This window comes from Beta vulgaris, chromosome 1, assembly GCF_026745355.1.
Source record: "Beta vulgaris subsp. vulgaris cultivar EL10 chromosome 1, EL10.2, whole genome shotgun sequence".
In the NCBI taxonomy this organism is placed as follows: Eukaryota; Viridiplantae; Streptophyta; class Magnoliopsida; order Caryophyllales; family Amaranthaceae; genus Beta; species Beta vulgaris.
In genome coordinates this window covers 38,289,802-38,361,890 of record NC_079202.1, presented here as the reverse complement: position 1 = coordinate 38,361,890, position 72,089 = coordinate 38,289,802, and the positions used below count along the sequence as shown (strand labels likewise).

The 72,089-nt window shown below is 34.9% G+C and overlaps 1 protein-coding gene across 3 annotated transcripts; it reads right to left on the bottom strand.

The window, feature by feature from the left end:
• Positions 1-18,633: 18,633 nt before the first annotated feature.
• On the bottom strand, positions 18,634-55,000 carry LOC104895619 (serine/threonine-protein kinase STY46). Of its 3 annotated transcripts, none has more exons than XM_010682188.4 (17): positions 54,712-55,000; positions 54,295-54,526; positions 53,790-53,904; positions 49,512-49,603; positions 49,287-49,373; positions 47,034-47,106; positions 44,674-44,784; positions 42,713-42,763; positions 25,696-25,835; positions 25,513-25,620; positions 24,610-24,683; positions 23,131-23,306; positions 21,573-21,668; positions 20,169-20,249; positions 20,013-20,063; positions 19,075-19,215; positions 18,634-19,004 (listed from the first exon to the last, which is right to left on the bottom strand). In XM_010682188.4, the coding sequence occupies exons 2-17, from the start codon at positions 54,486-54,488 to the stop codon at positions 18,972-18,974; spliced, it is 1,623 nt and encodes a 540-aa protein (XP_010680490.1). In that variant the 5' UTR covers positions 54,489-54,526; positions 54,712-55,000; the 3' UTR covers positions 18,634-18,971. The 3 variants fall into 3 exon arrangements, with proteins under 3 accessions (XP_010680490.1, XP_010680484.1, XP_019104856.1); XM_010682182.4 differs by having other exon boundaries at positions 18,634-18,993; positions 54,712-54,999; XM_019249311.3 differs by lacking the exon at positions 25,513-25,620 and having other exon boundaries at positions 18,634-18,993.
• Between the last annotated feature and the right edge of the window lie 17,089 nt (positions 55,001-72,089).

Genomic DNA, 72,089 nt, shown 5'->3' with positions numbered 1-72,089 from the left:
CTCGTCCATAGCTAGAGGAACAAGAGCATTATTAAAGGCGAATTCAAACAAGAATTCCATGCCTTGTTCCTTTAGAATGGAGGTTAATTCTAGAAATTCAATTTTATTTGCCCATTCTAAATCGACGCAAAAGCCCAAGACATACCTAGATTCACTTCGTTCGACCCTTTTCTTGGAAGACGAAGAAACAGTTCCTTTGGAAGGAACAGGTGCAGTTTCTTCTTCTTCCCCCTGAGATTGTTCCGGGGTTTCTTCTTCATCGTCTTCCCCAATCAATTTTCTTCTTCTCATGCTCCTTCTAGGAGATTCTAATTGCTGTTCCTCTATGGGGTTTTCTTGAATTATGTCGGTTTCAAGGGTTTTAGTTGGAGATGAAGAAATTTCCATTTTTGAAGTGTCGGTTGTTTTTGGTGTTGGAAAAGGTGAGTTTCTTGAAGTTTTTGCCATGATTTATGAAGGTTTGGAGGTTTTTATGGAGTATCAAAGGGTGTGATGAGGTTTCGGATTTGGTGAAGATGAAGCGTTTGAGAGGAACACGGTTTCTTAGATGAATTGAAGAAGGAAGTTTTGCATGTAATAGTAATTATGACACGCGGGAAAGAAATAAGGCAAAAGAAATAAAAATAAAGATAAAAGAAAGAAAACGAAAAGATAAAAAGAACCAAGATTTAATTAAACTGGTTCCCCTTAATTTTTGGGATTTTATCGGATTTTTCGGATTTTTATGAATTTTAATTTTTGAAAGAAAATAAATGCTAAGGAACTTGTGCTATAGGAACAACTAATGCTACAATCAATATCCTTCATACTATGCATGTTTCTTGACCTTAGGAACAGTAAGGGGAGTATTATGTGACATTTGTGAGTTGTTTAGTTTCTTTGACTTCATGGTTATGTTTTGCAACATTCCAATTTGCAATGGTCTTAGGCAATTAAACACAATTATTTTTAGCACACAAAGTCACTCAAATTGATTCAAACATGGGGGAATTGACATAGGAACAATCACTTAATTTTTATTAAGCCTAACTCAAGCCTTAATTTCTCATATCTATCTCTTTGCAAAGGCTTAGTTAGGATATCAGCAATCTGATAATCAGTTTGACAAAACTCAAGTTTGATCAAACCTTTTTCGACATTTTCTCTTAAAAAGTGATGTCTAATATGTATATGCTTTACTCTAGAATGATGCACTGGATCTTTAGATATACTTATAGCACTTGTATTGTCACAATAAATAGGAACACATTCAAAGTTTATTCCATAGTCACTAAGTTGTTGTTTTATCCAAAGCATTTGAGAGCAACATGCAGCAGCAGCTACATATTCTGCTTCAGCAGTGGATAAAGCAACTGTGTTTTGTTTCTTGGTACTCCAAGAAACTAAACTATGACCAAGGAATTGTGCCATACCTGAGGTGCTTTTCCTATTAACAAGATCTCCAGCATAATCTGCATCTGCATATCCTTTTAGTTCGAATGTATCACTTCTTGGATAGTAGAGTCCAAGATCATCTGTTCCTTTAAGGTATCTAAGAATTCTCTTCACAGCAGTGAGGTGAGACTCCTTTGGATTTGCTTGAAATCTAGCACACAAACCAACACTGAAAGCTATGTCTGGACGACTAGCAGTTAGATACAAAAGTGAACCAATCATTCCTCTAAATTTTGTTTGATCAACACTTGTTCCTATGGAGTCTTCATCTAATCTAGTTGAAGTTCCCATAGGAGTGTGATTTATCTTTGAATTTTCGAGGCCATATTTCTTTAATAGTTCCTTTATGTATTTTTGTTGGTGAACAATTATACCTTTTTCAGTTTGTTTGATTTGTAGTCCAAGAAAGAAATTTAACTCTCCCATCATACTCATTTCAAATTCATTGCTCATGAGATTTGAGAATTCTTTGCACAATGTTTCATTAGTAGCTCCGAATATGATGTCATCAACATATATTTGAACAAGCAAAATATCAGTTCCTTTAGATTTTAGGAACAAGGTTTTATCAACCTTTCCTCTTTTAAAGTTATTTTCTAAAAGGAACTTAGATAATCTCTCATACCATGATCTAGGTGCTTGTTTTAACCCATAAAGAGCTTTATCAAGCTTGTAGACATGATTTGGGAGATTGTTATTTTCGAAACCAGGGGGTTGTTCAACATATACATCTTCGTTTATAGATAGCCATTTAAAAATGCACACTTAACATCCATTTGATATAATTTGAATCCCATGTAAGCAGCAAATGCAATTAAGATTCTAATGGCTTCTAATCTAGCTACAGGAGCAAAGGTTTCTTCATAATCAATTCCTTCTTGTTGGTTATAACCTTTTACTACAAGTCTAGCTTTGTTTCTTACAATGGTTCCATATTCATCTAGTTTGTTTCTAAACACCCATTTTAAGCCAATTACTTTTTGTTGTTTAGATGAAGGAACTAGATGCCATACCTTGTTTCTTTCAAACTCATTTAATTCAGCTTGCATTGCAATAATCCAATCAGAGTCAGTTAAGGCTTCTTCATGATTTCTTGGTTCCATCATTGATAGGAACGCATGAAATGCACAAAAGTTCCTTAACTGAGATCTAGTTTGCGTACCTTTGGATATGTCGCTGATTATGAGTTCCACAGGATGTGACTTTTGTAATCTCCAAGGTTTTGGTTGAAACTCTCTTATAGGAACATGTTGTTCCTCATGAGTTCCTTGAGTGGATGAGGAACTCTGCTCAGTTGTTCCTCTGTTAGCCTCGGTGGACTCAGTTCCTTCATTTAGAGGAACAGGAGCATCTTCTCCTCCTTGAGGAACAGGAATATCATTGATCTCATTATTTTCGAATTCCTCGTTCCTTTCCTCTTTCACTTCTTCTTCTTCTTGTGAATCTGTGTTCCTTGACTAGGTTGCGCTAACCCTATCTCATAGTCATCAACCTGTATGCTTGGATTATGTTTGTCAGATTCATCAAAGATTACATGAATGCTTTCTTCAACACACATAGTTCTCTTGTTATATACTCTATAAGCTTTACTATGTGAGGAGTATCCTAAAAATGTTGCTTCATCACTCCTTGCATCAAATTTTCCAAGATTATCTTTTCCATTATTATGCACATAACATTTGCATCCAAATGTTCTAAAATAGGTGATGTTTGGTTTCTTTCCAAAGTAAAGTTCATAAGGAGTTTTATTAATGATAGGTCTCATCATGGCACGATTAATTATGTGACAAGCAGATTAACAGCTTCAGCCCAAAAGTTCCTTGGAAGTTCACTAGCAATTAACATGGTTCTAGACATTTCCTCCAAAGTTCTATTTTTCCTTTCTACAACACCATTTTGTTGTGGTGTTCTAGGGGCAGAAAAATTATGATCTAGGCCATTATCTCTGCTTAGGTCATCAAATTTATAATTTTCGAATTCCTTGCCATGATCTGATCTAATGTGCATTATTTTATGTCCACTTAGGTTTTGAACTCTTTTAGCAAAGACAAGGAACTCATCATAAGTTTCATCTTTACTAGAGAGAAAAATAACCCAAGTGTACCTAGAGTAGTCATCTACAATCACAAGTACATACCTCTTTCCACTTCTGCTTTGAATTCTCATGGGTCCACATAAGTCCATATGAATTAACTCTAATGGTTTAGTGGTACTTACAATCGTTTTAGATTTGAAAGAGGATCTTACTTGTTTACCTCGTGCACATGCATCACAAACTTGATCAATATGAAATTTTATAGATGGTAATCCTAAAACAAGGTCTTTTGATCTAAGTTTCTCAAGAATGAAAAGCTAGCATGTCCTAGACGCTTGTGCCATAGAAGTGAATCATCTTCAATAACACTAAGACAAGTTAAATTGATTTGAGGAACAAGGTCTAGATCCACAATGTATGTGTTCCCTTTCCTTGTTCCTTCCAACATAACCTTCTTAGTTTTAATGTTGATGATTAAGCATTTTTCCTTATCAAATTTTACAGTATTTCCTTTGTCACAGAATTGAGAAATGCTTAATAGATTATGTTTTAGACCTTCAACTAAAAATACATTTTCAATGGAGTGTAATGGTGACTTACCGACCTTACCCATAGCAACAATGTTACCTTTCTTATTATCACCAAATGTTACACTCCACCTTCATAGGTTGTGAGTGAGAGAAACTTCGTTTTGTCTCCTGTCATGTGCTTGGAACAACCACTATCGAGATACCAAGTGTTGTTCCCCCTCACTCCAACCTGCAAAAATCAACTAGTTGTTAGTTGAAGGAACCCCATCTTTCGTGGGTTCCTGTTCTTGACTAGGATTTGTTTTGACAACCCATTTTTTCTTACTTATTGTCACATTTTTCCCAATCATCTCAGATTTTAGTTGACATTGATTTATGTAATGACCTACCTTGCCACAATACATACAGAACTTATCACTAGGTAGATCAACATATTTCTTTGTCTTGTTCCTTTTCTTGTAGTTTTCAAAACCAAGACCTTCCTTCCTTTTGGTCTGTGGTTTCTCAATCCACTTAGGAACTTTCATGATTTTGCCTCTGTTCCTTGCGACAACCAGTTCCTTTTTAAGATTACAGATCTGTTCCTTTAAAATATTTTTCTCTTTATTTATTTTTTCAATCTCAGATCTGTATCCTTTCAAAGGGGTTGATCTTATATCAAAGGAACTCAGAACAGGGACAAATTCCTTCAAGTGTGAAATCTCTAAATTAATTAGATAATTTTCATTTTTCAAACTCTCATAACATTCTTTGATTTTTAAGTTTTTATAAAAAAAATCAAAAAATCTAGTTTCGACATCAGTTCTCATTTTCTTAAGCCATTCTATGTGTTCCTTGCAAACCTTTAAGGCTTGTTCCGTTTGTTCACGTTTTTCACGTTCATCTCTACATTCAAGAATTGCATCATAAAGAAGATCATATATTTCAGTCCTAGTTTTACCATCTAGTTCTGACTCAAGTCCATGTTGACTTACCTCAATATTTTTCTTCATCTTCTTTTTCGTCATGTTTGCCATGAGGCAAAGGTTTGCTGTTTCTTCAGTTGGTTGTTCCTCTTCTTCTTCCGTCTCTGAATCTCCCCAAGCAGCTATCATAGCTTTGCGCACATTTGCCTTAGAGAAAGGTGCTTTTGATTCTTTGTTCCTTTCAGCAAAGCGTTCCTTGTTCCTTTCTTTGGTTTTGTCGTTTTCCCAAAGAGGACATTCTTTGATGAAGTGATCTGTACTTCCACATTTATGACAAGCAGCTTTGTTAGAAAATTTCTTAGTTTTACCTTTGAAGTTTCCATTCTTCATGTTCCTGTACATCTTTCGAAATTTTCGAACCATGAGGGCTGCTTCTTCTTCTTCAGAGTCCGAATCATCTTCATCATCTGCTTTGAGAGCAATTGATTTTGATTTGGAGCTTTCACCATATTCAGTATCAAGGTGAAGCTCATGAGTCATAAGTGACCCTGCCAGCTGTTCTAAGTTGAACTTAGTGAAGTCTTTTGTTTCTTGAAGAGCGTGACTTTAGCCATCCATCTGTCCTTAGGAAGACTCCTAAGAACCTTTCGAACCTGTTCCTCAGATGAAATAAACTTTCCAAGAGAAGCCAACTCATTTATAATGTTAGTAAAACGAGTAAACATGTCTCGGATGCTTTCTTTGGATTTCATGCAGAACAGTTCATATTGATTCATAAGTAAATCAATTTTCGATCTTTTAACTTCATTAGTTCCTTCGTGGGTTACTTCTAGTAAATCCCATATTTGCTTTGCGGATTTGCATCCCATGATCCTATTATGTTCATGGGGTCCAAGTCCACAATGCAATAGATTTAATAGCCATGGCATTTACTTCCTTTTTTCAAAATCAGATTTGCATAATCAGAGAGGGGTTTAAGAGTTACCTCATTTTTGTCATTTGTAGTTGTGACTTCGAAATCACCAACTTCAATGACTCTCCATACCTGATAGTTTTCAGCCTTGATGAATATCTCCATGCGGTTCTTCCAATAGTTGTAGTACTTCCCATTGAACATAGGAGGCCTTTGAGTGGAATAACCTTCTTCAAGTTTCTCTTGGTATTCATTGTTCCTTGGATCTTTTCCTCAATAGGGTTTCCTATCTTACGTGAGTTCTAGCTCTGATACCAATTGTTATTTCCCTAGGAACACTACAAGAGGGGGGTGAATTGTAGGTGTAGAAATAAACGTAACTTTTTGCGGAAATTAAAACTTAAACGAATAAACAAGCTAAAGGAACACAAGGGATTTTTACGAGGAAAAACTTCTTGGGCCCAACAAGAAGAAACAACCTCGACCACTAGGGATTTTAAACTCAACACTTTCACTAATTAGGCCAAACAACTCTGTTACAACCTAATTCTAACTCGAGCCCTACCTTGAGTTCCTAAACTCAAGTTCCTGAACCACTGTTCCCTTAACAGCAGTTCCTCTCAACTTCACTCGAAGTTTTCTCACACATACAAGCTTCACTCAAAGCCTTTCTCTTACAGAACTTCACTCAAAGTTCCCTTACCCCAAAAACCAAAATACAATTGATCGAAATAAGCTTAGTGGAATTAGAGTAAGAAGGCAAAGAACAAATGGCTATTATGAGAGAATGAAGGCACTGACACTTAATAAGTTAAACTCACTTAATTACTTAGTCAGACACAATTTGGAACTTATCTAGACTTCTATATTTATAGTGTTAATCATGAAGAACGTGGGATTAATGTTAGAGTACACGTTTTAATCCATTTACCCATGATGTTCCTTCCCCTAAGGAACACGTTTTACATCATGTCCCATGATCCCATGAACTATAAATGAACGTGGATAAAATGCAGCCATTACTCCTAAATAATAGGAGTTCCTTCAACATTATCCGAAAATCAGTTTTTATAAACTCTTTTTATCTTTAAATCTGAATTTCAATCTTTAAGAAAATAATATCTTTGAAATAAAATCTTTCTAACAACCGGATTTTTATTTTCTTATTTTCCGAAAAATAAAATCTTTTCCAAAACAGATTTTCTTTTTAAAACTGATTTTATCATTTGAAATTAGAAATAACTAATTTCCTATAATCTAGGCATGACTTACTCCATTATCTTTTAATCGTTATACTAAGTACACGCCTAAGTCTAGTTCCTTATATTAGTTCAGTTCCTTTAACATATTTACTAAGTGCCACTGAGTTTGTTCCTTACAGAGGAACAAACGCTTCATTCTCAATATTCTGCCACAGTTCCTTACCATTCTTTCTTTGTTCCTTTACATTGGAACTAGAAAATAAAACGCCTAGCTTCTATTATTCTTGATCCAATGCTTGCTCCAGTATCAACATAGAAACTTCTTTACTTAGCCTTTGAAATCCTCTCTTGACTTCTTCATTGACTTTGTATTCTCCCAGTTCCTTGCATTGATACCTTAGACACCATACACTTAAATAATTCATTAGTTCACTACTTAGTTTGTTCCTTTGTTTCTTTGTCATTATCAAAACTTGAAACTTATTTGGCCTTATCGGACAAAAAAAATGACAATTAATAACATAAATATTACCCCTAACGTAAATAATATCGAGCAAAATTTATTATGAAGTAATAATTATTAAAATTCGTCCTTTAAAAAAATAATAATTATTCATTATCTCTTATGATAATTAATTTAACAAAAACAATTTACTATTTATATATTTTCTAATACATAACTTTCACCAATAACATATCTAATAGTCTTGTTTTTATTTTATAAAGCACTAGTAGAAAATCAAAAGTTCATTAACATTTATTGCTAACAAGTTAAAATTGGCACATATGAAAAATTCTCACTCCACTTTCATATACTTGAAGGTAGTAGAATGCATTAACTCCTTATCTCTAACTCTACTTTCATCTCTCACTTGTTACTTGTACCCAATTACACTAGAATTTTTTGCACGTGCTTGAATTTTTTTTTCGAAACAGAAACTCGATTTTCTTCGGCATAAAAGTCAAAATTTGAACATTAGAAATACGAAGTATAATTATTGTTTTTAGTTGCAAAATTTGATTGGTTTAGTTTCTGTCACTTAAGTCTCTCACCATTCTTTCTGTTTTTGTTTTTGTTTTTTTTTTTTTTTTTACTTTTCAAAGTTAAATTCTATGAACAAAATAGAAATTTTATTGAATTTATTTATGATTTCTAATATTATAATTTTTTAGTTGATTTTTGAATTAAGTACAGTACTTCATAAATTGTAAAGAAAGTGGACACTTTGATTTCAAGTCAATTTTTTCATTGGTAGTAGTTTGTGAGTGATTGTTATAATTATATTTTTGGTATTTTTGTTTCAAGCCCCATTTGATTTATAAGTGCATTTGTAATTTAGAATGAGAAGGGGGTAACATAGTCTCTTCATTTAGGGACACCATAGCTCCCCCCTTCTCTTATATAATAGAGATATGTTGTACTTTGATTCTTGAATGATATTTTACATAAATCTTTTTACCTTGATAATTAATCACAATTATATAATAGAAAAAGATAGGTCCAAATATATGTAAAATTTTTATTATATATAAGAAACACTATAAAAAAAGTAAATAATTTTTTTCCTTGTCTAACTTCTAAATTTTGATTTCACTACAAATACACCACTATTTTTTATCATGGCCCACCATTAATTGTGAATGGTTCTTGAGAATAGTGATTTGTATGTAAATTTTTGTAAATATTTTTGTATGTATTGACGTTCTAGATTATTAGTTTTAGTTTGTATGTTAATTTTAAGTTTTAATAAAGTTTTCTGATTATTTGAGTGATTCGTAAAGTTTTTTCTTTTAAGTGATCTGTGAGTTAGTGTTGTAAATTAATTTTTGGTAGTTTTCTTTGAGTGCCGATTTTGATTTTGACAATCCTTTTGTAATTTAGAAAGGGAAGAGGGCAAAATAGGCATTTCCAAAGAGGACATCATTGCTCCCCCCCTTCCCTTATATAATAGAGATATTATGCATTATTATAAAGGAGGGAGAAAATAAAAAGAAAAAAAAAGAAAGAGAAAAAAATCTCGTATATCACCGTAGCCAAAACAAAGCCTGCCTTCATTCATTTCTTCTCCTTTCTTCCTTCTGTTATTTTTTTTTTTAGCTTTTTTCCAACACTCCATTAGAGTCACAAACAAGAAGTCACCAATCATAATCACCCATCAATTTTCGCTCATCCACCTTCAACACCTCTTGGATTTTTTTTCGTGGATTTTTCAAAGAGGAAAATAGTGTTCTTTGGGGTTGCGGTTTCGGGTCGAGAACGATTCAAGGAGCGGTTTTTCTGGGGGCCCTATATTGAGTAATATTACTCTATTACATTCCATAAGCATGTAAGTTATAATCCTAAGGTTTAATTTCGTATTTAATAATAATATAATTAGCCAATAGTAATATGAATAATCAAATAATAGACACTAATACAAGTATAATACTATACATTGTTGTACTTTAATGAAATATCTAATAATAACATAATCAGCTAATTGTAATATAAATAATAAAATAATAGACAATAATACAAATATTTAATAAAATAATAGACACTAATACAAGTATAATATTATATAATCATTTTGGTACTTTAATTAAAATTCTAATAATAACAAAATCAGCTAATAGTGATATGAAATTATGAATAATAAAACAATGTACAATAATACAAATGTTTATTGAACATTGACTATTTGGGCCTTATTGGACCTTATTAGACCTGATTGGAACTTATTGGACCTTATTAGACCTGATTGAAACTTATTGCACCTGATTGAAACTTATTGCACATTATTAGACCTAATTGGAACTTATTGCTCTGCTTGGACCTTATTGCAACTTATATGAACTTATTGGACCTAAAACTTAATTTTTAAAGTTGAGGAGAACGCACCCTTAATTAAACAAAACCTCAACTCAATCGTTTTCTCCCCCCCCCCCCCCCGTGGTACTTTCCAAACCCAAAACCCCAAAGAAAACTGAAACCTTGTGAAAACCCATCCCCTGTCCTTCTCTCTTCGCTGCGACCTCGCCGCACCTCTCTTTCAATTCGCCGACGATTTGTCGGGCTTTTCGTTCGTCGCTGCTACTGTTGTTCGTGGGTGTCGTCCTGCGTTGTTGCTCTTCGTGTGTCGCGTTACACCACGCGGGCTTGCCGGAGATACAACACCATTCCCTCCTCCTTTATTTCGTCGCTGCTACTGTTGTTCGTGGGTGTCGTCCTGTGTTGCTGCTCTTCGTGCGTCGCGTCGCACCATGCTGGCTTCGCCGGAACTTCTCTCCTCAGCTCGCTTCACTACTGCGTCGGTGTTGCTGTTGTGTTGAATTAGTGATATCGCGCCCTTACCGGCACACAACTCTTGTTGGTTGTGCGACCGTGAAGGTGGCTCTGCTTTTGTTTCTCTCTCCTTTCATTGTTGTCGCTGCCACCAGTGTGTTCTCTCTCTCCCTTGTTGTCTTGTCGGTGCTGCTGCCACTTTTTGTGGTGGTCGTGTGTTGGTGGTTGAAAAACACCAAGGTATTTTCTTCTTTTCTCATGTGCTGTTATGGTTCCGAATGGTCGTTCGTGGTTATGTTGTTGTTGTGGTGGTTGTGTTGTTGTGGTGGTTGTGTTGTTGCTCTTGTTGTGTCGTTGTTGCTCTTGTGTTGGTGTCCTGTTCTATTTTTCGTCCCTTGTGTTGTGGTGGTGTTGTTGTTGCTATTAGGATTGTTGGTGTGGTTGATGTTGTTGCTGTTGTGGTTGTGATGGTTGTTGGTGTGGTTGTGTTGGTTGTTGGTGTAGTTGTGCGCTGTTGTTAGTACACTGTTATTGTTGTTGTAATGTTAATGGTGATTTATTAGTTCTAAGTAATGGGTAAATTTGTAGGTAAATCTGAAAGTTAAGATAATGTCTTTTAGAAGTAGTTTCATGTGGCTTCTAATTCAAGGATATAATATGGTATTCATATGGTTATTATTATTGTAGTTGGAGTTGTTATATTTAAAGTTAAGTTTTGTTGGTTTAGTTTGATGATTTAGAGTTGTAGTTATGAATTGAGAATTTAGGAAATTAGAATGCTAAATTGGAGGTAATTCCTAGATTGAGAATTGGTTATAGATTCACATTATTGTTTAGATTAGTTTAACGATAGTTATTAATTATCGTTATTATTGTGAGGTAAAATGTTGGAGAACGATTATGGAGTTTGAGTCTCGTTTGGAGATGAAGATTAATGAAGGAGGTTATATTGTTTAAAATCTGGAATGCCTATGAGGTAACTTTTATGTTCTGTAGAATTATTTACTCATGCCCTTCTGTGTGTGAATCTCTTTGTTTTGTTTTTGATAATTGAGTTCGAATTATGGCCATAGTTATGAATGTGTTGATTTTAGAGATGTTATTCGATGAATATGCATATGCAAATGTTTGCTGGCTTAGTTTATGAACTGAAAATAGTAAGTGGGCAAGGTATGGGTGGAGGATATTTACTCTTTTGACCTGATACGGTCGGCTATGCTTTATGACGAACTTTAGGGGTAGTATTGTTGGGCTCCATAACGAACCTTATTGGAGGCAGCGTTTGTCCAAAGCCTGTACTTGCAACTGATTTGTTTAAGAGAATGAGCTATGCCAGCGTTGTAACAAGATGAAGTTGATTTGAGAAATAAAATGTTTATAATGGGCTGAAGCAAAGGTTACGAGTTTTCCACTCATTTTGGAATTTTGTTTGTTCTGTATTTCTTCCCTGAATTTGCAGGTTTGATATTCAGAGCTCGGAATTGGATGTGAAGCGAGATTATGATGTCGTCGTAGATTATGGATTAAGTTTGTATTTAGATAGCTGATTCAGGAATAGTTATTTATATTCTGTTGTAAACAATATTTGGGAATATTAGTTGAGTTATTGGTGTAATTAAGGTTGTTTTCCCACTGCGAAATGATGTATTTAAGAGTAAATTGTTGATTATGGTTGTCGAGTGTGTTTTCGCTAGCAGCTCGAAAGAGCGGGTTGTTACAAATACGCTAGATTGTTTTCGGTGAATCCAAATAGCATTCATGACTAGTCTCAAATTGCTTTCAAATATCACTATTTGAAAAATAAGATATCACCTCGAATTATATTTTGAATTAAAATTTTGTGGCTGTCCTTAAATATATTAATTTTCAGAAACATTTTTATATTACCTCTAATTATTTCTCGAGGCAAAATCATATGTTTGCCCCTAAATATATGTGGTTTTTAGAAGCAACTTGTTATATTGCCTTTAATTATATTGCGAGACAAAATTATACAGTTGCCCCTAAATATATGTAGTTTTTAGAAGCAATATTTTATATTGCGTCTAATTATACTTTGATGCAAGAATATATATTGTTGCCTCTAATTATATTTTGAGGCAAGAATATATATGGTTGTCTCTAATTATATTTTGAGACAAGAATATATGGCTGCCTCTAAATTTCGAGTCTTTTAGAGGCAACCAGTTATATTACCTCAAAAAGGGACTTTTAGAGGCAACCATTAATTAGCGACGGAATTATTAAAGGCAACCACTAATTTGCTTCAAAAGGCAATTAGAGGCTACATCTTTGGTTTCAGAGGCAAATCTACCTTGTCTCTATATGCGATTTTTCTTGTAGTGGCAGAACTGGGGAGAAAGAGGATATAGACAAGGGAGGGGGAGATCCTCGCTCCCATCTTGAATGGATAGACTCTTGTGTTGGAATGTAACGGGTATTAATAACACTAGAAAGCAGTTGGAGGTGAAGAAATATATTCACTCAGATTAAGTGCAGTTGGTGTTGTTAGCCTCTTAGAGACCAAGGTTAAAGCTCAAAACCCTGGAAATTTATATCAGAGAATGTGTCAGGGATGGTGTTTTACATCCAATTCATCCATGATTGACGTAGGAAGGATCCTGATAGCTTGGAAACCTACATTGAACAACCGGGAGCAATTTACTTACGATACTTAGTTGACATTCATAAAAAGTATCTAATGAATTATGAGTTCAATACATCTTGTTTAGCAGAAAGACGAGTATTCCTTGCTCATTATCAGACAATCACTTATTAAAATTCATACACTAATACATAATTTATAGGTGATACAAATTTCATCTCTAACAAGTAAACACAAATTAAATTAAAAAAAAGTCTCCAGACTCCAAGTAAACACAAATAAAAAAAGTCTCCAACAAGTAAAGACAAATAAAAAAAGTCTCCAAGGAGGGAGAAGGATGAGGCTATGGGAGGAGTTGAGAATGCTCATGACATCTGATCGATGGACACCCTGTCCTTAGTGGAGGGAAAAAGCCATTCAAATACTTTACCATGTGCAGGTTTTCTCCTAGATTTCTGGAGATAATTACAAGGAATTGGAGGGTAGAGGTCCAAGGAACGAGGATGTTTCAAGTTTTGAAGAAGTTGAAAAATTATTAAGGTGGACTTGAGAAGATTGAACAAAGAAGGCTATTCAAATATTCAGGCTGCAGATGTGAAGGCATATAATACCATGATGGAGGCTCAACAGAGACTACATGGAAATTCGAGTAATTTGGAGTACATAGCAAAAGAGCTGGAGGCTTCTCATAATTATAAAATCACACATCAAGCTTATGTGGAATTTCTTTCACAAAAAGCTAAGGCTAGGTGGATCAAGGATGGGGATGAAAATACATCCTTGTTCCATCAGAGTATTAGATCCAGGAAGCTACATAATATGATTAGAGAACGTATTGTGTCGGACTCGTCCGACCATAATCTTTGGTCGGACGACTTTCAGGTGGTTCCAATTTTTTTTCAGTTAGTCTTAATTTTTTTCAGGTAGTCTTCATTTTTTTCAGGTAGTCTTCATTTTGTTTTCAGTTAGTCTTCTTTTTTTTTCAGTTGGTTTTTGTACTTCAGTTAGACTTATTTTGGGTTTCAGTTGGTCTTTATTCTTTTTCAGGTAGTCTTCATTTTTTTTAGGTAGTCTTCATTCTTTTTCAGGTAGTCTTCATTTTTTTTCAGTTGGTTTTTGTACTTCAGTTAGACTTACTTTAATTTGGGTTTCAGTTGGTCTTTATTCTTATTCAGGTAGTCTTCATTTTTTTCCAGGTAGTCTTCATTCTTTTTCAGGTAGTCTTCATTTTTTTTTTTCAGGTAGTCCAATAACTGAAAAAAACAAAGTCCAACTGAAACAAAACAAAGTCCAACTGAAAGAAACACAAAGTCCAACTGAAAGAAAACAAAGTCCAACTGAAAGAAAAGAAAGTCCAACTGAAAGAAAACAAAGTCCAACTGAAAGAAAACAAAGTCCAACTGAAAGTAAACAAAGTCCAACAGAAAAGAAAACAAAACACTAACCTTGTGAACACTGGAAAATATGTGCTTGTTAGACCCTTTAGTATTTTGTTTCCTGCAGATTGTCTCCACTAAAAGAGAACCACCATTTTCAAAAACTGAAACCAGTGCTGTTACTTCCGGTTGAATCATTGATAACCTGCATCTCCGTTTGCTCAAGTCTCCCACATTATGGTCGTATTCGACCATTAAAAGCTCCAAATCTTGAACTTTTATGGTCAAATTCGGCCATCAAAGCTCCAAAAAATGGTTCAAATTTCGTTGTTTTTGGTGATTTTCTCTCCTCCCTCCTCTCTCACCATGGCCAAAGAAATTGAAGTTTTTAGTAGCGCCAGTTTTAAATGGATTGCTTGGAGTCATCGCCGTGGTATTGTACATGGTGACATTCCACTTTTTGCGAAAATTGCAAAAAAGGCCTCCTAGACCTTTTTTGTGTTTACCACTGATTGGCCATTTTTGGCTGCTAACATTCCCATTAGCCGAGTGCTTAGCCAAACTAGCAGAACGATACGGCCCTGTTGTTTATCTAGAGTTCGGGTGGATGCCCAGTCTGTCTGTCTGCTCCGCCTCCGGTTGGAGTTATGACCTGGTTAGTGGGGGCGAGAGAGATTGCGTCGGTGAAGTGTTTAATAGTGTCGGTATAATTGTCGGATGAAAACGCGGCGTTTCCTTTGGCTTTTGCTTCGTCTGCCATTGAAGAGAGATAGAGATGGGGATATGGGAAGACGAGAGAGTTTGCTTTATAGTACTGGGCTCAGCCCGTCTGACGAGAATATTGGGTCAGACGGTGTGACCCAATACTTTCACATGATTTATAGTATATATGAGGAAAATGGAAGCTGGTGTGACAATCCAGGATCAGTCTCTCATGCTTTCTTGTCATACTACCAGAAGTTGCTTGGTGGCACTATTGCAAGGAGAACACCAGTGATTCAGCAATTGGTGCAGGAGGGGCTAGTTATTAAAGAGGAGCACAGGGCAATCTTAAATGCTCCATACATACTGAGGATGAGATTAAGAAGGCTCTATTCTCCATTCCAGGGTCCAAGGCACCAGGTACAGATGGATATGGGACATACTTTTATAGGGATGCTTGGTCTATCATAGGTGATGATATTGCTACTGCTGTGCTTGATTCTCTTCAAAGTGGAAGAATCTTGAAGGAGGTAAATACAACATCACTTTGATTCCCAAGACAAAATGTCCTAAGAATGTTACAGAATTTCGACCTATTTCATACTGCAATACATATATAATGTATATATATGTATGTATACATATATATATATATATATATATATATATATATATATATATATATATATATATATATATATATATATATATATATATATATATATATACATAGAGGCAAGATCACATGAGAATGCTCCTTACATGAGAAATGAGAATGAATCTCAACCACACGATTGGTTTAGAGTTACAACACTTATTCATTAGAGTTATATCCCTCAAAAAAAATTTGAATTCAAAAAAAAAAATTGTTTTTTTTTTGACTTTTTTTTTCCAGATATTTTGTTTTTGGAGTTGCATCACTTTTTCATTAGCGTTACATCACTTATTCATAAGAGTTATAGCATGTAAATTCATTCTCATTTCTCATATAAGTATGCATTCTCATATGAACTTATATATATATATATATATATATATATATAGAAGTGAGTTCATATGAGAATGCATACTTACGTGAGAAATGAGAATGAATTTTATGTGATATAACTCTTATGAGTAAGTGATGTAACTCTAATGAAAAAGTGATGTAACTCCAAAAAAAAGAAAATTAGAAAAAAAAAAATTTATTTTGGGCTCAAAATTTTTTAGGGTGTTATAACTCTAATCAACAAGTGTTGTAACTCTAATCCAATCATGTGGTTGAGATTCATTCTCATTTCTCATGTAAGGAACATTCTCATGTATCCTGCCTATATATATATATATATATATATATAATAATATATACATACATGTATATATACATACATGTATATATATACATACATGTATATATATACATACATGTATATATATACATACATGTATATATATACATACATGTATATATATACATACATGTATATATACATATATATATACATACATGTATATATATATATATATATATATATATATATATATATATATATATATATATATATATATATATATATACATACATGTATATATATGTATATATACATGTACATATGTATATGTATATGTACATATGTATATGTATATGTACATATGTATATGTATATGTACATATGTACATATGTACATATGTATATATATGTACATATGTATATGTATGTACATATGTATATGTATATGTATATACATATACATATATGTATATATATATATATATGTATATATATATATATATATATATATATATATATATATATATATATATATATATATATATATATATATATATATATAGGGGTAAGATCAAATGAGAAAGCTCCTTACATGAGAAATGATAATGAATCTCAACCACACGATTGGATTAGAGTTACAATACTTCTTCATTAGAGTTATACCCATCCCAGAAAAAATTTAGGCTAAAAAAAATTTTTTTAAATTTTTTTTTTCTAATATTTTATTTTTGGAGTTACATCACTTTTTCGTTAGAGTTACATCACTTATTCATAAGAGTTATATCGCGTAAAATTCATTCTCATTTCTCATGTAAGTATGCATTCTCATATGAACTCACTTCTATATATATACATATATATACATATATATATATGTACATATACATTTATATATATATATATATCACATGAGAATGCTCCTTACATGAGAAATGAGAATGAATCTCAACCACACGATTGGTTTAGAGTTACAACACTTATTCATTAGAGTTATATCGTTCTAAAAAATTTTGAATCTCATATAAGTATGCATTCTCATATGAACTCACTTCTACATCTATAATTATATATATATATATATATATATATATATATATATATATATATATATATATATATATATATGGAAGTAAAAGACTTTGCTCAACCTCACACTAGTGAAGTAATTTATGCAACTCTAATTATTCAGAAGTTATAATCCTCATTAGTTCAAAAACTCAATGGCAAATCGGAACACTGTTATTGCAATAGGTTATTGTTCTCAAATTTTATGAAGAACATTGTATGATAAATAGGTTATTGCAACTCAAATTTGAAGTATATACAAGAGTGTATTGTCCATTATTTGATGATACCTTTAGTGATACAATTCTACACTTTACAACTAACTAACAAGTATTCGACCAATACAATTAGTTAATTCAACGAGCTAATCACATCATGTAGTGATCATTAAGTTAACTTGAAAATAATGATCAATCTAGTGAGACTCGTGTGATACCGTTTTACAATAACAACTATAATAATAAATTGATGTAAAACCACTCTTGTTTCCGCCTCAAATAGGTTACCTTTAAGTTGACATACTCATATTTAGGCGAATGATCTCCTTTTACTTTAATAAATCACTTATAATAGGAATGAATCTTTTAGCACAAAAAGTCACCCCTACCTTTTGATAAACTATTGCTTCCTCCGTTATGTTTTAAATGAAACATTGTGTGAAATGACACTATTTATTGATCGATTTTGACTCCAATTTATCGCCATTATATAAAGAAAAACATAGTCAAGTGTGATCTTGTTAGATTCGTCTCAATGCATACTATCAAATTATAACTAGTTTATATTTTTTACGTGTGCACAACTAGAGATATTAATGATTAAAGAAGCGTGTTGGATTGCGTGAAAAAACAAACGTTTCATTTAAAACAGAACGGAGAAAGTATAAGTCTTTTTATATGAGATTAGATACAAATCATACAATCAATCAGCTAATACACTCCCTCCATCCAACCAACTAATCGTACTGAAATCAATTTAATCAACTAACTAAGCCTACAACTTCGCAAGTATTAAAATCGTGAGACGGTGAGAGAATGGAAGGACAGAAAGAGGACGGGCTTTGGCGCTTGACAGGTAGATTCGGAATTTCAAATGACAAAGTCTAGCACATCCCAACCAAAGCTTCATATTCTTAAAAACTCAGAATTTTTAATCTGGTAAAGCGAGTGCAAGATAATCTTATGGGAGTAAACATATTCTGCGAATTGAAATATAAAGGTCACTTTGCAGCTCTGCATGTAGAAAGTAATTTTATTAAAAAGGTTACTCCTAAGTCCTAATTACACTTGAGAAAAGCATAATAGATACGGATGTTCTGAGAGACGGATCATGCAGGAAATTAATTTCGATATTATATTAGTAAATATAACTCGACCAAAAAATTACAAGACAAGTAGAGAACACCATCATAATTTTATTTTTTTTGACAAGATTCATATTACATTCGTGTGACTACTCTGTAATTTTTACAAGGAATATCAAAATATTTCGAGATAGTCAGGGTGTCGCTCTTTCCGTGATTGTACATATGTATCTATCTCGAAAGTTTGTATTTGACTATTTTCTTTCTTGATCAACCCCCCCAAAAAAACAAAAACAAAAAAAAGCCTCCCGTGGTGTTGCCGTCTCTATGATTCACAGTTATACTTCATAATGCATGATTGCCAGCTATAGGTGTTGCAGAAGCTTCCTACAGATATTCTATATGTTCGATAAAATTGGTGAAGATGAATGTACAAAGATGCATAAACTCAGCGCTTCAATGTTCTACCTGGAAATTCTTTAGAAGATCTTCAAGCTCTACTCTTATAATGGAAAAGGGTGGCCGCTTGATGGGAGCCACGTCCCAACATCTCAGCATCAAATCGGATAGTCTTGGGTGTATTCCCCGTGGAATATCTGGTCGGAGTCCCTGGCGTTTTATAAAAAGGTAAAAAATCAAGAACTTATGCAATCATATATATAGTTGTGCTAGCTATAAATACAGATCTTGGTAATTGGAAAGACAAGGTTAATCACACTTGCATATGCATTTCTTTAGTGACCAAACGGGGAATGTTACGACTTATGAGACATATTAGAGAACTGCCGGACGTGTATCGATCGTGATGGTTATACGCAACCACACTTCCTTGATGCACGTAGAATGGACCCCGACATTTATAACATTTACAGCAAAACTACGTCTATAACTCATTATTCATTGAACCATACCAATTCATTTTTTTTTCAATACAAAGCTTATTTGGCGAGTTAGTGACAGATCCAACTATGGTCATCAAAAATACTAACTCTCATAACTAATTCATTCCCATCATATATATAAGAAATGCATTAGCAGGCTTATAAGGAAACAATTATGTGCACTCATTTTAGTGCAACATTATAATTTTTTTACCATTGCAGGGTGTTTGTAATATGCTTCAAAATAAGATCCATTTAAAATATATAGTTTTACAACTCATGAAAATATATTTATTTAGATGAATGGTAAGACATTATTTAGTCTTTTTTTTAGATAGAAAAAAACTTCCCCGAAACACAAGCTTAATCAAGCATCCATATGAATGTGAGTCATCCAGATTAACGAAATTCACCTCCACAATTTAAACTCGACTAAATTTCAACAAGCATACTGGATACAAACAAAAACCTTTATGCAATTCAATGATCACATTCATAGATATTTTCAGCAATCATGGAACATACCTGTCTTACACCTAATGCAGCTTGCAGAGGAGTCATGTTCTCATATGGAATCTGCAGGCCCAAAAAAATCAGCTTTCACAGGGCCCCCACATTACAACTAGAATTCCATATTACAAAAATATTCACACACAACGCAAGAAGCAGTATAAAAAATACCTTGGCTGTCACAAGCTCCCACAGTACAATAGCAAAACTAAATACATCTGCTTTCTGATCATATGGCTGATGATTTATAACCTTAAAAAGAATAGAGATGGTTTCAGTCCAAAATTGGCATAGTAACAGAACATGAGGCTCATCCAACGTAAGTTTAACAAAAAGATTCTACGACATCATATTCATAGACACAGCATACTCGAGAAAATGTTTAATGTCAAGGTAATGTTGACAAGAGAGCAGCACAAGACTCCTTTTCTTTTAGCTAACAAAAGCCACCACTTTAAACCTCCAAATGATTACTGAAAAATGGCTCTGACTTTTTCTTTTTCTTGTTGGTCTGATATAATTAACTACCTTCCTGCAAACCTTTGATGTTCAATAACCTTATCCCTCATCTGCAGGCCATTCTTAAACTTCACCCAACAAGTGTATCCAAACAATGTTAGCATGTTGAGTATCTTAAAAGGGAACTAAATGATGAATAAAGCGCATAAACCGAGACTTCGTAGAAAACCTAGATATAGTGATGGACCAAGAAACATATTGATTAAGTCATCAAACAAAAAAAAATTACGGAAACTAATACATTAAAAAAAGTTAACATAATAGCATCTTACACTTCTCTTGAGGGTCATACCATAATGATTAAATTAACTACTCTCTCTGCAATAGATAATCAAGAATAAAGTCATTTTATTTACAATGTTTCAACAAAACGGCTCATTGAATTGACAATACTTTGTTTATAATGCAGTTGCAATCTGCAGAAAATTGTTACTCTTTCAAATCAAGGGTTTTATGTAATAGCCTTTCTATCATATGGACTTAAGGTTGTGTGCTTAGTTTCTTTTTGAAACCCCGCCCCCGGGTTACTCTGCCAGGTAGGAGCAGCTTTAGAGGCGTTAGTGCAATGTTGATGTATCTTTACGGAGAAAAGAAAAAGGCTTCCGATTACACATATAAGGTTTTCCATTATATTGACAGTAAACGAAAATACAATAAGGCCACAACCAAATAAAGAATATATACATGTCTCTCTCTCTCTGTATAAGTGTATATATATATATATATATATATATCATTTTCATACAATATCTACAAAAACTAATATCGATAATAAAGAATGGTAATAACGTAGATAGAGTGATAGGCGCAATAGATTCACTAAAAAAAAAAAAAAAGATAGACATAATAGATTACCTCATTAAAATGCCTGATGCATATAAAAAGAATCATACTTTTGAACAACAGCAGAAGTAACATTACTAGTAAACTCTTTTAGGTGCCACACACAAAAGAAAAAAAAAAACAAGATAGACTTTGACAAAATGACACACAAGGTGTGGACACAGCCGAAGAATCATGCTACTTTAAACACAAGAGGCATGTACAGGAGCAAACCTCGGGTGCCATCCATCTATATGTCCCAGTTTCGGCTGTCATAACTCCTTCCTGATGTAAGAATCGAGCAACACCAAAGTCTGCCACTTTTACAACCTTCAATAAACAAGTAAATCAGCTCCAATACAACTAGTTCATCAAGAAATTGAAATTTCAGAAGAAAGATAAAAGAAAAATCAGCACAGAAGCCTGTCAAACGTCAAGAGGAGCTCCTACGTACTTTTCAGTTTTCATACTTAAGAAAGATACAATTTCTAACCAAGAATATCCGCTTATGCAAACAAAGAGACTATTGTACCCAGATTACATTTACTGCCTTGATTTTTTATTTCCATTAATCCAACTATGAAAGGGTTATTCAGGGCTCTCTCTGTATATTATTACTTTACCTCTTTGCCTTTTCAATGTCTCTAATGCACAAATTTCAGAATTAATATCTTTGATAACATATCAATAACTAATGAAGATAAATAAAAATGAATTTAACAAGATTCCACATAACTATGTATCCTTACATATGAAGTTTTCACTTTTCAGACACAAAGTTAGCCAACTCCCAAGTACGTCAAGGAACAAAGATTGGCCATTGACTTGCTAAATACACAATTGTGGTTTAGACAACAGCGAAATGCACCATCATTTTCTTAGAGACATTTCTTGTCCCGTAAAATTAGATGAATGGTCATTTGATGAAAATCAATTTGAACAAAACGTGTCCGAAAGCATTGAAATTTAGGCTCCCAGTCATGAACAAGTATTTGCACAAAGAATTGCTATTGAGCCTATAACATTGGTGCACACTCTAGCTCATAGAGACACCTTCAGTTTCCTCTGTTAAAATCAAAGGGTACTGGACCTCTAGAAAGCAACAACTATTTCTGATATGTGCTCTTTGTTCACATATGATACACAAACACAAGTACTCCTTTCAAAAAAATTAATACTTCCTCTGTTATGTTTTAAATGAAACGTTTGCTTTTTCACGCAACCCAACGTGCTTTTTTAATCATTAATATCTTTAGTTACACGTAAAAATTATAAAAAAGTTGCAATTTGATAATATGCATCAACACGAATCTAACAAGATCCCACTTGACTATGTTTTTCTTTATATAATGGCGATAAATTGGAGTCAAATTGATCAATGAATTGTGTCATTTCACCCAATGTTTCATTTAAAACAGAATGGAGGAAGTAATTGTTTTAAGATCTTCTAGATTCGAATGTGAAGAAACAACCAATCAATATTGTGGTCTAAATGTGCATGATGCATAATACAAGAAAAGGATTTGCAGAACCTATGTGATCATTTCAATACCATTATAAAATTTGACTTCTATGGAACTTACAGAAGACCCAAAATACGAAATCGGGAAGAATAATTTATTTTTGCAAGGAGACAGACATCAGTTCAAGCAAATGTAAATCAGAACTGCCAAAACAAAGCCAATACTCCATATTAGGACATATCAAGGATTAATGTTCCATTTCAGTATAGCACTGACTGCAACATTGGAGACTAATGCCTAGAGCATCAAGAATAGTACTCAGTACGTACTTGAAGATTATCCATGAGCAAATTTGCTGATTTCAGATCCCTGTGAATAATATCATTGAGATGCAAGTATTCCATTCCTTTTGAGACATCAATTGCAAATTTTAGCAGCTCGGACACCTTCAAAGCTCTTTTGTTTTTGTGCAGGTAATTATACAGACTTCCTCCAGGCATGTACTCTAACCAAAAAAAAAAGGTGCAGCCAGCGGGAGCATCAAATGAATGAGAAGAATAAGCAATATTATAACATTGTAGTTCCCTTAAACCATTCAAGGAGGAAAATATTATAAAAAAGAAACTAAGAACCAGGGAAAAAAAAATGCGCTCGCGGTCGCGTTCGCGGGAACGTTTGCGTTGTCGCGGGAACGGCTTGTAACGGCGAAATAGAACGTTTCGCGGCCGACGCGGCGTGAATTTTTTAAAGAAATTCACATTAATATGTTTTAACCTTATTTGCATTTTTATAGTTTATGAAGCATTATTACAACATAATATAATCAAATCTAATAGAATATCACGTTTCCTCAACTATATAATTAAATCATAAAAAAAATTTGGCCAATGTTTGAAAAGAACGGATGTAACGGGGATAAAATCGTTCTAACGCGGCGAGTTCGCGTTACAGAACGGACAAAGCGGCGAGAAGTACGTGAATTTTATTATGGCGTTCCGTAACGGGATTTCGCGGAACGGCGAATCCAAAATCCGTTACAGAACGGCCGTTCTGTAACGGAACGGGAGAGTTTTAATTCCCTGCTAAGAACTGCTTATCGCTGTAAGTCAATAGAAAAGCTTGAGAAAAAGCCACAAATAATGCCTACTAAAACTCATAGAAAAGCCACATTATTTGATATTATAACATTGTAGTTCCCTCTATATTAATTTACACTTCTCATTTTTTTCCATCCCACATTAATTGATACACATGCTAAAATGGTAAGGTCTCATAAGTTTACACTATTTCTCTCTTCATGGGGGACCCAAACAAATATGAAGAAAAAATTCTCTCACTCAGCCCTCAAAAAGTTGAGGCCCCACAACCACTAACTACAATAATTTTACCCAACTACCAACTACCAACAATTAAATAAGAAGTTTAATTCATAAAACTTTGGCCAGGTCAAAGTGTATCAATTAATATGGGACGGAGGGAGTACTACCTCTCTTAAAAGCGGTAACTTATTCAACCACACCCTTCCCAGGCCTTTCAGATTCCAAAAGGACTTCAAACAGATAAAATTTATGACAGCTCAAGATATTTCCAGGTTACCAGAACGTGATCTAGAGTTATAGATAATCTCTGAAACTATTACTGTTTACAAGCATGTAGCTCAATTCAACTCTCATGGAATGTCATCATATAGAGGTATATTATTGGAAAAACAATAAGCTGAGCAAAAATTGCAAAGAAATGAGAAAATGTCTAAAAAGGTAGATTTGTTCATATACTGAGTTCTTTTCACAAACAAACAAATATGATACCTGTTACAATGCATAAATCAGGAGACTTCGTACATGCACCAATAAATCGAACAACGTTTTCATGTTGCACCTCTCTGCATACAAAAACCAACTACTTTTGGTAAAAAAAATAATCAGGAAACAGGAAGGGAAGATGATAAGAGAAACCACTCCACACAAATTTAGCTTACAATTCCCTAGTTTTAGGATTGTGCATAGATAAGTAATACAAAGCCTTATTAATCAAATTCAGATAGTGAACCATCGACATGCAAAATATCTGCTGTTACAATCCCTATACCACGAGTTCATTCCCAGCTTGTCACTGACAAAAGAAAAGAAATTGAAAGTAGATAAATAAAATTCTAGATATATGTGTCCACAAAGACACAAACTGCTCGGGGTGACTTAAGTTCCTTGTTGCCTCAGAGAAATTATAGAGTCCTCACATTCTTCAGACACTGAAGAAAAAGGCAGTTATGGAACTATCATTACTTGAACTTATCACATTAACCTTGTATTTGATATTTTCTATGAACAAAACCAGTAACACCTTGTTGCCTTGTCTCAAAACATTCAAGAACGATATTGATAGCTTCCATTACTTTTGGAAAATTGGTATATATATATTGCTGAAAATGTAAAACTGGACAGGTTATCCCGTTTAAACAACTAAGGCTTTCACATCATTATTGCTAAAAGAAGATTTTATCCAAGTCAATATTCTATTACACTATGGTAACCATGCCATATAAAATATGTTTGCATCAACAAAACCGATCCTTTTGCTTTCTTTTTTTACAGAAAGAAAGAAGAGGCAGTATAGCAAAGTTGTATCAACAAAACCGATCCTCCCCTTTTGAAGAGCACGTGACTCATCACAACAACTGTGTTATCTTGATGCAAGAAATACCAATTCCTCACCTTAAAATTGCCACTTCTTGAGCAAACTCATCCTCTGAAGCTTCAGTTAGATGCTCAGATCTGAGAATCTTAACAGCCACATCCTGACTAAGGTACACTCCTTGATACCTTTGTCAAGGACCATATAAAAGATAAGCAACACATGCAAAATATAAATTTGGTGCAAGAAACAGTTCTACTCACAGATCGCCACAAGATCCAGATGCAACTTTTTCCCCAATCTTCAACAAGCTTCTATCTATTTCCCAATTTCCACGTACTCCTCCTGCAGCTAGTGCTTTCTTTACAGAGAATTTCGAATGCGATGAACCAGACCATGAGCCCTACAATTTTATAGAACTTCATTGAATTGTGTTCACCTCATAGAATAATCAAAAGAAAATAGGCTCTAGAACAAACCCCTGAGATACTAATACCTGATAGCATATATATACCATGATAAAACCAGAAATTGTTTGTTAGATATATACCATATGAAAGTGAGTGTGCAGCTCTCTCTCTCTCTCTCTCTCTCACCTCACACAACCTAATAAGTTATAGCTAATCGCCTATAGTCTATTAAAAGACAAGGTTGATCCAATTTTAGTTAGCATGAAAAAGGCAAAATAATTGAACGCTGATTATCATACACACCAGCATTCATACACACAGTTTTAGATATAGCTGACACAAACAAATGCCTCAGCAGAAAAATGATGTATTTGAGATTTGACAAAGTCAAAATTCTTAATATAAAACATGCACCTAATGCAGAAAAAAAGAAGTTGGATCAGACAGGTGATGAGAATATTAATGCATATAGACACCAGATTTAACGCTAATCGCCTATAGGCTATTAAAAGACAAGATTGATCCAATTTTAGTCGGCATGAAAAAGCAACAAAAATTGAATGTTAATTATCATACACACCGGCATTCACACACACAGTTTTAGATATAGCTGACACAAACACGTGCCTCAGCAGAAAAATGATGTATTAGAGATTTGACAGTCAAAACTCTTAATATAAAATATGCAACTAACGCAAAACAAAAGAAGTTGGGAGCAGACAGGTGATGCGAATATAAATGCATATAGGATACCAGATTTAAACCTCCTGTCTCCTGAACAAGCTCTTTGTCTAGCTATATTTTATTGCATATGAAAAAGATGACAAAATCGACTGAGAAGTTTTCAGGCCCTATAATTTAGGAGAAATTTTTCAGGAGATCGAATAGCTTATAATTTATCCCTAAAGGAGAAGCAGGAACCTTGGGCTTTAATATGTTTCAGAAAAACTTTAATCTTTGTCAATATCGGCAACCTTACTAGATTTATGATAGCATTATATTCCTATTTAAATTAATAGGTGTTTAAATATTTAGCTTTGACACACATGGCTAACCTAACTTCAGTCACCCACAAATCCACGATACGCTGCAGATATATATGATCCATAAAAATTGCCAGTTCTATGAGGAGCAAGAGCTTCATTATGGAGTTCGAGGCAGATTAGTGAAATTATTTCGTGTAGGTTAGTCCTTGTAGAGAAGATTACTAGTTACTATCAACAGACTATTCACATTAGTGATATTCTCTCTCCCTCTTGGGCTCTTGGCCTGCTTATTTAACTGGCTCGAGAACAAGCTTCAGAAGGAGGTCAAGAAAGCAGAAGCATAAAGACGGATGACGATCAAGACTCGTGAATTCAGTTTTGCTTTAGTCTAACTTTTTGGTACCATGAATTCTTAACTAGAGGAGCTCTAGTGTTTCCAGAATCCAGAACATCCAATTTAAAAGTTAACTCTCTCCAGAAAAATTATTACACCAGAAACACAAAAAACTTCCAACAGATAAATTGTGACACGAATATAGAATCATTACTGAAGTCCTCCACAATAGAACATTATGGCGCAGACTTTCCTCTCCTACATAACAATGCCAACATTAAGGGGAGACCGGTGAGTGGTAACTGCTAATTACAGATAAGCTGGTTGTGAATGCATGTGGACGTACTAACCTGTCTACATTAAGCACAAGCATTTCACTTAACAGGACTTGCAGACCTTAACAAGATTTGCAGGCAGATTCAGGTGATAAACAAGAAAGATCATTTTTGTATCCTTGAAATTCATCTTCAGATAGTAGATTAGTTGCATTGCACCTAGTCTTTTAGAATGACAACTGTGGATTTTCCTGCGAATAAGCTCAGTAGCTCATGAACCCTTGGAAAATCATCTAAGAGGTACAAAAGTGTCCCACTTCTTCCTTCAAGCACTTCATAAGCTTAGATTCAAGTTTCTTTCCTTTTTTAACCTAAAAGGTCATTTATCAAACTTGTCTGAGCTTATCGGCCCTTATATGAACTTCCTTCCAGTTGTCAATTGGGATTGATAGCACTTATCAATCCTATTAAATTATGGTCTCTTCTCTCATCCTCTATTAATAACAAGGCAATTATTGATTTACTATATAATGATTGCATATTATTGAGATTCTATATTGTTCATTGGTAGAATGTGTAAGAGAGAAAATCTCTCATTAAGTTAGTAAATAGGTTAGTATAAATATGTAGCAAAGCACAGAAGTTTATCATCATAATTTTATTCTTCAATATAATTATATTCTCCTATCTCCCTATATTTACGTAGATATATCTACATTATTTGCACAATATATGCACTAAGCCTACTATAAGGCTAACAATTGGTATCAAGAGCCACTGTTCTAAAATAATTTATTTTATTTTGAGCAACATTCTCTAATATCTTCCGCATGGCAACTCAAAGATCTTTGGGTTTTCAATGGGAAAACTATGACTTTTGGGTTGTAAAAATGAAAACAATACTTAAGTCAAAAGATCTTTGAGACATTGTAGAAAATGGCCCCACAAAAAGTGCTCCCGCAACTTCGGAAACTCCTGTTAGCGGTGGTGAACCTTCTAAGGAGGAAATGATCAAAGACCAAAATGCATTGCATATTCTAGAAAATGCAAGGACAGATGCTATATTTCCAAGAATAGTCACCGCTAAGACGACAAAGGAGACTGGGATACACTTAACACCGAATTTAAAGGAAGTGTCCAAGTTAGAGGTATTAAACTTCAAACCTTGAGAGCAGAATTCGAAAACTTGACAATGTCTAATGATGAGAATATTAATCAATATTTGTCCCAAGTCACAGACATTGTCAATCAAATGAGAATATATAGAGAAGATGTTAAAGAGGAGAGAATTGTTTCCAAAGTGCTCAACATTGTAACGGAGAAGTATGACACTCCTGTTAGTGTTATCCAAAGTACAAAAGATTTATCAATGTTGAGTGCATTGGAAATGATTGGTTTATTTAAAGCACAAGAACAAAGGGATAAAAGCAAAACGAATCATAGTTCATCCGAAAAAGTTTTCCTGGCAAACCAAAAAAGTAATAGCAAAACATTTGAGGGAAAATATAGTTCTAGCAATTCTGGAGGGAATAAAGGAAAATACCCTTCATGTAGGATTTGCAAGGGAACTAACCATCTAGAGAAAGATTGTAGATGGAAAGGAAAACCTCAATGCAACTTTTGCAAGATGTTTGGGCATATCGAGAAGGATTGTAGAAAGAAGCCAAAACAAGCTCAATCCCAAATTTCTGAATGTCATGATGAAGATTGTTCTATGCATACCAGGCTTCACAAATACCCAAAGATGATGTATGGTTGGTCGATAGTGGATGTAGTAATCATATGACCAAGAATCCATCTTGTTTCATCACTTTGGATAAAGCAGTAAGAATCCCAATAAGGATGGGTAATGGAGCAATTGTCCAGGTGGTAAAGGTACTATTGCAATAGAAACAAACAAAGGAAGAAGACTAATCAATAATGTTTTATATGTTCTAGAACTAGACAAGAACCTACTAAGGCTCCGTTTGGTAGGGCGTAAAACATTTTCCTCTATTTTTAGTTTTACATTGTTTGGTTGACAAAAGAGTGTAAAACCATTTTCCTTTGGAGTAAAATTACTCTCCCAATGATGGAAAACCATTTTCCTTTCAAAATGAAGGGAAAACTATTTTCCTTATCTCTCTTGTACACTCCTCTCACTACCTCCTTACTTTCCCTTTCATTTTCCTTTCATTTCATCATTTTTCTTACATGTAACCAAACAACGGAAAACTAATTTTGGAATTGTGTTTTCCATTGTAAATTGTTTTCCATGAAAATCATTTTACACTGAAAATATTTTACGCCTTACCAAACGGAGCCTAAGTGTGCCTCAGATGATGAAGAATGGATATTCAATTCACTTTGTAGCTAACACTTGCAAGATACTTAATCCTTTCGATAAGGAGATTGCAAAAGTGCCAATGATAAACAAGAGTTTCCCCGATTCAACCTATTATGCTTACAAATCTGAAAGCAATGAGACATATTGGTTATAGCGTCGAAGGTTGGGTCATAGCAATACTCAATCCCTCCATCTGTTATCCGTCAAAGATATTTCAGAATTACATCAGTGTTAAGATCTTTGTGGAATGTGCCTTGGAAAGATGCACAAGTTTCCATTTCCTAAGGATGAAGCACGGAGAGCAACTATGAAATTAGAACTTGTATACACAGATGTATGTGGTCCTATGAAGACACTTTCAATGGATGGAAGTAAGTATTTTATTCTTTTTATCGATGATTTATCAAGAATGACCTGTGTGTACTTTATGAAAAAAAGTCACAAGTCTTCTCTATTTTCCTCAAATGGAAGAATCAAAGTGGTTATTCACTAAAAACCATAAGAAGTGATAATGTCACATAATACACATCAACAAATTTTGACAAGTTTTGCCAAGATGGAGGAGTTGAGCATCAACTGACGATTACATATACACCACAACAAAATGGTGTTTCCGAAAGGAAAAACAGAACAGTGATGGAATGGCTAGATGTTTGCTTGAAGAGAAAGGGCCTCTGAAGAAGTTATGGGGAGAAGCAGTATACACAGCAGTTTACGTTCAAAATCGAAGAATGACCAAAGCTGTCAAAGGCATGACACCTCTTGAAGCTTGGTCCGGGTATAAGCCTTCAATAGAACATTTCGTGTGTTTGGCAGCATATGCTATTTCCATGTTAAAGATTAGAAACGAAGCAAACTAGATGCTAAAGCTAAGAAAGGAGTATTATCGGTTATAGCTCACAACCAAAGGTTACAGAATTCTCAACCTTGAAGATGAAAAAATTGTCATAAGTTAAGATATTACTTTTGACGAAGATGCATTTTGGAATTGGAAAACAAATAAAGAACAAAAGAGACACGTTAATATTCCGATAATAGAAACAACTTCTTCCCAGAATGAAAGAGAAATTGATCCACCTCATACACCATTAAATTTGCCTCAAGCATCGTCTTTTTCCCATACCACACCATCTTCTGAGAATGTTACAGGTCCTAGAGGAAAGAAGACAATCACAGAGTTGTATGCAAGATTCCCATAAATAGATGAAATTGAAGACTGAATCTTCTTGTCATATTGCCATCATTGAACCCACAAACTTCAATGAAGTTCCCAGAATGGAGGGCAGCTATTGAAAAAGAAATTCGAACGATTGAAAAGAATGAAACTTGGGAACCTGTCGAGAAACCTCCTCATAAGAAAGCTATTGGAGTCAAGTGGATATACAAGATTAAATTCAATCCAGATGGTAATGTTTTGAAGTATAATGTCAAGGGTTATTCTCAACAATTCGGCATTGATTACAATGAGACATTTGCTCCTAAGACATGATACTATTTGAGTTGTTTTAGCTTTAGCTGCCTCCAAAGGATGGAAAGTACATCAGATGGATGTTAAATCAGCATTCCTCAATGAATATTTAAATGAAGAAATATATGTTCAGCAGCCACTTGGACTTGAAGTGAAAGGGCGTCTTAAAACTCAATAATGCTTTATATGGTCTCAAGCACGCTCCTAGAGCATGGTACAGCAAAATTGACGATTATTTCAAGCATGAAGGGTTTAAGAAAAGTCCTAGCAAACATACTCTTTATGTGAAGAAACATCAGAATGGAGATATTTTAATCCGTTCCTTATATGTTGATGATCTAATCATCACTGGTAATAATCAAGAATTAATTTTAGATTTCAAAGAAAAAATGATACACGAATTTAAGTCTTTGAGTTATTTCCTTGGTATGGAAGTTGATCAAAGTCCACAAGGAATTCATTTGCCAGAAAATTCTTCGACAACTCCACTTCAAGCAAATGAGAAGTTATGCAAGAATGATGGAAGCATGATTGGTAGCTTACTGAAAATAGATATTTGCATCAAGTTACCTATCAAGATTCATGCAGAGCCCAAGCCAACTTCACTTAGGAGCAGCAAAAAGGCTCTTGTCCAACCCTCAACTAGTCCAAGAGTAGTTGGTTATGCAGATAGTGACTCGGCAGGCTCCCAAGATGACATAAGAAGCACCTCAGGTTATACATTTACACTTGGTAATGGTGTGTTTTCATGGTTATCTCGGAAACAGGATACCCTATCTCAATCTACTGCTGAAGCAGAATACATTGTAGATTGTAAAGCTGTAAATCAAGCAATTTGGCTTAGAAAGATTATGACAGATGTCGGTGAGACTCAAGAGTCAAGAAGGAGCTACTATCATCTATTATGATAGTGATTCCGCAATAGCTACTTCTAAGAATCTTGTTTTCCATCTCAAGACTAAACATATTAAAATCAAGTATCACTTTATTAGAGAAGCTCAGGATGAAGTTGAAGTTAAGCTGGTCGAGATCAAGGGAGAAGACCAGTTAGCAAGACATTTTTACAAAACCCCTTCCAAAGGGTAGATTCAAGATGCTAAGAGATATGCTTCGAATGAGAGAAAAGAGTTCCAAGAATAAGTGTTAAATTATGGCCCCTTCTCTCATCCTCTATAAATAACAAGGTCATTATTGATTTACTAAATAATGATTGCATATTAGTGAGATTCTATATTGTTCATTGGTAGAATATATAAGAGAGATAATCTCTTATTAATTTAGTAAATAGGCTAGTATAAATTTGTAGAAAAGTAGAGAAGTTTATCATCATAATTTTCTTCTTATATAATTATATTCTCCTATCTCCATATATTTACATAGATATATCTACATTCTTTGCACAATATGCACTAAGCCTACTATAAGGCTAACAAATCCTTATTGGCTCCTAACCTGTTTCTTAATTTTAAAGCTGAAAAAGAACAAAGCCTTGGGGGACAAGATTTGTCAGCATAGAGTGGTAACTCTTCTCATAAACTGTCTTCCCTTCCCATAATTCAACCACAAAAAACAATGTTATCACAAAGAAATATGCCAATATTCTTGTAAGTCATCAGAAAACTGGAGAAAGTCTTGTGCCAAACATGTTAATCAGCAAGGTGGGAAAAAAAAACCCATAACCCATAGAAGGGATCAATATTAGAAGCCCATCCTATTACTGACACAAATAAGAACTTCACTCTGAAAAAACCCGTCATTTCTCTACCACACACCCAGCTAATAGCTAAATACATACTGAAAGCTGTCAAATTGATTATTATTTCAACCAACAGCAAAGTAAAGATAATGCATCATGTAGGATTCAGGGCGAACTCGCACTGGCACTCGCCATCTCAAAGAGCTCATCCATAAGAATGTTGCAAACATGGCTAAGCTTATACAAAGCACATAAAATAACATGGGGAGAAATGCCTTTATTTTGTTTCCAAATCTTTCAAAGTTTACCCAAAAAGACTTAGCACCACCAAGTCTGGATGACTGGATCACTACTCTCTCCCCTGAAACTCCCCTCAATCACACCTTATGACATACCGATCTCTAGCATCGATAGTTCGAAAATGTGTTTTCTGTCACGATTGCGGTAACGGTCATGGTGATGCGGCAATGGGGATGATGCGGTTGTCGTAACGCCAAATATCGGCTCAAACCATGAGATATCCCTTGAACCCGCCTAAAATACTTTTTTTACGCCTTTACGATACGGATAGTATCGGTTCGGTAGATTTGAAAACCTTTACGACACGTGCGATACGACACGATGAGGCCTTGTTTTGACGCCATGCTAGCTTCATACCAGCACATCAACCACAGTAGAAATATGAAAAGAAAAGGTGACAAAGCAAACCTTGATATTCTCATATACAATCACCACCCACCAAACCCCTTCCACTCAGTGATAAACTAGCCTAATGGGAAGAGCAATATAGTTGGTTAGTTAGAGCCTATTCAAACAGAAATAAGGGAATGTAGGCAAAGAGAAAGGGAACCAGAATATTGAGTTGTCAATTTAGCTTTATTTAGCTCTTGGGAGTGAATCAGACGACTCGAAATCCTTATCCTTAGTTTCTGTAATTCCAGTTTTATCAATCGAAATCTCTTTCTTCTTCCCTAATTTTTTTTTTTTGTAGTTATGCTAATTTATCACACCCTCCAGCAAGTTAACTAGAAATCTCTAACTCATCCAATCATAACTTTCTAAAAATTGAACTTCGAAACCCCCCACTTCTTTCCAATAAGCTTCATCAACAGCCAAATCACAAGAGCAGCATCTAAGATCTTTACAGAAGCACACTAGGTCTGCAAAATGGTTAAGCAGCACATTGCATAACCGGTCATTCTCTGTGAGAATCTTGTGAATACAATAGTCTAAAGTAACCTCAATAACAAACTTTTTTTGAGCAAGAGAAATGAAATTCAAGTTATTAGGGATGCTAATTCATTCCGTATCCGCTCCGGATCCTACATGATCTGAAGGAAAAAAATTCCGATCCAAATCCGTAAAAGAAAAGTCGGAGTCTGATAGGAGCCGGGTCGGGCTCGGATCCCGTGCTGGGTCCGACTCCATCAATCCCGAGTCCAAGTAAATGAGATATTGCTTGTCTGCTTTGTTTTCCCATGAGATGAATTCTTTTGATTGCATGATGGACTCCCCTGAAAACCATTGGCGCGCGTGTAAACAAGGTTAAAAAGGTGGGTGAAAGTAAACAAAAAACGTAAAATTTTCACTCACCCATTCTCCCCCCCCCCCTCCATCTTCAACTAACCTGCTTTCGCTCAATACTAAAATCGATAACTGAAGCATAGTATCCGAGGTTGCATCAACCGGGGAGGTCTCTTTCTTCAACCCTCCTGTACAAGGCTACATGTAATATCCTCAAAAGTATGTGACAATAGTAATGATGATTTGCACTCTTTTTCTCTCTTACGATTTCCTCAAACCTCGTCCCTTCCTCCTTCCTCCTTCCTCCTACCCTACCTCCTTCATTTTCTGCTACATGCAAGTATTCCCATTTTAATGTTTAAGCACCATGAAGCAAAAGGTCAAAGCATCACACTTATGTTCAGATGTGGAAGACTCAAGAAGTGAAGAAGAGTAGTAATTTCACATTTTTTCCTTCTTCAATTTCCCTCCTTCAATTTTAAAGGTCGAAAGTTAGACTTGTATATATGCTCTAATATTTGGATTTTAGTTGTCTATGGACTATGGAGGTCAAAAATTCTTTTGGTAGTTTATATACTTGTCAAACTCATTTGCTAATTGTATTTCTCGAATTTCTATTGTAATATATGGATATTAGACCTGAATTTGATACTCTCAATAATGTTACGCATATTTTTTTTGCGATTTCATTTGCGTTTTAATGAAATCTACTGAAAGTTGGGTTGAATGGGGTTTTATTTTAGGGGTTCAATGAGATTAAATAAATTAAGTTTCAGGTCTAATAAGTTCTAATAAGTTCAGTTCAATTCAGATAAGTTCAGTTCAATTCAGATCAAGTCCAATCAGCGCAATAAATTCCAATCAGGTCTAAGGTCCAATAAGTTTCAATCAGGTGCAATAAGTTCCAATCAGGTCAAATGAAGTCCAATAAGTTCCAATTAGGTGCAATAAGTGGCAATTGGGTCTAATCAGGTTCAATAAGTTTCAATAAGGTCCAAATAGTCAATGATCAATAAATATTTATATTATTATCCATTATTTTATTATTCATATCACTATTAGCTGATTATGTTATTATTAAAATTTTAATTAAAGTACCACAATGATTATACAGTATTATACTTGTATTATTGTCTATTATTTTATTAAAAATTTGTATTATTGTCTATTATTTTATTATTCATACTACAATTAGCTGATTATGTTATTATTAAAAAAATTAATTAAAGTACCACAATTTACTTGTATTATTGTCTATTATTTTATTATTCATATTACTATTAACAAGACTCTTAGATATATTAGTGGTGAAAGTTGTGTATAGGCAAGTATATAAATAGTATATTTTTTTGTTAAATTGTTTATCATAAGAGATAATTAATAATAGCCATTTTTTAAAAGGGCAAATTTTAATTATTATTATTTCATAATAAATTTTGAGGGGTAGTATCTACGTTAGGGGTAATATTTATGTTATAACTCATCAAATTTTTTGTCTAATAAGGTCAAATTGTGATGCATCAACTGAAGAAACCGGATTTAATCACCTACAAGAGGCGTGGCAACAAAGGGGTAAGGCAGTTTTTTGAAAGAAAGGGCAATGACCTGGCAATAGTGACAAAGAGTTAGTTATTTTGCTGAGTGCTTGTACAGAGGGTATGATTAAAATAAAAGGGGAGTGGAGGCTGGGTATCTGGTGGCTAATGATTGAGTGAATAGTGGAACTTGGAATAGAGTGAGCCTCTCGAAAGCTCATACAATTGTAGTGACTCTTTTATCAATCTTCATTACCACCTTGTTCTTATTTTTTTCTCCGCTCTTAATCTTTTCCTGGGTTACTTGCTGGTTGTTTGATTTTTTGTGTTGAGATTGTGTGTAAGTCAGGTAGTGGTGAACGGGGTTCATCACAGTTGGTATCAGAGCAGTCGATACTGGAGGAGGAATGGCACCACCGACGACTAATCAGAGGCTAGATCTTTTAGAGGCTCAGATGACAACCCCCCAAAATTCCATCGCTGAGTCTGCTCAGTGGGAATAGCTATGGAGGCGGCTAAGCTCACCATTGCTGCAGAGAATGGGCGAAGCGATGAAGCGAAGTAAGGAAGATCTAGATGTGGCAAATTTCCGGTTAGAAGGGAGGATCGAGAGACGCGCGAGAATCTGGAAGGAATGTTGACGATGGCGCGTGCAGACCAAAACAAATTCCAGACGGAGATGAAATTGGCCCTCTCTAATCTCCAACCGGAAGCGGTCAGAAAAAGCAACTCGAAATAGGTTAGTAATCGTGCCCTAGATCTGGAGTTACTTAGGGGATATGGAGGAAGGTATGGGTGGTGAGAAGGCGGCGAATCGCAGAGGAGAAAATGGGGTATTTGATGGTGGCGGATTCGGCGGAGGAAGAGGAGGGTCCTCGTACAGAGGGGGACATTCTGGGCCCGGTGGAAATTGGCGGCACAAGAAGCTAGACATGCCGACTTTTGACGGCACAAATCCGGATGGCTGGGTTCTGAGGGGAGAGAGGTTTTTCGCGTTTTATGGGTTGCGGTGGTGGCTATGGAGGCTGATGCTTTGCGTTGGTATCAATGGGAGAATAAACGACGGTCATTTCAGACTTGGGAGGGAATGACGAATTTTGTGATGACTCAATTCATGGCTGGGTTCTGAGGGGCGAGAGGTTTTTCGCGTTTTATGGGTTGACTGATGCCGAGAAGATGGAGGCGTCGGTGGTGGCTATGGAGGCTGATGCTTTGCGTTGGTATCAATGGGAGAATAAACGACGGCCATTTCGGACTTGGGAGGGAATGAAGAATTTTTTGATGACTCAATTCCGGCCAGAACGCCGGATCATTACATGAACAGTGGTTAGCCACCACTCGAGTGTATTGGAGTATAGGAGGAAGTTTATTGAAATGGCGGAATTCCAGAAGAAATATTGATGGGTAAGTTTATTCATGGGCTTAACCAAGATCTTCAGTCCGAAATTAGGGTTTTAAATCCATACAACTTGGATCAAGCAATGGAGTTGGCCCTGAAATTGGAGGAAAGGAACCGGGTTAATGGAACCAGAAAAGCTGGCCCCACTGGGTCATTTTCGATTTATAACAAAGGCCCAAATTCTAATTCCAGCCTTTCTTCCTTCTATGGGTCGCAAGGGGGGTCCAACGCCACTTCAAAAAATTGGGCCACCAATTCCAACGTTTCACAAACATCAGTAAATAACGTGAAACCTTCTTCTCCATCTAATCGAGGATCTGGAGAGATGAGAAGATTGACAGAAAAGGAATTGCAAGAGAAAAGAGCCAAAGGGCTGTGTTTCAGATGTGATGAAATGTGGGGGGGTGGGCCACCGGTGTCAACGAAAAGAACTCAGCGTGCTTTTTATGGAGGATATAGACGAGGAAGATTTGGAAGGTGCCCTGAGTGGAAGTGAAGCCCCACCTTCACCCACCGAGGAATCACCACCAGAGGTATCTTTGAACTCTGTCATCGGGCTTTCGAACCCGAAAACTATGAAGTTGATTGGTCGCATTGAAAATCATGAGGTTGTGGTTATGGTCGACCCCGGGGCCACTCATAATTTCCTCTCCCTCACGGCGATTGAAAAATTAGCCATTCCAGTAATGGAGTCTGCTGAATTTGGGGTGTCGTTAGGAGATGGGCAGGCGGGTATGTAAGGGAGTGGTTCTACAAATGGAGGGAGGGCTCGTGGTTGAAGATGATTTCCTTCCCTTGGGTCTGGGAAATTCGGATGTGATATTAGGAGTTCAATGGTTAGAGACTTTGGGAACAGTGGTGAGTAATTCGGATGTGATATTAGGAGTTCAATGATATTAGGAGTCCAATTGGGAGGAGTGCGGCACAAGCTGAAGGGAGACCCATCCTTAGCTCGTTCTAAGGTGTCCCTCCAGGCCATGCTCAGAACAATTCGTAAGGAGGGAGGAGGACTGTGGTTGGAATTCAACAAAGTGGAGGCTGGAGAGTCCAACGGCATAGGAGACAGCAAGGTAGAACAAACCATACCACCATTTTTACAAGGGCTGATAGGCCGTTTCGAGGGAGTTTTTGAAGCTCTAGTGGGGCTGCCACCTAAAAGGGGCCACGAGCATGCGATTGTGTTGAAGGAGGGTAGTAATGCTGTAGGAGTTCCCCCATATCGTTACCCTCAATTTCAAAAAGATGAAATTGAGCGCCTGATAAAAGAAATGCTGGCTATCGGAATTATACAACCTTCCACAAGTCCGTTTTCAAGTCCGGTTATATTGGTTAAGAAGAAGGATGGCTCATGGAGGTTTTGCGTGGATTATCGGGCATTGAATAAGGAAACAGTGCCGGATAAATACCCCATTCCGGTCATCGATGAATTGTTGGATGAGTTACATGGGGCGACAGTTTTTTCCAAACTAGACTTGAGAGCCCGCTATCATCAAATTCTAGTTAAGTCGGAAGACACCCACAAAACGGCTTTTCGCACTCACGAGGGCCATTATGAGTTCCTTGTCATGCCCTTTGGGCTCACAAATGCACCGGCAACGTTCCAATCATTGATGAATGAGGTATTCCGCCCTTATTTACAATGTTTTAGTCCGGTATTTTTCGATGATATTCTCATTTATAGTCGTAGTGACGAATAGCATGCTGGACATTTGGAGTTGGTTTTGGGCATGTTAGCCCAACATGAGTTATTTGTAAACAAGAAGTGTGAGTTTGGGAAGCGGGAGGTTGCGTACTTAGGGCACGTAATTTCAGAAGATGGTGTGGCCATGGATAACGAGAAAATACAGGCTGTTTTGGAGTGGGAAATCCCAAAAAATCTGCGTGAGTTGCGTGGGTTTTTAGGCCTTACCGGATACTACCATAAGGTTGTTGCCAATTATGCTCACATAGCTCGGCCCTTAACAGAACAACTCAAGGAGGACAGTTTTAAATGGTCACCTACGGCCACGGAAGCATTCAATCAATTGAAATCTGCCATGGTTTCAGCACCAGTGTTAGCTATGCCTAACTTCCAGCTGACTTTTGTGGTCGAAACCGATGCGTTGGGATATGGAATGGGGGCGGTTCTGATGCAGGCCTAAGGCCTATAGCTTATTACAGTAAACTTTTGGGAACTAGAGCCAAGTCAGTCTACGAGAAAGAATTGATGGCCATCTTCAGAAGTGGAAGTATTACCTACTGGGTCATCACTTTGTAATTCGCACAGACCAGCAAAGCTTGCGTTACATCACTCACCAAAGGGAGATAGGGGATGAATTTCAGAAGTGGGTGAGCAAGCTAATGGGGTATGACTTCGAAATCCATTACAAACCGGGAACGTCCAACCGCGTGGCGGATGCTCTCTCTCGCAAAACAGTGGGTGACGTGGAGTGTGGGGCCATTGTTGTTGTGCAAGGAGTCGATTGGGCTGAGTTGGAAAAAGAAATTACAGATGATCCCTTCCTCACTCATATTAAGGAAGAGCTGCAAGAGGGCATAACTCCACCTCATTTCAGCTCAGTTAATGGTGATGGTAAACTTCTTTTCAAAGGGAAAGTATGTTATTCCCAGCAACTCGACTTTTATTCCAAAATTGTTATATGAGTATCATGATGCACCTATGGGGGGACATGTTGGAGACCTGAAAACATACCTCCGACTGGCAGCTGAGTGGTATTGGCGTGGAATGCGTCAAGAGGTCGCCAGCTATGTCCAACGATGCTTCATTTGCCAACAACAGAAGGTTTCACAACAACACCCACGGGGCTTACTCCAACCTCTACCCCTTCCTTCCTTGGTGTAGGAGGATCTCTCCATGGATTTTGTTGAGGGCCTGCCGGTTTCGAAAGGGGTGGATACTATTTTGGTGGTTGTCGATCGTCTCTCTAAGTACGCACATTTTCTCACTCTTCGGCATCCATTCACGGCTCTCATGGTGGTTGAGTTATTTCTTAAAGAAGTCGTGCGACTTCATGGTTTCCCTTCTTCCTCTATTGTCTCAAATACAGATCGGATTTTTCTGAGCATGTTTTGGAAAGAGTTATTTCGCCTTCATGGCACTACCTTAAAGAGGAGCTCAGCGTATCACCCCCAAACGGATGGCCAAATGGAGATTGTCAACCGAGGATTGGAGACATACCTACATTGTTTTGTAGGGGGGCATCGCTTGGGCAAAATGGCTGCCATGGGCAGAATTTTCTTACAATACGTCTCCTCATACGTCCACCAAGATGTCACCATTTAAGATCTTATATGGTCGTGACCCACCCCATGTGGTGAGAGCTCCTAGGGGTCAGACTTCGGTTGCGAGCCTGGACGCCATGTTGCAAAGATGCTGTCATGGATGATCTCCAAGTTAATCTCATGAGAGCCCAACAACGTATGAAGTACTACGCAGATAGGGGCAGAACAGATATGGAGTTTAAGGTGGGTGATGCTGCATTTCTGACACTCCAACCTTACAGACAAAAGTCCTTGGCCAAACGGCCGTTCGAGAAACTTGCTCCCCGGTTCCATGGTCCTTTTCCTATATTGCAACGTGTGGGTGCAGATGCATACAAGTTACAGCTTCCTCCTTCGAGCAAGATTCATCCTGTTTTCCATGTTTCACTCCTTAAGAAAGTGGTAGGTAATACTCCTGTGCCTCCCACTATTCCACCTCAAATTGATGCTGACTTGGAGCTCGTTGTCGAGCCCGAGGAATTGTTGGATGTTAGGCAGATTCGTAGGGGACTCATACTCACACTGAGGTTCTCATCAAATTGAAAGGGTTACCATCATTTGAAGCTACATGGGAAGACATGCACCCTCTCTACCTCCGTCCTTCCACCTTGAGGACAAGGTGAATCTTTGGGGGGCAGGTATTGTGATGCATCAACTAAAGAAATCGGATTTAATCACCTACAAGAGGCGTGGCAACAAAAAGGTAGGGCAGTAATTTTGAAAGAAAGGGCAATGACCTGGCAATAGTGACAAAGAGTTAGTTATTTTGTTGAGTGCTTGTACAGAAGGTATGACTAGAATAAAAGGGGAGTGGAGGCTGGGTATCTGGTGGCTAATGATTGAGTGAATAGTGGAACTTGGGAGAGAGTGAGCCTCTCGAAAGCTCATACAATTGTAGTGACTCTTTTATCAATCTTCATTACCACCTTCCTCTCATCTCTTTGTTCTTACTTTTTTCTCCGCTCTTAATCTTTTCCTGGGTTACTTGTTGGTTGTTTGATTTTCTGTGTTGAGATTGTGTGTAAGTCAGGTAGTGGTGAACGGGGTTCATCACACAAATAAGTTCCAATTAGGTCCAATAAGGTCTAATAAGTTTCAATCAGGTCCAATAAGGTCTAATAAGTTTCAATCAGTTCCAATAAGGTCTAATAAGTTTCAATCATGTCCAATAAGTTTCAATCAGGTCCTATAAGTTCTAATCAGGTTCAATCAGGTCCAATAAGTTGAATAAGGTCTAGTAAGTTCAGTTCAGGTCCAATAAGTTCAGTTCAAGTCCAATAAGTTCAGGGTTATTCAGGTGAAGAGAACGCACCCTAAATGTACCAGAAAGTGGAAAAGGTAGGGAAGTGGGTCCGAGTCAGAGGTTGCAGGGTCTGACTCGCGTCGGTTTTGGAGTGGGTTAATCTGGATCCCGAGTCAAAGTCGAACTTGATTTAAGGGTCCGATTGTAACCGGGTCAGAGTCAGATCCTATGGGGTCTCACCCTGTCGGACCTGTTACCTACCCTATTTGAGTTCATGCTTTTCATAATAGACCCACTTGATGAAACTATCCTAAAGGTAATTGAAGATCATCCTGAACTTACATTCTACAATCTTAAACACGCTATTGTGAGCTTATCTAGGTCTGGTGCCTTCACTTGATCCACACCCAAAAAAAATTAACTCACCTTCGCTTAGAATGCTCTCTCCAACCACACAAATAGCCATGAGGGTTTCCATAGTGTGTTTTCCGTTATACTTATATATACACACAAGTAGACATCACACAATACTATAAAGGCAAAATTTTAAACGGGGAAAAGGATTTAACCAGCCAATCGTCGAACCATTGCAATAATAGCAAGGAGTAACGCAACAGAAAAGTTTTCGGGGACTAATATAACTCTTGAAACGAAAAAAAGGATGAAAGATCATGAAGGAAATATTAATAAAGCAGACAGAAATAAAATCAAGCAGCAACAATGGCAGAATAAACATCAGCAAATTGCATGAATCATATTGTCACTCCCACGAGCTATAAATAAATGATATAGAACAAAAAAACTATAAAAGTTAGATTAGTACCTCACTCTTATCTATTGCTTCTTCCATAGCTTTGCGCAAGCTACCAGCATCCTGATCATAACATCGCAATGTCAGTAACAATTTGACTCAGCACAGATCCCTGCTGCATAAAAATGTAATTGCAATATCCTATAAAAGGCAAACCCACACATAAATACTGTCTCCTCTATTATGGACTGCAAGCTATTGGACAAGCAACTGGTCTCTAATTGCTGAAATTAATCAACTAATACGACTTCCTTTTTTGCTGATCAGAAAGAAGGAAGACGAAAAATATAGCAAGCAATATGGAGAAAGTATCTTCAAAAATGATTAGAATAGCAGTTGCGCTCGTTGGGCATTCTTCTGTGTTTTGTAGATCTTTTCCAAGAGCTGCTTATCCTCTAAATGTATCTTTAGACTTTCATTGCTTGATATATTCTTCCTAATTTTAAGAAGAAGAAAAAACATGTTACTCTAACTCTACATTGTGTTTTACAAACATCCTAAGATTGCTCCCTTTCAGTGACTAGGGTGGTCGGCTAGAAACTAAATATAGAAGAAAGGATAATGGAGACAGAGATCCACTATCAAGTACACAGACCCTCAAAAAGAAGAGGTCATTGGTACACTTCAAGCCCAGCCAATAGTTCAAAAAAAATTTGGTTTCAGTCACGATCGCAGTATCGGTCACGGTGATGTGGTAACGACGATGATGCGGTTGTCGTACCACCAAATATTGGCTCAAACCATGAGAGATCCCTTGGACCCGCCTAAAACGCAGTTTTTTAACACCTTTATGATGCGGGTAATATCGGTTCAAAAGATTGGAAAACCTTACGACACGGGCAATAAGACGCGATACAGCCTTGTTTCACACCAGCCCACCCCAAACTGAATAAATGAAGCAGAAGCAGCCCATAACCACCCCCACAGGAGGGTGGGTCAGGTTGAGGTTGCACAGTCAAAATATAAGTCGTTTTCTTCTGTTTCATCTTAATCGTTGAGATTGATTTTAATTGGATATTTGACTCAGTTTCGATTTATTGAGATTGTGCATTAACTCATTAACTAAGCAAAGTAGAGATTTCAGATGAACGTAGAGCATGTTCTAGCATGGATACCCGGCCTCTTCTTTTCACCATGTGCGGGGTTGTTTGCTTCTTAATAGATGCCATTTTGCTAATATGCATAATACTGCGTCATGTTCACACTTTGGAAATCAACTTTTTTTGTGTGTTAATTCTGCTGATCACTTATAATTAAAGTTATAGTGGCAATGCTACAGTGATTGCCCACTTCCAATTTTGCCTAGATCAGCTAGGAGCCTACGAGAATAGAACAGCTTGTAAGCACCAGGAAAAGATAAAACAAACAAAAAGGAAGAAAATTAGTCCGACATTCCCTACCTCTATTAGTAACTAGTAGGAACACTTCTTATAAGAGAACATGAGAGCAACAAGTAGTAAACCAATACGTAACCCATTTTGGCTAAAATCTAACCATTTCTTTCTGTGCGCGGCAATCTTCCAAAAGGAAGACATGTTCAGGAAAAAGGATTACATTTTTACTAAAAGAGATAAATGTTCTATTGCTCTCATGTTCTCTTACAAGAATTATAACCTAAAACTTTTAGTCCAAGCCTTAAAATTAACAATGTGTTTGCCTTAAAACTGCAAGCACGTGGACAGTAAAGATGAAAATAGAGTATATAATTCGAAAAGGTAAGGAGCAGAAGACAATTATACAATATATAAACACTCTTCTAAAGCAAATACCAGAGTAAAGCTTGGAGTGCTTCCATTATTTCATTATTTTTCTTATATTTCTTGAAAACTAATAGTACTTCTACTAGTGACAGCATTTGTAATCCTCATAAAAAAAAATCCCCCCAGAGTCCCAAATGAGAAGCAATAAAAACAGGAGCAGATAGAGTGATGTATGAGTTAATTGTTACAGAATGATTAAAAAACAAAGAGTACCTCAACAGGCCATCCATCCACCACAAATACATCCAAAGAGTAGCCATCAGTAGTTGAGAAAACATGTGCTTCACGAATGTCAAGCCCTAAGTCAGAAAGCAAAGCAGATAGCTGGAGAAAGATCACACAGCACTCTCAGTTAATATAGACTTTAGAAAGCGTCCACAACCAAACAAAAAAAATTAAGTAAAAAAATTGTGTCTTGGAGACCGTAAAAAGCAAATGCATTTCTTAAAAAAAGAAGACAGTCATATTTTTTTTTTCCTAACTGCTTTGAACTATTGCAAAATCGTTATTTGGCCTTCGCAATTAATATACTTCCTCCGTTCTGTTTTAAATGAAACATTCGGTGAAATGACACCATTCATTGATCAATTTTGACTTTAAATTATCATCATTATATAAAGAAAAACATAGTCAAGTGAGATCTTGTTAGATTCGTCTCGATGCATACTATCAAATTATAACTTTTTTATATTTTTAAATGAAACATTCGGTGAAATGACACCATTCATTGATCAATTTTGACTTTAAATTATCAATCATTATATAAAGAAAAACATAGTCAAGTGAGATCTTGTTAGATTCGTCTCGATGCATACTATCAAATTATAACTTTTTTATATTTTTTACGCGTGCACAACTAAAGATATTAATGATTAAAGAAGCGTGTTGGGTTGCGTGAAAAAGCAAACATTTCATTTAAAAAAGAACGGAAGAAGTATATACTTCTTTTTAAGGACCCAAAATTTGATAGTAAAGACAGACCACATGTAGATTTTAGTGGGATTGCAGATGGACCACAAAGAATCATAAGGTAATGCCGTAAATAGGAAATTGAATTTTAAATGCACCAAAAGTAGATGAGGGAAAGTTTGTGAGAGTATTTTCCTCTGTCTACCAATCAGCTGAGCAGAGTGAATGAGCACTTAGTTTATTTTAAAACCATTTCAAACTATTCTGGTCACCGAAAGCAAAACAAGTTAGAATCTAAGGAATGGTGGTTGATTTGGGGTCATTACCTTCTTTTGTCTAATTTAATGAAGAATGGTCCAGTGAATGGCTCTGCTGGTTATACCATAGGAGCAGGATTTGGAGTCAAGTGATTCTAAAAGAACAAGCAGCCTCAAGATGATGTTAAGGTAAAAATTGTACTTTTACATCCTTCTAACAATCAGCTCAGCAGAGTGACTCTTGGCAGCAAGAAGCAGATAAGTCAGACAAGATACTGGACTTTAAATTTGGTCCAACCAAACACGGAAAATTTAAGACCGGTGTCCTAGGAAAATAGTTCTATGTTCTTTTGTAATAGCAATGTTTTGCTTATTTGGAAGTTCCAGAATAACTGCAATGTTTCTTTATTTGGTAGTATCTTCTCTCTATCACTATCCAATAACATGGGTCCCCCTTTTTATCTATCTCTAACACTCTCCTCTTCACATGGCTTTCTCATAAATAATGTGCCAAGGGATGATGTTGCAACGATGATGGAATGGAGGAAGTATTAGGAAGAAAAATTAGAATAGTGAGTTAGAATTTGGAAGTCCAAGATCAATCATGAGGCCAATGGTCATATGAAAGATCTCCATGTTAAGTCTTAATGTCATTTGGAGGCTAATGAGCATCAAAAACTTCAATCTCTCTATGGACACAGTCATTCTTTCTGCCCTCCTCGTAAACTTTTCCTTGTCTCAAAAACACCCCTGATCTAGTCTTATCCAATTTCTACAAAATGAGACACAAGAAAACCCAACCAAATGTCGAAATGGACAAAAGAAAAGGCATCATAAACGGTCAATAACTGAACGATGTCTCCCTAAAAATGCTTCCTGCAACAACCGTAAGCACAATGGTAGAACACATACTAGCTATATCAACTTATACCAATCCTAAAATCACCACTCTGAAAGTGAGATACTTACTGGAAAACAAAATCATAGCAATTGAAAATACAAAAAGAACTTATTAACTTAATGAGACACAAAAAAGATAAGAATCGACAGCAACATCACCCCAATGCCCAAATGACTGATGCCTCTCACTCCTGCTAAGGACAAATATATGCAGATTGCAGCCTTCTTGCAGTGATAATCAAACGAAATGTTTCTATTTAACCATTAGTCCTGCAACACTGTTTGGTAATCTGGAACAGGTAAAAGTGCAAGAACTTAACGGGACACAACACACTCAAGGAAAAAATTATTGACACAATTATAGGAGTGAAACCCTTCAAAATTATAAGGGGAGTAATTTCTACAAAAAAAAAGGTATCAACCAACAAGCATAACAAAGAAACAAACAAAAAAGAAAAAGATGCTAAGAAACAAGACCATTAAACATCTGATTCCTGTTTTGTTTACCTGACTGAGAAGCTTGGGTTTATCTGGTGCAGAAAATATCACTTCATGAATAGGAGCATGACCAATCTCTTGCCTGTAACATAAAGTCTAGCATTATCCACAATCCACATGTACCAAACATACTTCTGTCACTGATTGACCACATCAATAGGAGAAAGCAAAAACCAAATTAGAAGTACCAAAAGCAATTAACCAAACAAGGCCAAAATGATTGTCAAATTAGAAGATTCAGGAAAGAGATGGTTACATTAGCCAGCAAGGAGCATCACATCCTCCCGTCAAAAAAAAAAAAAAAAGAGAAAGTAAAAGGAGCAACATCAAATCCTTGTAAAGGCAAGAGGCCACAATTCCCATAAAGAAAGAATATATCTGGCTAAATCCTCTCACAAGAAGGAATCTGGAGACAGCAACTGAACTATAGAACTGGCAGTACCCAGTAACTTAAGAAAGAGAATACAGCTTCTCCAAAAAGGTTGCTATAAAAAAATTACATGATCCTCAATTCTCATGCTTGAACACTGTAATCAACTAACCATGCACTGCCAACAACCAAAGTTGCTTTTCTCCTCCCACACCAAAAAAACAAAATTGGGTTCTATATGCTTCTGCTTTACCAAACCCTGGCTTTCAGCAGGCTATATATTGCAAAAGCTCGTAAATTCAAAATCAATCATATTCCATCGATCTCAAAAGGCTTAATACATAGGGAGATAAAGAAGGTCCAATGTTCATGCAGAAAACCATTTAACTCCTTGAGCTGCCATGCTCTTGACGACTCTAGGCCATTCTAGGAGGGTCAGAGTGACAGTCAGAGCTTTTACAGTATAAAAACTAACTGCTAAAAATATGTTAATAGTTTAGGAGTCCATGAATTTCAAGTAGTTACATAGAGCAAAGAAAAAAAACAGCGATCCTGGTCAAGATTGTGATAAGCCGATAACAGTTATGGAGTCGAGGAAGCACATCACGTGGGCACTACAATGTGCTTCACTCCCATCACAGCATAATTGGCAAATCGACTAACTTTCACATTATAATTCAAAATTTATTTAGAACAATTTTGAGACTTTAGCTTGACGTATACTTGAACCTTTTTTAAAAAATTATCTGGTTATAGATTTAGGAGTTTCTAAAATTATTTAATTTAATCCTATACATAAATTCAATTATTTAGGCTAAATGGTTTTCAAAATATCTAAAACTGATAATACAACAAGATTCTAGAATACAAGTTTCACGGCAGAAATTCAAAGAATCTATTTGCAGAACGACCTTTGCACAACAGAAAGACCTTCGTTATTTCCATGCATATATATAGCTAGAATATCTCCCTGGAATCTATATCATAATAATATACCACTTCCTCATCAAGTTAGGCTCGATTACCTATGCCGTAATAATATAGACTCATCCCCTAAATCTAAGGATTCTAAGCCTTCATAGCAGCACTATCAACTTTGCAAATATCTCACTGATCATGTTCATAAAGAAACGAGAAGTAGAAACTAAAAATAGACAAGTTTCTCAGGTAAGAAGGTAAAGTTGAGTGGCATGAAATGCAATGACATCTCAGTCACGTCTTCAAGATTTCAAGGAAAATATTTCAAAGCTAATAGGTTTTCCTAAATCTTGAACACTGGATCTTATTACGAATGCCTCTGCGACTGAATTACAGCTCATCCTACTTTGACCTTTCAATGAGAAAAGTTCAGTAATTAATAAACACGCAAAGCTATCATTGCATGTTTAATCAAGTCCTGCGGCATCACTGTGTAACTTATTTGGGACCTTCAGCTTTACCAAGAAAAAAAACATGGTAACAGCTTGTGTTCAGGCAGTTAAGATATTTTCATCGCCATATTCTTGCTCTCATAATATTATGTGTTCCCAGTTCCCACCATCCCGCCATGAAAGTCATAGACGATTAAAACTTGCATTTTAAGTTTTCCACATGTCCAACTCATGTCAAAAAAAAAATTTATCCCCAAACTGCACTCAAAAACACTGCTACTTAAAAGTACAATATTAGTTGCAATTATTATTCACAATAACTATGAGGGGTATAAAAGTCTTAACCACTGAACTGAAATGAAGTGACCAAAGACAAAAGTCGATCATGACAAACCACTAAAACAATTCTGACAATTGTACAGCAACAATGGGACCATCACTCATAAAATTTCAAAAGAAAAAGAAAGACACTACCCACACACAGAACATCAGAGATGTAATTAATTCGGAGCGGATAGATACCTCTTTTCCATCAATCCCGGGGCCTGTCTGACCTCTAAATTAAGATCTTCCAGCTTGGAACAGGGTTCAAATGCCCATTCTTCTTCCCTGTTTCAGAAAAGAACAGAACCGCACTGGAAACGTTATAAACTGTAGAAAATGCGAATAACTGTGGGACAGACGAAATAATGGTACAATCAACAAAAAAAGCAATTTAAAGTCGAAGATTCAGAAGAGCCACATTACTTGCTTTGCACATTTCCTCCATGATTGGCATCCAAAGGCGGCCTTGAAACAGATTCAGTCGGATGTTCTTTGCTACCCTCAGGTTTAAAGTCCTAGAAAGGAACAAAAATTGACAAATGTTAAGTGGACCCAAGGGTACAGATATAAAAGAAGAATTACCCCGATACATCACCATCGTAGCCCAAATTGGGAAACAGCATACCAAGAAGGAAACTGATTATATGAAGAACTCTCCACTAATTTGACGTACAGACCAATATTCTCAAAGTTAACAGAAAAATTTGGGCCGAGAAGACTAAGTATCAGATACAAAACTCAAAGCCTATAAAAAGTCTTTTGCCAAACAAGGTAATACTTCATTTATATTTCTATAAAACTAGCTCCAAAACCAATCGGAATTACATTTGTTTATTATCAAAATTCGTTAGATAGTAGATACTCAACTAAGAGGCTTAAGTTCACTCAGGATATAGCAAGTTAGCACCAGAAAGTATCTACACACCCATGATCAGTAAGATTCCAATGAAGTCTTAATTGCGAACTATAAGGAACAAAGTTTGTGACGGACAGCAGAAGGCTTCCCACACACGCAATGATTTACATTTTATTCAAAATTCTGTTTTACGCAATAATGCCAGCTGGAGAACAAGCATCTACTAATTATTGTCATGGATCTATCATAATAAAGCAGAAAAGGGGCTAAAACACAAACATTAAGTATTCTATAGATATAGGGACTGTAGATGCTCTTGCAATAAACATGGAAGAGAGAAAACTTCATTACATTTCTATAAAACTAGCTCCAAAACCGATTGGAGATACATTAGTTTATTACCAAGATCCATTAGATACTTACCTAAGAAGCTTAAGTTCACTCAGGAATCAGGATATAGCAAGTTAGCAACATAGAGTATCAACACACGGATGGTAAGTAAGATCCATTTGATAATTGCAAAGCCTAAAGAAAAATAAATTCATGACAAACTGCAGAAGGCTTCCCACACACTCAGATGATTTGGAAATTTTAATCAATCTGTTTTCGGTAATAATGCCAGCTGGAAAACAAGCATCTAGTAATTATTGTCATGGGATTTCTCATAATAAAGATAAAAGGGGGTAAATAAAAAACATTAAGTAGTCTGCAATAGGGACTATAGATGCTCTTGCAATAAACCTGGAAGGAAGAAACCTTCACTTAAGATATACCCTTCCCCTGAATGTAGGAATGTGGAGATTGAAGTGGACAACTAACAGGTAAGAACTTGTCTTCAATCTTCATAACTAATCTGATTGATGCAACTATTGATTTCTTCAACTAGCTTAGGGTGTTACAGAGATCATATGACAACAATGTATACGTGGTCAGATTGTCAGACGCTCCAGACTTGGCTCAAGGCTTCTGTGCATCCTACTGTGTGCATAGCAGGGACACAGATAAATCAACCTTAGTATAGGAAATTTTTGTCAAGAAGTACCTGACATGTATCCCTTCTTAAAAATAACAGCCTTATAATCTTTTTTCCAAACTACCTTTAAAAATATTTTCTTAAGCCGCCTTATAGCTAAAAAGTTGCTTAATTTAACTCCCATTTCTCACCATTCTGTCAACCAAAAGCAAAATCGTGATGATTACTACCCTCGGGGGGTGGTTAGAGTCCTCTCATGATAAAATGAGGATAAACTAAGATAAATATTAAGCTTAAAGTAGTGTAATTTGATAAAAATGTTTCAAAAGGTAGCTGTTACAAACTTCTTCTTATAAGGTAGCTTTTCTCAAATGCTATCAATAAGGTAGTTGTTAACAAGTTATCCATCTATATATTTTCTTCTTTTCTAGCGTTGTTATGCAGCAGTGACATGTGACAGTGTGAATCTCAAAGGAATGACTCCTTCCTTCCCATGGTAACTTCACAATCGCACTGAGATTGACACATAGATTAAGAATAATTATTTAATGTAGCATAGAAAAATTGAAAGAGCACATAAAGAAACAAAAGGTAGGAGAAAGTGTTGGAAAAGAGTGAAAAGAGGAGTGCAAAAAAGAATATTTGGGTTCTTTCTGGGACACCTCAAATTTAGTTATTTTGCGACAAAAGGACAATTAAACATAATTAAGCAATCATATCACACACATTCAATGCAAGAATAGGAAGAGGTAACAAGAATGTCAATAAACATCCAATAAATTGCTCACCTCATTAATTATCACAAAGTTTAGAAGTTCAAGGATATATATTAGAAGAAAGCAAAACCGAGGACGCGGCCAAACGGTTCCAAGTAATACCTTCAAAAGGTAAACATGAAGGTTGCACGTGTTAACTTGTCAACCCTTGCCCCCTCATCTTGTCACTTATATTAAAGACACAAAAAAACTAAAGCTATAGGCACCGTCCCCATTTCTTGATGATCCAACTCTCTTCACAACTATGTGCTTTGGCAATTCTAATCCTGCTACAAAATATAAGGTAAAAAGGATACCGAACACAATCACTCGTGTTATGATGTCATTGTTGAGATCTTCGACCTATTAGATATGAGGGTCAACAAGATTTTCCCATTTAATTAAATGAGTTGGGTTAGAGTTAAATTTTCAAACACGAGCGTATAAAACATACTGATGAGATAATTTTAACATTTAACAACAACAAAAAGGTATGAATTAGCTAAATCTCAACTAGCTCTTATAAACATATTTACACTCAAAAGGCAAGAGTTGGCAAACTATAATTGATACAATGCCTAACAACAACCGACACAAAAAGCCAATTATTGTTAAAATTTTCTTGATATTAATTAATCAAGTTAAATGGATCAACCTAATTAACAAATGAGGTAAGTGTCATATGATTATCTTTAACACTAAAAAGAGTTCATTTTCTTCATCCTTCTTATCCTCACTACTCTTTTAAAGACAAACCTATTATTTAAATTGAATGTTGTCTTACACAGTCATCCCATCCTTAGCTTGATCGTGTACATGTCACTTAAATCAAACTTTAACATCGCAATAGCAATGTTGGCCGATCAACAACTCCTAAACTCAAGTTCGCATTAAATTCTTTGATATTATTCCGACAATGAATAGGATTTTGCAGCAAAAGAACAAGTATTAAGAGAAATTGAGGAAACTGAAATGAGTGTGAAATGATGAACCTTTATTTGTGCACGAGCTTCATCCTAGCTCTGAGTTTCTTCTCTTCACGTGTTAATCCCCAAAGCTCAGAGAATTATACAGTGGAGTGAGTAGAAATTCATGTGTTTCAATATTTACCCCACCAATCCCTCATACTAGGACCAATTCTAAAGAAGCTTGGTAATTTCCACATGTTGTTGTTGTGTATTTGTGTACATACTTGAATCAAGTAAGGTTTTGAAACAAGTGAGTACAGCATCTCAAAATGATTACAACAAAGTTTACATGTTTACAACCATAAATTCTTCGTTATTGAATTGCATATTTGCATGTTTTCTTTCTTTTTCTTTTCTTTTTGATATGCAACAGAAGGCCAGATTTATCATGTTCATCTTCATCATATTAAGGATCTATTTTTCAAATGGGATTTTATTTTTTTTTTGGTCCTACAATTTCACATACTTTGAGCCAGAGGATTCATCTCTTTTGAGCTACAAATTTCTTTCTAGATTAAGCAGGAGTGAACATTATGATATTTATAGTCTAAACTGATAGTTCATTTTGGTTCAAAATTTCACTCCTTAAGGGAAATTCTTTTGGGTTCATTAACTATGTAATTGAGGTTCATTTTAGCTCCACTCATGCTGCTTTCATCGATAGATTGTAGCTTCTGACGAGAGCTAAATGGAAACTCAAAGTGCATGGTGAAAGCGAATAGAGTATTATGTGCATTGAAGATGACAGGCAAAAGTCAAATTACATTATATAGGCCAAGAAAACATCTATTTCCAATCTAAAATTAAGATATCCAATGATAATACTAGATCTCGGATTAAATTAGCAGTGCAAGACTTATATCACAACTCCAATGACATGTCATGATAGCATTCAATCACATGTTAAAAAGCTTATAAAAATTGTGAATATTTTACATTGACTATGGTTTGAATAACATCCAACACAAAACACAAATAACAATAAGAAACTTGTATGAGATATTGCATCTATAAACATATCCACAGAAGCGCTTATCATTTGGATCAACATTGACCACAAATCCATTTTTAGACAAATTTTCTTAGTTTTTCCCCTTTCCAAATCTCAAGAACAGAGGCTCATTCCAGCATTGACCACAAATTCAATACCTCCAAACAACGGACGTGGAAAACAGGTCTCTTTTCTGGGTCCTTTGCCAATGCAAGAAGCTTCCGATGCAGCAAAACGTCCTCTGCTCTATCCATATTAACATCCAAACCATAACTGTAGCAAGAAAGATTAGCAATAAAGATTACAAAGATCATCAGCATGCTAGATATTTCCACAGTGAATAAGGTATTAAGTCAAAGCAAAGATCCACAACATAGCCATGAACCATATTATTAACAGCAAAGCTTTACAGTTTCCAGTATATAAAGTAAAAAAGAACAGAATCTATTGGAGTACTCTATTATAAAAACATCTCTTTCACATTGATAACTCGATAGCAGCCATAAGATTTCCTCGTAAATCGTTCTTGCAATGCAGTTATGTATAGACATATAGTAACGATAAAGATCAGCCAAATAGAAATAAACCATCAAATTCAGCTACAAACCATTTGGAACTAAAAGATAGTTGTGTATAGTGAATTGTAATGAATAGAGAGACTACCTAGGAGGTAATCTATTGAAGTGAGAATCCAAGATTTCACGAAAGTCCGGATTCGAAACTGCCTCCTCATTTCCAATTTCCATAAGTCGATTATACACATCGTTCCTAATCTCATACAATACACCAACTGCCGCACCACCGCCAAAGCTCCGAGGCGGAGAAGAGCTCTCTCCTACACCTTCAATCAACTCCATGATCACCAAATTCCACCAAACTTTCCAACCAAATCAAACTGCAATCACCAAAACACAAAAACGCACTCTTAACAAGATTATAAAGGAAAGAATCGCAGAAAAAACCTAAGAAAGACACTCTTAACAAGATTATAAAGAAAGAATCGCACAAAAAACCTAAGTGATTGTCGCAAAATCGAGAAAACAGATAAAGAATAATTAAGAAGACAGAGAGAAAACTGACAATAGATGATGTCCGCCATTACTGAAGCATTCGAAGAAATTTGCGCAAAATTGTCAAAATTGAGGAGAGAGAATGGGGAAGAGAAAAATTGAGAATTTGTAGTTGTTGAGTTCAGACAAAAGTATAGAGTGCTCAGATTTTGGGGGAAGACGAAAGAGAGAGAAAATGAAGAGGAAAAGCAGGCGGTAGGCCGTTGAGAGTGGTTAGTTTTTAATTGAATTAAAACCCGGGCACTCTGGACTCTCGAGTCTGGAGTGGATAAGGGAAACTTTAAGGATTTTGGAGGGTTTTGTTTTTTTGGTATGATTTGGAGTGTGGACTAGACTTGAATTGGTTCAACTACCAAACTTGGTTTATTGCCATTATTAGAATATTCATATTAGTAGTACTATCTATGTTTATTGTTTTCCTATATTTAGTCGGTTATTGGGGATTTTGGTTTTCTTAAACTTCAAAAGTTAGGAGTGGAAGTTTCTGAGAGTGAGATCAGAAGATGTGCAGTTGTATACTTGACAATAGGAAATTCCATTTTATATGTAATGCCTCATAAATTCATATACATAATAATTCATCTTGTGTGGACCCGGTTCACATTAAAAATAGTGTGGACCAGGCCTAGACACGTGCCCACCTACAAACTAGTCACTTACGCTTTTCAAAATCCGCGCGATTTTCTCTCTCTTCAATAAGATTCTCTCGCCCTAAAATTTTAACAAAAACAGTTGTTCAGAACAAACATACACTATATCATTTTAAAATACACTATATTATGTCAAAATACACTATCATGTCAAACACTATAACGATTGATTATGATAATTTTGTGTAATATACAAATAAACTACACTATAACATTTCAAAATACACTATATTATGTCAAAACACACTATGTCATGCAACACTATCATATCAAAAAACACAGCAAAACACTATCATGTCAAACTACACTATATCATTTCAAAATACACTATATCATGTCAATATACACTATAACATGCAACACTATCATGCCAAAAAAAACTCAGCAAAACACTATGATTTTAAAATACACTATATCAGTTTAAAATACACTATATTATTTCAAAATACACTATATAATTTTAAAAATACACTATCAGGAGAGTGAAGTTATCAGAGGAGAGAGAAGTTATCAGGAGAGAAAAGAGCGGAAGACTGAACGCGACAAAAACGGAAAGTTGTAATCATTAAAACTCACGTGAGATGGATAAGGTGTACACTAAGGGGGCGTTTGGTTGGAGGGTTTCAAGAAAGGGAAAGGGAATTGAGTTCCTTGTTTCCTTTTGTGAGTGTTTGGTTAGTGTGTTTTTTCAAACCCTTTACCCATTTTTCTTATTAGGATTACCCTCCTTTCCCTTAGATTGATTCCCCACCACCCCCCAAGGTTTGGGATTACCCCATATCCCTCTACCATATTATTATTATTATTATTATTATTATTATTATTATTATTATTATTATTATTATTTATTTATTATTATTATTATTATTTATTATTATTATTATTAGATATTATTATTTATTTATATTATTATTATTTAATAATAATAATTATTATTATTATCATTATTATTATTTAATATTATTAATATTACTATTTATTATTATTTATTATTTATTATTTATTATTTTAATTATTATTATAATTATTTTATTTATATTTATTATTATTATTTATTTTTATTTTTAGTTTTATTATTTATTTATTATTATTAATTGTTATTATTATTATTAAATAATAATAATAATTTTATATTTTCTTTGATGTTCCTAACCAAACAACACTTTTAATCAAAGGGAAACCCTTTCCATTCCTCTTGTAACCCTTTCTTATACCCTTTCCCTTTCCTCTCAACGAACCAAACGCCCCCTTAGTTTTTTTCTATACATAAATAATAAAAATCAAGGTTGATCTAATTGATTGCAGGTTTATGTTCTCTTTTCACCCAAGTCCGGCCCTGAACAGGTCCAAAATAGGACCCAGAACAGGGCCTCATTTTTTAGAGGGATCCAATTTATAAAAATAAATGAATATTGTATCATGATGTTTGAAATAGTTCAGCGACGAAGTTTGTGAGATAAAGGTTTTATGTTGAAGATGGTCACGAGTTCGAATTTGGAAGCAAATTTTCTCCTATTCTTTTTTTCCCTTTGTCTTCTATTTCCTTTCTTTTTTTTCCCTTCCTTTATTTACGTACGTTGTATTTCTTTCTTTTTCTTGAGATGGAAGCTTATGTTTTATTCCTAGTTCTTCTTTTTCCTTATACTTATCCTCCCTTTTCTTTAGCTCTCGTTTTTTATGATTATGTGTTTTATTGACTAAAAGCAAAGTATATTGTGAGGCTTCTTATTTTGTTTTGTTTACTTGTGTTTTTTAATTTTCATATACTTCGAAAACCATAAAATTTTGCCTAGTTCATTTTTGTTTTATTTTCATATTATTTTTTGTTAATTCCTAATTATTCGAGTTAAATAGACAAATTTCCCATAAATTATAAATAATTTTGGAACAATTATGTCTTTGAATTTTTTATATAGGGACCCATTTATTAACGTTCGCACGGCGCCTCCATATTGTTCGAGCCGGGACTGTTTTCACCCTTGTGCAATTTCTAATTCTTGAAGCGGGTTCTCCAATTTTCCCCAAACTTGTGTAAGGGATTTCATCTAACCTTCAAAAATAAATAAAAAAATTATGTCTACATAAATAAAAATAAATAAAAAAATTATGTCTACATAAATAATAATATTAAATAGAATGATGGCGAAAATATCATCTCTGTTAATTAAATAAATAGAGAATAGGAGTACATAGTTAAAATGAGGAAACCGTCCTCAACACTTAAAATTATGAACTAGACTCTAAAACAAAAATATCTAATAAACTAATCATCACCTCTCAACCCAGGCCCATAATTAGGCCTGTCAATCAGGTTGGATTCGTGTTCGGGTCAAGTAAAATCGGGTTGAGAATCCCTAACCTGAATCTGATCTGTTTTAATTTTCGGGTCAATATCATCAACCCTAACCTGATCTGAAAGATATCGAGTCAACCTGACCTGATCTGTTTGACCTGAATTTTTTTTAAACAGGTTGTAAATCGGTCAACCTGAACCTATTTAACCCGATTTTTTCAGGTTGACCCGACCCATATAACCTGATTTTTTTTCTTCAAAACAGTTGCATAGTTCGTAATTGGCACTTGGGCGGCCTTGAAATTTCAACAAAGTTCTAGCTAACCAAGTTCATATAGCTAACCAAATTCATACTTGGCAATACTACAAACCAAATTAGCAAAGTTTATAAAATAAAACAACATTAATGTATCCTTAATGGTTTCACAGCATTTGTAGGAGTGGAGTCAATCTCCTCCTCTGCCTCTGATGAGAGCTCAATTTCCTCCTTGAAGTCGCCATCGGCCATATTAAAGTAGAAACTAAAGTAAACAAATGAATAAAGAGCAAGAAAAGATAGGAAAACATAAAAAAAAAAAGAACATTAATACTAATTGGTAGGAAAATAGAAAATAACATAGAAAAATAACATTAAACAGAAAAACAGCATAGAAAAATTAAGTAGAAAATAAATGACAGAACATGCAACAGAAAATTAAACAAAAAAACAAAAATTAAACAAAAAAAGAACATGCAACAGAAAATTAAACAAAAAAAAAACAGAAAATTAAACAAAAAAACAGAACATTAAACAGAAAATAACATAGAAAAATAGAAAAAACAGAAAATTCGAAGGAAAAGAACGAAAGAAAGAGCAAACAAAAAAAATGACAAAATACGAAAATCACATAAATAATAGAAAATAGCAGAAAAAACGAAAGAAAATAAATGAGAAAATAAGAAAATAAAGGACAAAATAAGAAAAAGAAAAATTGACAAAAGAAGAATACCTGATGTTGAAGAAGAGCAGAAAATATTCTGATATTGCGCTAATGGAGACAAAATTGCGAGACTTTGCGAGATGAAGAAGAACAAATGTTGAAGAAGAGCAACGAAATTGCGACTTTGCGAGACTTAGAGCAACGAAGAAGATGACCGTGAGAGAGAGAGTGAAATACTGAGAGAGAGGCGTTAGAAATTTTAGGATTAGGAAACTCAGCGAGAGTGAAAGACTTAGGACTTAGGATATGATTTTGATTTTGGGCTGGGGAAATCTTTTGGGCTGGGCAAAGTGGCAAACATCAAAACCAATATATTTTTTTCTTAGTTCAATTATTCGGGTCAGATTATACGGGCTGATCCCGACCTGATTTTGACCCATTTACAAATCAGGTCAGGCGGGTCATTTTCAGGTCAGAAAATTTGACCTGGACCTGACACATTTAACTTTCAGGTCGACCCATTTAACTAATCGGATTGAAAACCTCAACCTAAACCCACTAATAATTTCAGGTCGGGTTCGGTTTGGGTTATTGGGTTGGGTCAGGTTTTGCCAGGCCTACCCATAATCCAAATAAGTCCACCATGGCACACTTTGATGCGAGGTAGTAGATTATCGCCTTAGATGACAACTATAACCAAGACAAACGTACATACCTTATTGCATGTATGTATTGACCATGTGCCCTGCCATGCATGGTGACTGATCAATCCTAGAAAATTGTGCTAGCTCACTAGTCATCATCCTCAAAAATTAATAGTAATTTAAATATAGCCAATGCCATTGAATGAAAATATCCGAAATTAGGTTCGCAAATTAAAGCAAGGATTCCATTTCCAAAATGAAGATAACCTCAATCACCCAATCAATAATTTATTTTCAAAATCGAAAAGAAGATACTAATTTTGATGAACTTAATAGTTCGCAAACAATCTAAACTCCAAAATAGTTTATTCAAAATACAGTATTCAACCAACTAGAATTCAATCACACCCTAGATCGTCATCTGTGTTCGAGTATAGAGTTAATTGTGAGGTATACTACAATACCTCCGGTACCTAACACCTGGCAAAGCCGTGCTAAAGGTAACATTATTACTCACTCGAGCACAACAACGTCCACTATGTTAGATAGAAAGAATATGTTCCGGTATGGGACAAGTTTTAGGGTACGAACCGGTAAGTCCTCAGTCAATTAAGCCGGTTCCAGTTCCTGCAAGAAAGAGCACGTAAACTAGCCTCGGGGGTTGATCCGAGGAACGCCTCTCCGATGCTTAAGTCAATAATGGGTAAAAACCGGTAGCTCTCAAGTGGAGTATGATTGTATAAGTCAACGTACCTCATGACTCAGATCAGGGGAGTATTTATAAGGAACCCGAGTAAGCCCCTATATAAGTTGGGCCCTGTACTTACGAGAATATTCCCAGGTATATTCCTTTGGGATATACTTTTATCTTGTACGCAATATCTAGGCCCGTAGGCGATGGTAGATAGGAACTGGATCAAGCCCAGGCCCTTGGTGAAAGGCCCGTAAAATGATGCCGACTAGGCATCTTGGCGGAACTGGTATGACAAAGTCAAAGGTTCTGTAATAGGCGTGTGTGACCATAACAATACTTAGCGGTCTATGCAGATCGATATGAAACTTAGTCAGCCCCCATACAACTAGCCCCCAAGCCGGTATGTCTGGTATAGACGTATCCTACTTAGTAGGTTTCAAACCGACATGGGTAGAGCTGACTTGAGCTGGAGTGGGAAGATGAATCATTGCTAGGGAATTTCGATCGTCGCCTTGATATTCGTACCTACTGTCAGAGCTCATTAAGAGAAGTTGCCTCACAGCTGGGTGTCGGTTGACAACACGTGGCGTGATTAGGACGGGAAGACGAAGAGTCGCCTAATCCAAGCCGTGATTTCTTCTATAAATACGCCTTGAGCGACTTGCATTCTTCACTTCTCACAAACCCGCATTTGCTCTGATATTTATAACGGACTTTCTCTCTCTACGCTCATCCTTTGCCTCCCTGACGGTTTTGAACGAATCCTTCTTCCGGCTTTCACGCTCTTACTGATACCGGTTCACTCTTTCTTCGCACTCTTCACTCCAGGTATTTCCTCAAAATCTTTCCCTAGTCTTTTATATCGTCTTATTTATCATGTCTTTAGATTCAGATTCACAAAATTTATCTAAAAGTCCTTCCGTTATGAACGAAAGTGACGTAAACTCTGATAGTCTTTCCTCTAGTTCCATATCAGTTCACCGATAACGGACAAAGCTAGGGAACTTAGAACAAAGAGCCAAAATGACTGTAGTACATGTGGTAGGAAAGATGATGGATCACCCTTGCGCGTTTCCCCTTTAGGGGCACTAGTAGGGCTCAGACAATCCTTAGGGGTGCCGGTTTATGGCCAATGTGGGACTATGCGCGGACTCGCTGAGCATTCCCCTGAACTGTTCCCTAACACCGAGCCGTCTTCTTCTAGACCGAGAAGAGAGTTGGAGATAGGTGAGACCTCGGTTAGACCGACACCAAAGGAGGTGACAGTCTCTTCCATAGATTCGGATGAGGTCGACAGTGTAGTCCGGGCCTAGGGGAGACTGATGAAGAGTCGACCACCATTGAGGCCGAGGAGGATGAGGACCCCTAGAGGTCATCCCGGAAGAATCAGATGAGAAGGGGCTAGCCGCTCCGTATATGCCGCCAAAAGAGGCCGGTAGCGCGGTGGTCGTACAAATGGATGGGGACTGGGCGGCCATTTGTTATGAGAACAAATTCCTTACCAAGGGACCTGAATACTTCGCGTTTTCTGAGGATTACAAATTAGTGCTGTCGGCCCCGGGGAGTGTTGTAACAGATTGCCCTACCGGTCATATAGCATGCCCATCATCCATCAAAAGAATGCAAGAAGACTCATTTTAACCAGATTATTAACCTCTTAATAATGAAATGAATAAACTTAAATCATTAACAAAAACCACACTAAAAATTATTTAACAATTAAAACCAAACCCTAAATTCTTAAACGAATTAACATAACACCTTCATAGCCTTATGTCACAGTAATACTTTTCTTTCTAATTTTCGAAACTCAAAAATAATTTTAAAAGTAATTTCCCGATTACTTAATAAAGCAAATAAAATGCTTAAAATTAGAAATAAACACACAATAATTACCAAATATTCACAACATGCATAAACCTACAGTTTAATAGATTGTGGAAAGAAATAGATTTTTCGGCCTTAAATTATAGTATTCCCGAATTATTTACTCATAACCACAAAAATACAAAAATAGAGAATTCAATTAATTAAACACGAAAACAGTAAGAAAAATTATTCTTAGACATAAAAAACATACTATACACATAACATGCCTCAATAAAAAATAATTTCGATAATTATCAAACTCATACACTAATTATTTCATAATAATTACTTCATAAACACACAAATAACTTATTTAATTATTAAAATAGGAAAAAGCAAACATAAATTATTTTACTGCACATAATACATACACGGCATACACAATGAAAAACCACATAATTGTTCATCAATAAATTCATATAAAAATGTAATTAAAATAATTTTCTAACGAAATAATCAATTACCGAAATATACTCTAATTTCTAGCGTTCTAAGATAACTACTAGTCACCTAAAATATCGGATGAGAGCTAATTCTACTGAGATATTCTGTGCTATGTGTGCAATCCACATCCTCTTCAAACCCTAATATATACCACAAACGATAAATAGGCAAGTAGAAAATTTTCGAGAGAAAATGATGATGATGGCCGAATGAAATGAAAGCAATGGCAGCAATATTATTCTGATTTTTTTAATTAGAATTTTTGGTGGTTTAAAAGGATAATTACGGGGGTTTGATGGTACTTTTGTGATGGAGGGTATGGGGGTTAAAGAATGTGAAAAGACAACAAAACAAAGGAAGATAAACTCTTCCACTTCAATCCAAATGGCCGGCTTCCATGAGCCCAAGCCCAACACAGAAGACCTGATACGCGATAAATCGATATATTCCTAAATTTCTCCTAAACTAAAAATGACTAATAATAAAAAATAATATTAACAAATTATTTCGCTGTCATTAATTTATAAAATCGAAATCATTATTTTAAAGAAAATAATAGTTTTAGGGAAAACTTTTTCAAAAAACTAGGAGCAAAATTATAGGGTGTTACAACATCAATACTAACAAAATAATTATAATAAATGGTTCAACAAAATAATCAATTAGATGATAGTGATCGAATTGTCCAATTGATGATAATTTACAACATTTATATTTGATTAGACTGATAAGGGTGTTCTTCCCCCTTTCAGTTTAAAAAATAATAAAATTATATAAAGTTGCATAATGAAAAGAGATGAATAGAAGAATTTTCTTAAGGAGCCCTGAGAAAGGGGGGGGGGGTGTACATGACATCTTAAAATATAATTTAAATTGAAAGGTCTTAAGGAGAGGATCCTATCTAGTTCTTAGAGGAATTGAAAGGTCTAGTTCTTCTTCAATCTTAAGATAGTTGGCATATTATAAATAAAGAGTTGTGATCACAACTTATTTTTATCACATGTTAATTTTTCTTTTTTAACTGCTACAACACAACGCCAGATTTATCATTACCGGCAACCAACTATGACGGAATTTCTGCTTCAAGCCTCCAACCCACTTTTCTTTGCTTTCCAATTTTGTTTGTTAATTATCCTAGCGACTGATTGCAACTAATAAAATTCTAAACGTCGTGTATTAGTTTAATGTTTTATCAATTGGGCACAGAGTGGATCTGAATTCCTTCTACAGAACTTGGAGTATTTAGGTGGCACCTACATGACATGATAATTCAGTGGTGTCAAGATATTGGTAGTGTTAATGTGACAATGACACATGTGTAGTTAAGTAAACAACATTGACTAATAGTAATAATAATAGTAATAATAATAGTAATAGTAATAATAATAATATAATATAATAATAATAATTATATAATAATAATTATTATTATTATAATTAAAAAATAATAATATAATAATAATAATAATGATGATGATGATGATGATGATGATGATGATGATGATGATGATGATGATGATGATGATGATGATGGAATTATAATAAGCACATCCAAGCACAATATGTTAATGATAAAGGTTGACTAATGTCAAACTCCATCATATTGTTAATAGTAGCTCTACTTATCAATATCTTCTTAGTTGTTGACTTATACTTTTATGTAAATTATATCTTGTATCCTCTGTTATATACTTATCATACTTGTGTAATATATAAAGCAACGATTATCGATCAATGAGAATAATTATTTTTCTCCACTTCTTCATGGTATCACAACAAAGATAAAAAAAATCCCCTAATTTTTTTCTCAATGGTGCATGAATTTTCACTTCCACTCTGTTGAAAAACTGACCTCCTCAAACTACATCATTTGGAAGGCTCAACTTGAAGCTCTCCTTATTGGCTATGATCTTCATCAATTAATCGATGGCTCCGTCCTCCACTCCTCCTTCGACCAAAATACCAATTGATGACGACCCCTCCATACTTAACTCGACCATGTTACATGGGTTCGTCAAGACAAAGTACTCTTTAGTGCTCTTATTGGCACCCTCTCTACATCCCTTGGCCATTTCATCGCCCGTGCTCAAACTTCAAAAGAAGCTTGGGACATTCACTACATGAAAAGCTACATATAGAGGCAATCATAAATTGCATCTAAATATATATTTGTAGCCTCTAATGGTTTTTAGAAGCAATTTTCTCATTGCCTCTAATTAGTCCGTCACTAATTATAGATTGCCCCTAATACTACCTTTTTGAGGCACACAAGTTATGGTGCTGCTAAAGCCACATACGTTTAGAAGCAACCATATGTTTGTCACTAATTATAGGTTGCCCCTAATGCCACCTTTTTGAGGCATAAAAGTTATAGTGTTGCTAAAGCCACTTATGTTTAGAGGCAACCATAAGCCTATCGCTATTTATAGGGTGCCCCTAATTCCACCTTTCTGGGGCACACAAGTTATATTGCTGATAAGGCCACTTATGTTTAGAGGCAACCATAAATCCCTCGCTAATTATAAATTACCTCTAATGCCACCTTCTTTTAGGCACACAAATATTGTTTCTAAAACCAATAACGTTTAGAGGCAATTATAAATCTTGCTGCAAATTATAAATGAAGGCAACCACTTCTTATGCATCTATATATATTTAGAGGCAATTATATTTCATAGCTTCAAAATACATTTAGGGACATTTTGATATGTTGCTCTTAATTAAAAAAAATTATGAGCTATTATTAATGACACCTTGCACAAAAACAGTATGACAAATAAAGATAATAATAATAATAATAATAATAATAATAATAATTTTTATTATTATTTCATTAGCTATATATAACCGTTTACAATGTAATGTACGTACATAGGCCAGTGCTAGCTAGTTCAACCATAAAAACTTAGGATATATAATATCAAACTAGAATAATTCCTAACTAAACCAATAGCTAGCCTTAATGTGCCCCTAGAGCTTTACCGGTCTACTTGACAAAACCAGACGTAGAGTAATCACCCATCTGCAAGAAAAAGATCAATAAGATCAAATATTAGAGGATGATATAAAGTGAAAAAATCAATCTTTGAGAAAATGATCAGAATCTGATGCACCATTTGTGATCAAAATGTCATTGCCCAAATAATCAAAACAAATAAATGAAAAAGTCGATCAAGACTGACCTGTGTTCATGACTAATTAAACCCCATCTTGTACCTTAACAAGTTGTGAGTTATTTTTAAGCCTAAATTACCCAACTACAATTACAATGCTAACACAATCAGAACCTCAATACTTTTAATATGATCAAACAAACCTTCATCATCTGAGATGTAAAATTGCATAAGGCATAATTCCTAGCATAAAACTCTGAATCAATTAATTCTTGAGCCTTAATTCATTAAATTTTCGAGATCTACAACTTTAAAGAAGGAACCTAAGGCTAAAAGTTAATGCAGGGTCAAGAAAATTACATAAAATAGTAGCAACAAGCTATGGTAGCAACATTGTTTTCTTTCTTTGACATCATAACCTGTAATAAACCTCATAACCTACTGTTTGCTCATGCATATTATAGCTATAAGACCACTAGTCTAATTTTTATGATATCTCAATGTACAAAGATGCAAAATGTGAACAATATCAATTAACAAACTTGCAAGAAAGCAATCAAGACTCTAAAGTGATCATGTGATAGGAAAAAGGTGTGTTGAGCAAAGTGGATAGAAACTGTAAGCCAAAATTCATAAAAAGAACTTACTAGTCCAATAAGGCTCAAAAGAGTATAACGAAACTTTTGGTTGTAGTAGAACACACAGCTAGCTTCTTTCTATGAAAATATGAGGCCTACGCCCGTAGCATATACCTAGATAAAATCAAGTTTATTGGATAATCAGTAAGTATTGTTCATCTCAAATGAATTGGCAATAGTATGCAAATGGTATTTTTATCAAAGGCTTGCTTAGTTTTTGGATTTATTCAAGATGTAATAGAAAATCCAAACAAGACTCAACATCCGAATGGCAACAACTACAAACAACCTTAGAAAGCAAGCAACAAATTCGAGCGACAACAACAATCATCCTGATCGGCACGCAAGCAACAAATTCGAGCAACAACAAAAGCAATTTGGTCTCAATAGCTCCAACTAACAACAACAATCTGACAACAACATCAGCAAAAAAAATTCGACAACACCAACAAAAATTACCTCGATGCTCTTCGATGATCGGCAGCTGGCTAATTGATGAAGTGGTCTTCAATATTCCTCGCAGATGTGCTCTTTCTCTCTCTCTCTCGAATCTGTTGTCGTCTACATATCACAACACAACTCGTTGCAATCTTCTATCGTTTACTTAAAAGGATGCCAGTCATTACTGTTTAACAAGTAAAAACCATAACAAGTTATAATCATCATGGATGCATATATCTAGTTTGATAAGTGCATATTCTAACATCATTTATTTGCATATTAGGGTGCATTTTCATGTAGCATTAGAGCATTTACATTGCATTTATGCATATTTAGGTCCCTTTTTATAAGCTACGATGCTTTCACGGGTTGTTTGGTGTTTTGATGTAATTTCAGGTACTTTAGACTCCTTTTTAAAGACATGATGATTAAGGCACTTGTATTACCATGAAAACGATATATCATGTGCTCAAAACAGAATGGAATTGAAGAAGATACAAAGGACTTCATGCACTTGTGCGAAATATGACACCTCTGCACCATTTTATCCATAAATTTTGATACAAACATTATAATAAAGTGATTCTAATTGGGCTGGAAACTAGACTTGAAGACCTTTCCAACGATATATTACATGTACAAAACAAAGCTCTAGAAAAGTTATACCTGTTCAAAGTGGAGCAAAAACCTCTGTTTCGCTCGCACGACCATGCGCCCTGCAATGAAAAGGCACGAAAGCTTCTGCCCTGCACGCAAGACCAAGCGAGATTCCGCTTGACCGTGCGCGACCGTGCACGCCCGTGCAAGAAGTTGCTTGCCCGTGCAACCTGCTGTAGTGTCGTGTCTTCCGCGTGACAAAAATTATGTCGGTTTATATTATTCTTAGCTTATAAATAGGACTTTAAACCTTATTTTGAGAGGGGGAGAGAATATATCATCATTATTAATTTATACTTAGGGTTTTTAGAGAGAAACTTGTAGATCTCCATTGTTATTCAAGACTCTACCTTTCCTCCATTAATTCAAGTATCTCTTTTCTTCTTCTCTTCTCCTTATTTTCTATTATGATGTTTTATTATTCTTCTCTATTTTTATTTATTTCAATTATGCTTTCGTAGTTTTATAATCTATGGTTAAGCTGAACCCTATTATGAATTAATTCATGATTATTTCTTGAAACTTCAAATTAATTGCTTAATTGTTCTTACTTAATTGATTGTGCATATTCCAATACTAGATTAGGGATAATTAGTATTGTTATTATTCCATTGTCTTGATCCCAACGGAGATTGGATTTTAATTTGACGGATTTTGGTATTTCAATTAAGGACATGAAATTCTCCACGAGAGTAGGTAGAATGGATTGTTAAGATGTTAGAGTGTCGTGTTTAATGTCTTTAATTTGTATGATTCCACGGGAGTAGGCTTGAGTGCATATTAGAGAAGCCATAGATACTCGGAAGAGGTTTATGGTATCTTATAGGGTGTACTTTTCCTTGTGAATATCTAATTAATTAGTTTGGGGTAGGAAGTATTATTATATTATTTCATGCTAGTGGGGATACTTAACTCTAGAGTTTTTTATTTTGATATTGATTTAGCATAGTTTAATTCCACCATTATTTTTGATGTTAATCTCCTTTAGTCTTACCATTATTTAAGGGCTAATCATAGACCAACTTTCTCTCTGTGGGATCGATCCTGACTTACCCTACTACTTAGTTAGGAGGTTAGTTAGGTTATATATTTTTATTAGGTGTGCGACACGCCCTTCAAAAATCTTAATAATTTAAATTTTTTCTCGATCGGAGACTATAAAAGCAAACATACATGATAGAACAATTATAAAACGAGTTTCCTTTAACAAATTCTAGTGATCATTTCAATATTGAGAAAATGAGAGTTTTTTCAATTTTATTTTCACAAGCTAAACATATGCTAAACTATTTCTTGTTCTATTTTTTTTTTATTAAGAAGATAATTGGCTTGAAAACCAACCCCTACTAGGCTACTAGTCTGTTGGGCACACAAACTCAACGGCTATGTGCAAGGCTAAACATCACATAAGACAACATGCCTGAAATCCCACTGCTAACACAAGATTAATCCCCAATATGCCAATATATTATTAGGATGAAAATTCGAATCCAAAATAATGTCTGAAATTCGAGATGATACTCCACTGAACTACCACCTCTCCCTCCGAAATCCTAAATATATTGTAAATCTAGTTAGAACTTCAATTTCTGCCTACTCGTCTATACTTATCAACTACTATTAAGATATGACAGGCATCTTAGTTTTACAATTTAAAAAAAAATGACAAGCATTTTTCATAAATAAAATCCATGTGTTCCATCGTCGATAGTATATAATATAGAAATTAGAAAATTCCTCTACTCCATGAATCCATCCATTCTAAAGTCAATTCTTCCTAGAGTACTGTTGCACTCGAGATTATTTGGAAAAAATAATAAGATATCTTTGTTTATTAGAGTGATGCACTCGTGGTTATTAAATCAAACTAGTTGTTGAATTACTCCAACCATGCTCCATATTATTTGATGATAAGATTCTATATTATAATTATTTGGGTGACCATTGAAATTTTATTACAAGTTACATTGTAATTTGATAGTTGGATAATGACTTGAACATTTAGAACCAAAAGTTAGAGACTTCTTATAAACATTTTAAGAGGAATGAGGCGATATGTGGCAGTGTCTCAATTTCTTTTTATTGTTAAGTTATTTTGATTTCGTTTATTTTGTAAAAAATTACGCTGAATAATTTAATAAATTTTCTCATGCATAAATGAGTATCATTTATATGTTAGCTTATAGTAGTAGCTCCATATTTCAAATTCTATTACAATGAATTTTTTTAAAAGTAGGGTAAGAGTATTTGCATGAGAGAGAAGTGTCATATAGCAAGCATAATTCTTGTCAAAAAAAAAATTATATGGCCACACTAAATTTATTGATGACCTAGTGCTAGCATGTGTAACTATAGGTGGAAAATTATGGCTATATGGAGAGGAAATGGGCCACTATGTTATTAAACAGTAAATATAAAAGAAGCGTAATTATAAATTAAAAAAAGTAATTGTCTAAAGAAAAAAAGTTCACTAAGTTAGATTTTAGTAGATAGAGGAGTAAGTGAATAACTATAGGTTGTATAGAGTGACTATATAAGCAAAATGTTAATATATTCGAAATGGTAAATTTTATAAAGAATCACTACATTAGGATATAACATGTATAAAAAGAAGTAACTATATGTTAAATTTTCTTTTTGTACTTATCATGGCACGTATAAACATGAAGTCATCTTTGCGCTTGAAAGTAAGATAACATATGGTGGGCTACAATGCTTATTCACAAGTTTTGATAATATATGTTGAAATTGATGAAAAAGGCAAAATGTAAAATATACCCTTATAAAAAACTCCAATTCATAATTATTTTATTTGAATGTTTAACCTTAAAATTACAAGGTGAATCCTTATAACTATGGCACTTGGGGGTAGGGACCCCGTTATCTTTCTCCGCTTGTACTCAAGTGCATGACCCATAATAACCGAGCTAAGAAATCGTTAAGGACGATTTTAAATTCGGATATTTCTTCGTATCAATTTTTTAAAAAATAAAAAAGGTTAACAGTCAACTTTTTCTCTTTACAAACTACAATAGATCCATCATTCAACAAGTAATTATTAAGGTCCACTAAAAAAATTAGTTGTAGAAAAGGTTGAATATACTCTCAAAAATTATTGTAGCCTAAATAACAAGCACTTACTAAGAGAATATGAGAGAGGAAAGAGGACATAGGGCGCATAAATAAAGTTATTTATTAGATATTTTCTTAGGATTGTTCTTTTCAACTTATTTTTGTTAAAATTAAATTATTTTTGTTGAGTTTAACGTATTTTTGATAAATCTAATATATTTTTGTTGAACTTAACTTATGTTTGCTTAATGAAGTTATTTTTTTTTTTTGAATTTTCTTCAACTTAGCTTATATTTGTTGGATTAAACTTAATTTTTTGCTTAAGTGATACTTATTTTTATTTGTTGAATTTCTTTTTGCTGAACTTGACTTAATTTTGCTGAACTTAACTTGTTTTGGCATAATTAAACTTCCTTTTGCAGAATTAAACTTCTGTTTATTTTTTGTTGAACTAATTTTAGTAAATTGAGAAGAACAATCTCGAACCTAAACTTATATGATCAAAACTAAATTATTAAATAAACGCAATTACAGTTAATGAACCTTGAAATCGCTTTAAGTTTGTAGCTGATTAGATTTAATCATTTGTGTTTGAATCTTGTCCGACATAAAACTTATATTTAAGGTTAACAGGAGTATGTCTCTTCTTCCGTTTGCTAATAAAGAGCTAGTTGTTGGCTCGGGCTTGTCTACTAATGTAAATTTAAAGTTTTGAATCAAACATTTGTGAGAAGTGGGAAAAAAAGTTATAGGCATTGGATTGTGGTTAGAAAATGATTTTCTAGCTCCTTTCAAATTTTCTACATAGTAAATTATAATATGAATTATCCATCAATATAACCCTTGACTTCAAGAGAGTATTTTTTTTTGGTGCGAATGAGCCACAAGGATGGGGATGAGAATAAATCCCAGGATCACCTGGAACCGGGAGGGAAGTTTTAACCAACTAAGCTATCCCTCACTCTCAATTCAAGAGAGTATATATATGTATATAATTACTTACAAAAAAATGATATAATCTAGTTTTTGAAATTTAGTTAATGTGTAAGAATAAAACTAATGAAATTAAATGGTGTAGTAGTATTAATTAAAGATGTTATAAAAATTTGAAGAGTTTTTTAAAATATAAGATAACTGAAAGGTAGTGCACGCTACAATTGACATTAACTTAGGCTCTGTTTTGTTCAACTTATTTCATAAAAGATAAGATAAGACAAGATTAGATAAAATGTAAGATAAGATAAGATAAGATAAGTTCAAATAAAATAAGTTGAATAAAGCGAATTAACTATGTTAGGCAACACAATAAACTAGAATATATATATATATATATATATATATATATATATATATATATATATATATATATATATATATATATATATATATATATATATATATATATATATATATATATATATATATATATATAAAGATAAGATAAGTTCAGTAAAAATAAGATAAGATAAGATAAATTCAGATAAGATAAATTCGTATAAGATAAGTTCAGATAAGATAAAATAAGACAAAATAAGTTGGATCAAACGGACCCTGAGTATTATATATATATATATATATATATATATATATATATATATATATATATATATATATATATATATATTTAATTGTTTTTAAAATACATATATTATCTTGTCTTTATATAATTGTTTCCCCCACAACAACCAATATGAGATTGTAGAGTAGTTGATTAGTGCATTTGTATCTCAAATGAGAGGTTATGGATGTGAGTCTTAAAATATATATTTTTTATTGTTTAATATGTTTCATATTTAATTGTGCGGGGGAGGGGGAATACATGTGGCAATATTGCAGATTTTTGCCTTGGATTTTAGATGTACACTTTCTCCGTTGTAAAATAAGTAAAAAACTATTCTTTTTAATATAAGAGTTTTTTAAGATGAAATGTTTCACTCATTTCAAAAGGGTGGA

What these genes read in the sequence shown, in the direction of transcription:
- LOC104895619 (XM_010682182.4), bottom strand. Translation starts at nt 54,488, where the DNA reads ATGGAGTTGATTGAAGGTGTAGGAGAGAGCTCTTCTCCGCCTCGGAGC. An exon ending in TGATTTATGCATTGTAACAG is followed by an intron (nt 23,307 to 24,609) that starts GTATCATATTTG and finishes TTTTTTGGTTAG; the next exon opens with AGTACATGCCTGGAGGAAGT. An exon ending in CTGCATTAGGTGTAAGACAG is followed by an intron (nt 19,216 to 20,012) that starts GTATGTTCCATG and finishes ATAAAACGCCAG; the next exon opens with GGACTCCGACCAGATATTCC.